General features: G+C 35.4%; 9 protein-coding genes across 15 annotated transcripts; 4 read left to right on the top strand and 5 right to left on the bottom strand.

The window, feature by feature from the left end:
- Positions 1-1,668: 1,668 nt before the first annotated feature.
- On the bottom strand, positions 1,669-2,289 carry LOC125188010 (peroxidase 42-like). Its single transcript, XM_048084727.1, has 2 exons — positions 2,056-2,289; positions 1,669-1,985 (listed from the first exon to the last, which is right to left on the bottom strand). The coding sequence occupies exons 1-2, from the start codon at positions 2,287-2,289 to the stop codon at positions 1,812-1,814; spliced, it is 408 nt and encodes a 135-aa protein (XP_047940684.1). The 3' UTR covers positions 1,669-1,811.
- Positions 2,290-10,826: 8,537 nt separating this feature from the next.
- On the bottom strand, positions 10,827-11,299 carry LOC125187994 (peroxidase 42-like). Its single transcript, XM_048084706.1, has 2 exons — positions 11,075-11,299; positions 10,827-10,979 (listed from the first exon to the last, which is right to left on the bottom strand). Exons 1-2 carry the CDS (start codon positions 11,297-11,299, stop codon positions 10,827-10,829), a joined length of 378 nt encoding a protein of 125 aa, XP_047940663.1.
- Positions 11,300-14,291: 2,992 nt separating this feature from the next.
- LOC125187985 (peroxidase 42-like) lies at positions 14,292-15,839 on the bottom strand. The gene is made up of 3 exons (XM_048084692.1): positions 15,624-15,839; positions 15,346-15,518; positions 14,292-14,984 (listed from the first exon to the last, which is right to left on the bottom strand). The coding sequence occupies exons 1-3, from the start codon at positions 15,837-15,839 to the stop codon at positions 14,498-14,500; spliced, it is 876 nt and encodes a 291-aa protein (XP_047940649.1). The 3' UTR covers positions 14,292-14,497.
- Positions 15,840-25,755: 9,916 nt separating this feature from the next.
- On the bottom strand, positions 25,756-26,232 carry LOC125187968 (peroxidase 42-like). The gene is made up of 2 exons (XM_048084671.1): positions 25,960-26,232; positions 25,756-25,905 (listed from the first exon to the last, which is right to left on the bottom strand). Exons 1-2 carry the CDS (start codon positions 26,230-26,232, stop codon positions 25,756-25,758), a joined length of 423 nt encoding a protein of 140 aa, XP_047940628.1.
- A 1,997-nt stretch (positions 26,233-28,229) lies between these two features.
- LOC125201048 (pentatricopeptide repeat-containing protein At1g11710, mitochondrial) lies at positions 28,230-30,830 on the top strand. 4 transcript variants are annotated; one of them, XM_048098934.1, is made up of 3 exons: positions 28,230-28,346; positions 28,767-29,379; positions 29,551-30,830. In XM_048098934.1, exons 2-3 carry the CDS (start codon positions 28,803-28,805, stop codon positions 30,744-30,746), a joined length of 1,773 nt encoding a protein of 590 aa, XP_047954891.1. In that variant the 5' UTR covers positions 28,230-28,346; positions 28,767-28,802; the 3' UTR covers positions 30,747-30,830. The 4 variants fall into 4 exon arrangements, with proteins under 4 accessions (XP_047954891.1, XP_047954890.1, XP_047954888.1 ...); XM_048098933.1 differs by having other exon boundaries at positions 28,767-29,703; positions 29,785-30,830; XM_048098931.1 differs by having other exon boundaries at positions 28,767-30,830.
- A 206-nt stretch (positions 30,831-31,036) lies between these two features.
- On the top strand, positions 31,037-36,299 carry LOC125201051 (ATP synthase gamma chain, chloroplastic). Its single transcript, XM_048098936.1, has 2 exons — positions 31,037-32,223; positions 36,139-36,299. Exon 1 carries the CDS (start codon positions 31,116-31,118, stop codon positions 32,214-32,216), a length of 1,101 nt encoding a protein of 366 aa, XP_047954893.1. The 5' UTR covers positions 31,037-31,115; the 3' UTR covers positions 32,217-32,223; positions 36,139-36,299.
- Positions 34,943-36,299, top strand: LOC125201050 (ATP synthase gamma chain, chloroplastic). The gene has a single exon (XM_048098935.1). It carries the CDS (start codon positions 35,031-35,033, stop codon positions 36,129-36,131), a length of 1,101 nt encoding a protein of 366 aa, XP_047954892.1. The 5' UTR covers positions 34,943-35,030; the 3' UTR covers positions 36,132-36,299.
- Positions 36,300-37,387: 1,088 nt separating this feature from the next.
- LOC125202317 lies at positions 37,388-38,012 on the bottom strand. Its single transcript, XM_048100695.1, has one exon. The coding sequence runs from the start codon at positions 37,886-37,888 to the stop codon at positions 37,562-37,564; it is 327 nt and encodes a 108-aa protein (XP_047956652.1). The 5' UTR covers positions 37,889-38,012; the 3' UTR covers positions 37,388-37,561.
- Positions 38,013-42,273: 4,261 nt separating this feature from the next.
- LOC125219132 (soluble starch synthase 3, chloroplastic/amyloplastic) lies at positions 42,274-53,567 on the top strand. 4 transcript variants are annotated; one of them, XM_048121025.1, is made up of 17 exons: positions 42,274-42,509; positions 42,946-43,003; positions 43,088-43,512; positions 43,615-44,500; positions 45,487-45,701; positions 45,871-46,141; positions 46,496-46,671; positions 47,323-47,430; positions 47,805-47,914; positions 48,761-48,866; positions 49,411-49,581; positions 49,722-49,850; positions 50,920-51,102; positions 51,355-51,486; positions 51,558-51,669; positions 52,194-52,317; positions 52,827-53,567. In XM_048121025.1, exons 1-17 carry the CDS (start codon positions 42,396-42,398, stop codon positions 52,954-52,956), a joined length of 3,450 nt encoding a protein of 1,149 aa, XP_047976982.1. In that variant the 5' UTR covers positions 42,274-42,395; the 3' UTR covers positions 52,957-53,567. The 4 variants fall into 4 exon arrangements, with proteins under 4 accessions (XP_047976982.1, XP_047976990.1, XP_047976974.1 ...); XM_048121033.1 differs by having other exon boundaries at positions 42,946-43,009; positions 43,088-43,425; XM_048121017.1 differs by having other exon boundaries at positions 42,946-43,009.
- Positions 53,568-57,387: the final 3,820 nt, after the last annotated feature.

Genomic DNA, 57,387 nt, shown 5'->3' with positions numbered 1-57,387 from the left:
AATATTAAACTAGTTAAGTCACACAGCGATCGACTCTGTTTTTTATTGTTCAATTCGTGTCTTGTAAAAAGCACAATTCAATTTTTCAAATTAATACATATTTCTTTTTTTAAATTGGTCACAAATAATTGAGATTGGATTAATTAATGCAATTTGATCCGAAAATCGTAAAAAAATGTAAATTATTACAATAAAAAATTTTGTAATTTAAAAATTATTACTACTATGCTTTAGGTGAATTCTGAACAATTAGGAATGAAAAAGCTTCTCATTAAAGGATACAATGACAAGGAGAAGTGTGAGTCTAAAGAAGAGAGGGCGGAGACACGGTGGTTGCATCGCCGGAGGAAGGAAGAAACCGGCCAAGAAGGGTGAAAAATAAAAATCGAGCGGCGCATTTCTTTTGTTATTTAGTCCATCTATATTTCCATCACTTTAAAAAAATCCTCGAGATTCTACTTAATTATTTTTAAGTATGTCAGTTTCTAGTATAATACAGTTGAGCCCCGAAACACTAGAAAATCTAAGCCAAACCCCTCTAGCTTCTAGGAAAACACAATCCCATACCCTATAGATGAAATCCTTTTAAAGAGCTGCCTAGTTTTGGTAGACTTGCAAAAGGACCAAATATCTTTTGCAAAATCGGGAAGAAATTGAATTCAAACTAAAGTCTCCCTCAATTAGCATGGATAGGTTGGTAAGTGTTGAAAAACTCTTTTTAATTTTTATGGAAGTAGCATGGATGGGTTGCAGGCGCCAAAGTCACCAACCCAACTTTATGAGAAGAGATCAAATTAATATTATGATCATTAGAAATATTGACAAGATCAATATTTGTAGTAGTAATAACATAATCGATATACTTTCTTCAAATATCTCCAATTTTTACTATTTCCATTGTTTTTATTCTTCAACGATCAACAATTCTTCTTAGTGTGACCTGACTTGTGACGATATTGACACCCAAAATTTTTGTATGTGGACGATCTAGACTTGCTAATGCTATTTCCTCTATTGATCTGTTGATTTCTCACTCTCTACTTTGTAACCAAGACCTCGATTTGCGACGATGTGTTATGAGTTTTTCTTTGAATCTCTTCGTTGAGAATTTTATTCTTGGTAACACGCATTATGACACTTAAAAACATCACAACTGATATAATCAGCATTCCATGTTTTATTCGTAAAGTTTTAAATTTCTCTAATCTGACAAGAACATAACAGTGTTATTTTTTTTTTCTAACATATAACTTCTTATATAGTTAACTCATATTACTTCAATTAATCTAATTTATTTACAACTTTTGTATTCGAATTCATAATATATCTAATTTTTTAAAATTCAGGGTGTTTACAAAATATTCAACAAAAAAAAATCCAAAAGGAAGCTTATGATAACGCTCGACTCATCACATTAATTAAATGACTCAAATAATAAAAGATAAATAAGAAATCAAGTGATTAAGATAACTAGCGCTAGTTATCTTAAGTACTTGATATCTTAGTTATCTTAATTACTTGATTTCTTATTAATTTTGTTACCCACTCTTGCCAAAACATGCTAACTTCTTGAAATAGGGTTTGACGATCCTCTTGTTCGACGGTGAAGGGGTTAGGGTTTCGAGAGAATACAAAGGAAGAGAGGATTTGACAAACAATTCATTTTTATTAAAATCTAAAGATGATTACATATTTATTGATTCTAAGGACCCTATGCGGTTCGACTCTCTTTAGTGATCCAGGAAAGAACCGACAAAGAAAACCCGGAACTTATTATATTGCTCGACTCATTACATTAAAATAACCCTAATCTATGCCAGCGTTCCCGGCCTTCTTAGGTCCGGGTCGCCAGGACATTTTTTCTCCAGAGCTTCTCTGAATATGTTCTCGATGTACCTAAACTTCCTCATCTCAGAGTTCATGTCGGCTCCCTTCTCGGACATCACCCTCCTCGTCGATTCAAGCAAGAGAGATGCATCACATGACTGCCACCAACACAGATCATCAAAGATACACAATTGATTGTAGCGTTGAAGGTGTAGAAAGTTACGTTACCTCGACAAAGCAGTCGTGGAAGATGTTTATGAGCCAGGAGAATTGAGTGTTGTTGTGGCGCTTGTGGAGAAGCTGGACTTGCTCTTTCATGATGTCTTCAGCTAGACGGCAAAAGCCTTTGTAGTAATCGAAAGAAAGGGCGGAAGAAGAAGCTTCTTCAGTTTCTGCGAAAGCGGATAGTGAGGAAAAGAAGAGCATTGTGAGGAAGAAGAGGGCTCTGCAAATGGAAGCCATTATTGTGTTAAGGGATTGCCTGCATTATGCTCTCTTCCTTGGTCCTCTTAAATAGAGAAAGAGAGAGACTACCCTAATTATTTGTTTCTTTTATTGTTTTAGAATTTAATTAAGAAATTATGTCAAATTTATTTTTGTAGACTTTAAGTTGCTCCATTTTAATGCAATGAATAAAGGTAAAAAAAAAAAATAATATGGAATTTTCTCCAAATTAACTGTGGTGTGGCAATTGAATTTTAGGTAAAATTTAAATGATGTACGTCATTTATATATTGCAAACTTTTTAAAAATTAAGTTGTAAGTAACAGTTTAGTAAGACGTTTATGAATTATGATTTGAACGAAATATCCAGATAGAGTTTCTTGATAAAATTAATATAGTCTAAATTATTTATAAATATTGTATTAAGAGATAAGGATAACTGGACAGGCTAGAGCCACTTCACAATTTGTTTATTTTTTCATGTATTATATAAAATAATCATTTTATTGTTGAAGACTATCATTTTATTTTATACAAAATCAATGTGAGTTTAGCTAGCTAGTTTTAAATGGCTATCTTAATATCGGAATTTGGAAGGGCAAGAATGAGGTTGCATTTTAATTGCCCCTTGCTAGTCTCAATTATTGAAGAGTATTTATAAAAAATTTAAAATTAGAATAGTTAATTAGTTTTAATTTCATTTGGTTATTTTATTTAATTCTTAATTTAATTTTCCATTCGATTATAACAATGGTAGTAACGCAGAACAGAAACATAACGAGGAATAATTTCTACGAATTAAACCTCCAAACACACAATCGGAAACACACAATCGGAATCCAACAGAAAAGTATGATAAAAATTCCAAGAAAATAAAGTTCAAAATCCGTTAAAAGTGTCTATGTCTGCTGCCTATTTATACTCCTAAGAAAATTAAACCCTAAATGCAAAAAAAATACAAAAAGTAGAAAAGAAAAATTATAAAATAGGAAAATATAAAAATTTGCCAATTGGAGATTGTCTGTCTAATTATGGACTCCTAATTAGACTTTCCTTCCTTGCTGATTAGTCCTTTATCAGATAGTTTGCTAAATCTTAACCCAATTTTTCTAACAAACTCTATATAATGTGAGAAAAAACATAATCCACGGAAGAATCAAAATTCCAATTTTATATAAACGTGTGATTTTATTTATTTTTTCCTAATTACTTGCTCACACGAACAAATTAAATGTCAACTTGAAACTTTATTTTATTAATTTATTTTGTAGAGAAGAAGCCATGTGGTTATGTTTATCTATTTATTTACTTTTTGAAAATATACACATTATATTTTTTATTTCCCTGTTTCCCATGGATCCCGAATATGATTAACTAATAATTAGTTTAAGAATTCAATTGGTTTGCTTTGTTACATTAATATTAAAGAATTTTAGTCACTCGTTCAACAATGGAACAATGGAACAATGCGCTAGATGATGAGCAACTGTGTCATTGTATTATTGTAGGTCGTTACTTGTAAAAAGTACAATTTGAATTTTAAAAATTATACCATTTTTTTGAAATGGTCATGAATAATTGAGATTGGATAAATGCAATGCCATGGAGGAAGAGATATTTTTAAAGTTCAAAATTCCCTTAAGTAGTTGGGAGACAATTTGATCCGAAAATCGTAAAAAAATTGTAAAATGGCCAAAAATATGATATATTTTCTGGAGACGGTAAATATTCAAATTCCAAATTCACTTTTTTTAAATATTTTATTGGAATACCATGTCATATGAGCATATTTTTTGTGCATTTCAAAATTAAGATAATGTGAAAATTGCAAATGAGATTTAGTGGTTATTTTTTGGATATTTTTAATTTAAAATTTGTATGATTTAGTCGAATTTTGTACATCAATAGATCATTGCATTGAATTATGACATATAATTAATTTTTCTTCCGAAATTATTGTCACTTTTATTAGATAAAAGTCGAGAATTCTAAAGTATATATTCACTCCATCACCAAAAAAACAAGAATATGAGTTTTAATGCGAATTTGGTAAAATATAAGATATCGAAAATGAAAAAAAATGTAATTTATTCTTTAAGTATGTGACTGTTTTTTGTGGTCGGAGGTTTATAGTATTTCCAAATTCTTTTTTTTTTTTCAAATAAATACTAGTATTAATTACAATGTAATATTATAATAAAACAATGTTTATTTTTATAATAACCGTATATTACTTATAATTAATTTTGGGGCAAAACATACTCGGTAAAAAAAATTGAGACATTAAATCTAATATCATAATATTGGAGTTAGTAGTTGTAGTTGTGGCTGTGGTTGTAAGAATGAAATGGAAAATTATAAAATTCGATATTTTCCAAATTTGTATATATAAAGCAAACCATGTCAAAGAGAAAGAATACAACATACGAATTTACAAATAATATGTGGTCCTTAGCAACACAATAATAAAGACACCAGAAAATCAATAGAGTTTCAAAGGATAGTAAAACCTCAACACATAGTAACATATAAAAATATTAATAACTGAAAATCTAACTCTCCAAATTTGATCTTTTTTATTTGAACGAAGCTTGACGGGTCTTTTACCTTCAGTTAAAATTTTAGGACGGTCGAATAATATGAGCACCTTCGATCCCGAGACTGGTGTTTTCTAAAAGAACCTTTGTTGTTCTCTTTTCTTCTAATCCCATTTTCTCTCCATTATTCCACATTCATTCTTCATTTCTTTCACAACTTAGCCAAATAGAAGCTACTACATATATAAATTAAAAATGGCCCAGCCAATGTAAACGTGATGTTCTTTATCATATTCTCTAATTTTGATAATTCAAATAAAAAATATTTCTAATTTTAAAAAATTCGAGACATTATAGAAAAATTTGACGAAGAAAACCCTAAAAAAAACTTATGATGATATTTGACTCATTAATTACATTAATTTAATGACATTATCTCTTTGGTATTGCGATATTGTGCCCCGGCACATGATGGATGGTTGTGCCACGGCGGACCCATCGAGAGCCACGGGGTCGAGTCGGTTTCATCGTTGTCCACATCACCCCCTCCTAGAATTTATTTTATAGAATATTGTCAATAGTACTTCTCTTTTTTTTCTAGCTTGATGTAATAGTATCTCACTATGTGTTTAATTAATTAGATATGTTGTTGCTTACTTTGTATTACAGAGTCTACAGTCTTTTATAGGCAAAAAACCAATTTACATATGGTAATACAATCAAGGAGATCCTATTCTATTTACGGAGAATGATCAATTAGAATAAATCACATTAATGCTATGATTTCTTTCCAACACTCCCCCTCAAGTTAAGCGATGGGATTCCCAATACTTAACTTGCCCAATACTTCTCTAAATGATTTGGAGTTCACTGCTTTAGTCAGAATATCCGCCAGCTGATCTTCTGACTTAACAAACGGCAACTCAACAATCTTAGCTTCAATTTTCTCCTTGATGAAATGCCTATCCACCTCCACATGCTTTGTTCTGTCATGCTGGACGGGGTTCTCTGAGATGCTGATAGCAGCCTTATTATCACAAAAAAGCTTGCAAGGCTTGGGTATGTCAAGATCAAGTTCTGTCATGAGTCTCTTTAGCCAAAGTATTTCAGTGAGACCACTCCTGATTCCTCGGAATTCTGCTTCGGCACTTGAGAGGGCAACTACCTTCTGCTTCTTGCTTCTCCAAGTGACAAGGTTGCCTCCAACAAAAGTGAAGTATCCGGCAGTGGATTTTCTGTCATTCGGGTTTCCTACCCAGTCTGCATCAGTAAAGCCATTAATCTCCAAATGCCCATGTTTCTCAAACAATACCCCATGTTTGGCAGTGCCCTTTAAGTATCGAACGATCAGCAGTGCAGCTTCCCAATGATCTTCCTGTGGTGAGTGCATAAACTGACTTACTACTCCCACGGCATATGCTATATCTGGCCTAGTATGGGAGAGATAGATAAGCTTCCCAACTAGTCTCTGGTATCTCCCCCTGTCGGTGAGTCTTGCTCCTTCGAGAATCTGTAATCCATGATTCTGTATCATTGGAGTGTCGGCTGGCTTGCAATCTATCATCCCAACTTCAGCTAGAAGATCAAGAATGTACTTCCTTTGGTTGATGAAGATTCCCCGATCTGATCTTAAAACTTCAATTCCCAAAAAATATTTCAGGAGGCCAAGGTCCTTCATTTCGAACTTCTTGAATAAGTTCTTCCTTAGTTCGCCGATTTCTTCTTCATCATCCCCTGTGATGATCATGTCGTCAACGTAGATGATAAGACATGTGATCTTCCCATTCTTCTTCTTGATGAACAATGTATGGTCTGAGTTGCTCTGTTTGTAGTCATATTTCTTCATCACTTCGGTGAACCTACCAAACCACGCTCTCGGAGACTGCTTCAATCCATACAATGTCTTTTTGAGTTGACATACTTCCCCGGGCTGGAACTCCTCAGTGAATCCCGGGGGGGGGGAACCATGAATACCGGCTTTGGTAACTCACCATGCAGAAACACATTTGTCACATCAAATTGGTGGAGGGGCCAATCCCTGTTCGCCGCAATTGAGAAGAGAACTCTCACTGTATTGATCTTTGCCACTAGCGAAAAAGTCTCTGCATAGTCAACTCCATATGTCTGAGTATACCCTTTTGCCACAAGTCGTGCCTTGTACCTTTCGATCGAGCCATCCGGTCTCCGTTTGATTGTGAACACCCATCTACATCCAACGGCTTTGACTCCTTTTGGTAGCTCTCCCTTTACCCAGGTATTATTCTTCATTAATGCTTTCATTTCAGTGAACATGGCTTCCCTCCATTGCCTATGCTCCATTGCCTCTTCTGCGGTTTGTGGGATTTCCTCTTCCTCATATAGTGCTGCTTCAAAGGCTCGAGCCATCTTGGTCAGATTTCCTTGCACAAAGTTTGCTACTCCATATCGGCTCTTTGCACCAATTTTCTCGGGAGAGTATCTCTTCGGGGGAATGCCTCGAGTGCTTCTATATGGAAGGATGTATCTCCCAGTGTCACTATCCACAGTGTTATCCTCATTCTCTGCACTGTTAGTAACAACTGTAGTAATCTTCTCAGTCTCAGGTTTAAGATTTACCTCGGATATTCTTGGAGAAGGATCGGGAGGCAATGGTTGAGGAGACTCTTGCGGGGAGGCTTGCTCGGCGGTAGTGACAACTGCCTCTGTTTGATTCCCAATCAAAGGACTTGGAGTTAGCACAAACCAACTTAGACAGTCCCCGTGATTAATTTTAGGATTTTGCTCCCCCTGACTGCTAAGGTGGTGTGGGTAAAAGAACTCGGTTTCCAAAAAATTGCAGTTTATGGTGGTGACAATTTTCTTAGTGGATGGATCAAAGCATCGGTACCCTTTCTGGTTTATTCCATACCCAACAAAAACACATTTGGTTGCACAAGGGGAGAATTTGGTTCTCTCGTGTTTAGGAATGTGGACGTAGACTGTACACCCAAAAACTTTTGGTGTCATGCTAAGGGATTCAGGTATTTTGGCTTGTGTGGAGAGAATATCGAGAGGAGTTTTCTTGTTCAGGATTTTTGTGGGCAATCTGTTGATAAGGTAGACCGAGGTTGCTATAGCTTCAGGCCAAAGAAAGGATGGGACTTTGGATTCAATCATAAGGGCACGGGAAACTTCTAAGATGGTTCGGTTTTTCCTCTCAGCCACTCCATTTTGTTTGTGTGTATAAGCACATGAGGTTTGATGAATAAGACCGTTTTCTCTAAAAAATGCAGACATGGTGTTGTTGACAAATTCCCTCCCGTTATCAGACCGAAGGATTTTTATGGTGGTTTGGAACTGGGTTTGAATCATATTGAAGAAAAAGATAAATTTATCGGTCACCTCTGATTTGTGTTTTAAAAAATAAATCCAAGTCATCCTAGTGCAATCATCGATAAAGGTAACAAAATATTTGTAACTATTCCCCCCAATAACAGGTGCAGGACCCCAAACATCAGCATGCACTAGATCAAACATAAATTTCACACGAGTATCTGAAGGTTTAAAAGATTGTCTGTGGCTCTTGGCCAAAACACATGTCTCACAACAAAAATTTTTAGGAAGTGTAAAATCAGGAAACAAAAGCTTAAAATAACCAGGGGAAGGATGTCCTAGTCTTCTGTGCCACAGCCAAGCCTCTTCTTTCGTGGATCCGTGAGCCAGCATCGCACTACCATGTTGAGCTACCCCATCCACGTAGTAGAGTCCTTGGTTCTCAGTGCCACGCCCAACGATCTTCCTCGTCCGAATATCCTGTAAAATACAAAAACTTGGATGCATTAGGAGTGTACAATTCAACTCTCTAGTCACATGACTCACAGACATCAATCTCTGAGATAAACTCGGAACAAATAAGCAATTTGACAATCGAAGATTTGGAGAAATCTCTATAGTTCCAGTCCTGGCCACTGTAATTAGTTCCCCATTCGCAGTCCGAATAAAAGTTTTAGTAATTTCACCAAAGTCAATAAAATCAGCTCTCTCCGGAGTCATAGTATCTGTAGCCCCACAATCAAAGATCCAACCCTTCCTATTTATTCTATCACCATTTTGCACATTAAATGCAGCGGAAAATTTATCAAGGGTGCAAAACGATTTTGGGTAACAATAATCTCATTTTTTGGGGCCAGACTAGAGTTATCAACTTTTGTGGGTGTTTTATCATATTTCAATAAATCTGGGGGCTTAAATCTAACATGGGGTTTCTGATGGAATTTATGCAAACTTGGAGGACTAAATTGCAATTTGAAGGGATTAATAGGGCTTGGTGGGTAGCCAAACCCGTTACCTCCTGAGAAACCGCCGCCTCCCCATTTCTTCGCCTCCTCTGCTCCGGCTCTCTCCACAAAATTTCCGACCCGGATTCCACCGCCTCCGCCGCCGCCGCTGTTACCGCCGCCACCACCGGCGTTAATTTCGGGATGAGTGTTGTTCCCGTCGCCAATTGACCCTTCTCGCTGTGCGATTTGGGCGTTCTGTCGCTGTCCCGTTTCTGCGATGTTGGCGGCGGCGAACTTCGCCTGAGCCCGCGCCCTCTGCCTCTCGTCCCACCATTCCGGGTATCCCACCCGTAGGAAGCAATTCTCCCTTGTGTGTTTGTTCTTCCCACAGTGGGAGCACCATAGTTTACTCTTGTCTGGTTTTGCTCCGGTGTGGTGGCTGGCTCCTCCGGCAGGTGGCGGTCGCTGTCCATTCCGGTTATTGGGTCGATCTCTTTGTGCTCCAAATCCGTAACCTATCTCCCCCGATGATGCATCGGCGCTTCCCGCGCTAGAGGGGTCTCCGGTGAGTGAAGAGGATGTCGGTGGCATGATCTTCCGTCGAGCCGCCTCCCTCTTCACATATCCGTAGGCTTCTTCGACTAAGGGGTATGGTTCTAGTTTGAGTATGTCCCGCCGGATCCCGTCGAATTCCTCATTCAGTCTAGTGAGAAATTTTATCAATCGCTTTTCACTCGAAAATTGCCGGAACTGCCTAACTCCTTTATCACAGCACGTCACCGGCGATTTTTGGGTTCTATCGACACTTACCCACAAACCGTGGATTCGACGGTAATACGTTTCGAGATCCATATCCCCTTGTCTAATTGAGATTACCTTGTCTTCCAGGTCATATATGAGGTACGGATCAGCCTTGCTCTCGAAGGTGATCTGTAAGTTGTCCCACAACGCTTTGGACGTCTGGTGATGGGCAAAATCAGCGAGAATATCGGTTTCGATATTGTCGACGATCCATGAGAATACCACGAGATCGGTCTCCTCCCACTCGCGGTATCCCTTGCTATCTGGTTCGGGTGGTTCGTCGGTGATATGGGAGTATCCCCTTCTACTCCCTATCGCGACCTTCATCAGTCGTGACCACAACGGGTAGTTCTTCCCGTTCAATTTGAACGCCACGGTAACGTTCCTGGTCGTTCTTAGTCTGGATGTTGGTTCGGTTGTTGCCTTCTCCTCCTCTGAGTCTGACATCTTTGAGTATAAGGGTTGGGATTGATACTTTGTTTGGTTTAGTTTGCTGGCCGAGAATTGGGTATGAAAACAGGGGCTATGATGAAAGATTTCTGAGCCAGAATTTCTCCTGCTCTGACGCCATGAAGAATTGAATTTGGGGAATCAATTGTTGTAATATTATTGCTTACTTTGTAATTACAGAGTCTACAGCCTTTTATAGGCAAAAAACCAATTTACATATGGTAATACAATCAAGGAGATCCTATTCTATTTACGGAGAATGATCAATTAGAATAAATCACATTAATGCTATGATTTCTTTCCAACAATATGACTAGCAACAAACAATCATTCATCACACACCATCTCCACCAATTCCGTACATACACAATTGGCAAATAAAACAAACAAATATCCCACATCGGTCGTCTCACAATGAAACCACATGGACTTGTACTACACACATCACACAAAATCAAACATGCCAACATCCTTATTGTACCCATAATTCACTCTTGCCAAACCATCCAAACAAGCTCTCGGTCGTTCCTCACGGGCGTAGCTCGGGACAAGCTCCCCCTAGAGCTTCCCTGATAACGTTCTCAACGTACCTAAAACTCCTCATCTCAGAGCTCCCGTCTGCTTCCTTCTCGGCCATCACCCTCCTCGTTGAGTCCAGCAACAACGATGCATCACATGACGACTAGGATCAAACACAACAATAACAAACAATCCATCATCAAATCAAATCAATAGATATATAATTTCTAGGGTTGAGGATTAATTACATGTATATACCTCAACAAAGCACTCATTGATGATGTGTCTGAGCCAGGAGAAGGAAGTGGTATTGTGTCGCATGTGGAGAAGCTGGAGTTGCTCTCTGATGATGTCTTCAGCGTAAGAGCAAGTGCTTGTTTGGTAGCCGTAAGAAAACTCAGCTGCTTCGCTTTCTGCGAAAGCGAATAGTGAGATAAAGTAGAGCACTGTAAAGAAGAAGAGAGCTCTATTAATGGAAGACATTATTGTGTTTAATTCACCCTACAAACTCAAGGCATTATGCTCTCTGCACTGCTTCTTTAAATACCGAGAGAACCCTAAGTCTAAATCTGTTTTTTTTTAAATAATACTACTAGTATTTATTTCTCCATCTTATAACAATTTTCTATATGTTTCTTATACTTTTTAAGAATTTAATTATCTTTATCTAGTAGTACAATGTAAACCTTTGATTCCTCAATTTTAATGCTATGAACAATGGTAAAAAATATTACCACATATCTAACTATTTTTTTGTACATGAGACATGCATTTTCAAAATGGAGAGTGACAAAAATTGCTATATTAATAAAGCATATAGTATTATTTTACATAAGCAACTCGAAGAGTGAATGCATGATTCTCTAAATATTACTACTACTAATCTATATTTATATGTTTTACATATGTATCAGATCATGTAGAAATATTTTTCCTCAATAGCTGAAAACTAATTTACACCATTGATAATTTTCAATAACGTTTTTTTATGATCATTTTTAAGAACGTTTTGCACATGATCATTTATATATATATAACTACGAAGACTTTCGATTTGTTCGATTTTTATTGAAATTGGAAGTTTCTCCAAATTAACTGTGATATGGCAATCAAATTTTAAGATGAAATTCAAATGATTTAGTATGTCATTTTGGTAAAGTAAAAAAATTAATAAAATTAAAATATTTTAGAAGGACGTTTATGATTTGAACGGACCGGAAGATCAAGGTATAGTTTTCTTAATAAATTATACTCTACATTATTCATAAAATATCGTATTAATTTAGATGAGGATAACTGGATCACAGGCTAGCGCCACTTCACGTACAATTTGTTTTTTCTTTCAGGTATTTTATAGAATAATCATTTTATTTATGAAGGCGCTATCATTTTAGTATTTTATACACAACCAATGTGAGAATGGCTCTTATTGATGAAGATTATCATTTTATTTTATTTTAGTTTTAGCTAGCTAGTTTTAAATGGCTATCGGGAAGTGATAGATTGAGGTTGCATTTTTTTTTTTGGTTTGATCATAAGGGTTTTGAATCCGTATTTGGTGGAATCCAATTAATCTTATTTGATCGGATTTGTGTGGATTAAAGCCGATCCAGCAGATTTGGATTTTGAATTTTGGAAGTTTCTGGATTTAGACTTTGCACTTTTGAGATTGCTTTACACTTTTTCTGATCAAATTGCCCCTAGCTAATAAACTTTTAAATTAGAATAGTTGTAATTTAATTTAGTTGTTTTATGTAGTAGTTCTTGATTTAATTTTACATTCGATTACATGAGAGTTTGCTATCTCTTAACCAAAAGTTTCTAACAAACTCTATATATAATCCACGGAAGAATCAAAATTCCAATTTTATATATAAACTTGTGATTTTAAAAAAAAATTCCTAATTACTTGCTCACACGAAACAATAAATGTCAACTTGAAACTTTATTCTATTAATTTATTTTGTTGAGAAGAAGCCATGTGATTATGTTTATCTATTTATTTACTTTTTGAAAATATAGACATTATACTTTTCATTTTCCTGTTTTCCATGGATCCCGAAAATGATTAACTAATAATTAGTTTAAGAATTCAATTGGTTTGCTTTGTTGTATTAATATTAAACAATTCTAGTCACACATTCAACAATGGAACAATGCGCTAGATGATGAGCGACTGTGTCATTTTATTATTGTAAAGCACAATTCGAATTTTAAAAAATAGTATACAATTTTTTGAAATGGTCATGAAGAATTGAGATGGGATTAAATGCAATGCCAGGGATCGGAGGAAAAGATATTTTTAAAGTTCAAAATTTTCCCCAAGTAGTTGCGAGACAATTCGATTCGAAAATCGTTAAAAAAAATGTAAAGTTACCTAATATATGATATACAGTATTTTCTAGAGACTGTAAATATTTAAATTCCAAAGTCCATGTGCCATTAATGTAATTCACTTTTAAATTTTATTGGCATACCGTGTAATATGAGCATATTTTTTGTGCATTTCAAAATCAAGATAATGTGAAAATTGCAAATTAGATTTAGTGGTTCATTTTTTGGATTTTTTTAATTTAAAATTAGTACTCCATGATGAGTTGATACTCCATGATTTAGTGGCGGAAATACGATTTAGTGGAATTTTGTACAATCAATAAAACATTGCACGAATTATGACATACTGTATAATTGTTCATCCGAAATTATATATTGTCACATTTATTAGATAAAAGTTGATGAATTCTAAAGTGGAGTAATATATATTCACTCCATCCACCAAACAAACATTAATGGATAATATGAATTTTAATGTAAAATTAATAAAGAAAACGAAAAAATTGCAATCCTTTGTTTAATGAGACCTATATACTCAGAAGTGTTTTGTTAAGCAGTATTAGTAGTATTAACTTTCTATTTTTTGTGTATGGAAGTTTATAGTATTTTCAAATTCTTATTTTTTCAAATAAATGGAGTAATACTTTTTTTTTTTATAATATACGTAGTATATTACATGAATTAAAATAACTAATTTTGAGGCAAAACATACACGGTAAAAAAAATGAGACATCAAATCTCATATCATAATATTGGAGGTGGTTGTGGTTGTAACTTGTAAGAATGAAATGGAAAATTATAAAATTGGATATTTTTTAAATTCGTATAAAGCAAAAACAGACTAGATATATAGGAATATAAGAGATAAGGAAGCGACTTATAATAACTGCAGACTCATCACATACATTAGATGTCTCATTAATGAAAGAAATAAATAAGAAATAATTAAATAATCTCACTAAATTTTTATTCGACTCTGATTAAACTTTCAAAGGTCTGGACAGATTGCCACATGTATAAGTCAATTAGAGTTTCAAAATTAGAGAAGAAAAAGGAACAGAAATTATTTTTATGCAATTATATATGATCAGCTTTAATATGTTCGAACCACTGAAGTTTTATTAGACTCGAAACTCTTACATACACATGTAACAAATGAAACAAACAAATACCAACACCTCCTTTTCCTTACATACACAGGTAGCAAATGAAACAAACAAATGTTCCATATCGATGTATAGAGAGAACGTCATTTAAAAAAACACACCCACACAAAATCAAACATAATTACATTGCCACCATCCTTATTTTCCAAAAACATCCCAAACAAGAAGAGGTGATCATCACTCAACGAAGATCGCACCACTCTTGGATCTCGTGTTGGATGCCGGTGAGAGGGTTGTTCTCGGCGAGAAGGGCGATGGCTCGAGCAAATTCCATGAAAAAGTAGTCTTGGCTCATCGCCATCTTCTCGACATAGGGCTTGGTCCTCTCGTCGGTCGCGAGGAGGCGGTCGACGATGATCAAGCCCTTGTTGTCGAGAATGTTCCTGTAGTAGTTGTTGTCAAGCTTCATGGGCGCGCCGCGGTCGTTCCTCACGTATTGTACGGCTTCGGGGATCCGGTGGGGGCACCTTTGCTCCACCCGGTCCGGGTAGAGGCGGTGCGCTAGCTTCATGCAGTAGGTGCGCCCCGCGCTGTGGGAGGCGAGTAGGGCGACGCCACCGGCCGTGTTGATCCCGATGCTGGCCAAGCGGTCAAGGACGACTTTCAGGCTCTCGTTCTGTGGTAGGAAAGATAAAAAACAAAACATGATACAGATACACATTTTAGATCTGTTTGTCATATAATTCCAAGACAAATTAGTACTACTATATAAAGTAAGATTGATTCATTTTCCTATGATCAGATACTCAAAAAGACAATTTTTCTACTTATATATGAAATGGCAAAAATTGCCCGATATAAGTCATAAAGTTAAATCAATCTCGTAATTTTTTAAAATGGTCAATTATATTAAAACTTCAACATTTTACTCAATTATCCCATACGTTCAAAATTGGGAAAATTATGTATGAAATGCCTAACGATGAATACTATATATATAGACAGAACGTTCGACTATTTAAGCGATACTTAGTCAGTCATGTCTTTTAATTTATACACATGTACGCTTCACGAAATCAATTCAGACACATAGGATTTTTTGCATGAGACAAATAAGAAATCCTTACAGCGACGATGGCAGAAAGCATGAGAATATCAGAGCAGGAGACGACACCGGGACAATCTCTCTCTTGAACGTTTTTGATGTTCTCGAACATCACCCTCCTCGGTGAGTCAAGCAAACGCGATGATGCATCACGTGACTGGGATCAACACAAAAGGAGAGATCGGTCATCAAATTAAATCTCTATGCAATTGAAATCGAATATAGAGTTGAAGATTTAGAAAGTTGTTTAATTTGTGAGTACCTCGACAAAGCAATCATCGAAGAGCCACGAGAAAGCAGTGCTTTTGTGGCGATTGCAGAGAAGCTGGACTTGCTCTTTGATCATGTCTTCAGCTTGAGGAGGGCAAAAGTTTTTGTACATCTTCATGAAAAGACCTTCATTTTCTGCGAAAGCAGAGACTGAGGAGAAGTAGAGCAATGAGAGGATGAAGAGAGCTCTGCAAATGGAACTCGACATTATTATTGTGATTTGTGAGGATGAAGAAAACCCTAAACTTTCGCCTTTATTTTATAGAGCCAATTTTTACTCCTTACAATTTTCTATCTATTTACATAACCGAAGTAATAATTATGTCAAATTTATGATTTTCTCTTTGTCTACGATGTCAACTTTTAATTGCTCATTTTAAATGCAATGAATAAAGGTAAAAAAATATGATAAGAATTTAACTTCGTCTTTTTTTAACATGGGGCATATACAAAATGGAGGAAGTATCCATTACTCTCTCCCCGTTCGCGAATAGGAGTTGCATTTTCCATTTTAGTCCTTTTGCAAATAGGAGGCTTGTCCATTTTTACTATATATAAATGGTAATAGAGTATCACATTCCACTAACTAACTCTCATATTTCATTTAAAACTAATACTATTACATACAAGTGAGATCTATGTGTCACTAACTTTTTCTACTCATGTTTCTTAACATTTCTTAAAACACGTGTCGTCAAGAAATGGGACTCCTAATGACGGATGAAAGGAGTATTATTTTACATAAGCAAGTCAGAAGAGTGATTCTATGATTCTATCTACATTTATGTGTATGCATAAGATCATGTAGAATTATCATGAATTAGGTAGTCCATTCGATAGAGAGAGGTGGTTAGTCATAATAAGCTCTACCATTACTATTTATTTTAATAGCAGTTTATTTGCACTCGGTACTCACATGTATTAATATTATTAATTTCTAGTATTAAAATACACACATGATCACGCACGCATAATCGTATTAATTAGTTCAAATTCTACGATTTCTACACTTCCAATTTTTTTATTAAAAAAAAAATCATAATTTCTTGGTAAATAATATTCTAACATCACTAAATAGTTTTATAAATATATTTTCAGTGATAAAAAGTTTAGATATTACATAATTTTCTAAAATAAACTCAGGAAAAGAATAGAGAATGAGGTATTTGTTTATTTATCCCTAATGGCAGAATCAGAATCCCAATTTGGGTATAAACTAGTAAGATATTAAATTTTCACGTATAATTTAATTTAATTTAATTTTTTCCTAACTACTTGCTCGCACGTAACAATCAACTTGAAATTTTATATTTGTATTAATTTATTTTGTTGAGTAGAAGCCATGTTATCTTAATGTTTTTCTGTTTGTGTATTTTTCCAAATATAGACAATACTACTTACGGCAAAAAGATGCATGATAGTAGTTCCTTTTAATATCCCTGATTACCATGGATCCGACTTTGCCCTAATTAATTAATTAATTCATGCTTCGCGGTATTAATTAAACAAGTTTAGTCACACACTCAACAAAGGAACAGTGCCAGGTGATAAGAGACTGTGTTCTTTTACTTCTATTATATTAATCCATTTCTTGTAAAAAGCACATTTCAAATTTTAAAAGAATTTTTGAATAAAATACACAAACTTTCAGTATTTTCTGATTTTTTCTAAATTTTAATTTTTGAATCTAAAAACATGAATTTGAAGTTTTAAGATTTTCTTCATAGAATAATTTTCTCTAAATTGAAGTTGATATGTTCGTAGAAGTGTGAGCGTGGTGAAAGGCGGCGAGTATGAAAACGACGTCATTTAACTAGAAGAAAATAATTTGTCTATAAATACACGAACTTCCAAGGTTTTTAAGATTTTTCCTCAAAGTTTGAGAACTTCTATAATATCCCCCAAACTTTTATGATTTTCTTATTTTTGCCCTAATGATAGGTGTTTTACTAAAATCATTCTATGTCCAATAGTTTTTTTAAAATTTATGCATGAATATTAATTTATATATATTGATGCTTAAAGAGAGTGAGATATTTAGAAAGTACAATTTCATCAAATTTTTTAAAATCACATACATTATATAATTAAAATAAAATTTATCTCCATATTATTGCATAATCATGTTAAAATCATAAAATTTAAGCTTTAATAATTGATATATAAAAATAAAAATAATCATCATCCCAACTAAATGCAATTTGAAAGATAAAATTACAAATATCTCAATTTACAATCTCTTAAAATTTGTTAATAGATCAAGACATTTGACATAGTCAAGTTTAATTCAAGAAAGAGATTTAACGTCTAAAAAATAAAAATAAAAATACAATTTAAAAAAAGCGTTAAATTAGATTATTCACAAAATATTTCAATTTTAATGAAATTGATTTATGGAAAAAATATTAGAAAATCTTAGATTTCATGTGATTGAATTTTTTTTAAAAAAGTTAAAGAGGAAAATTCAGAAAATGCCCAAAGTTCGAGTATTTGTAGGCTGATAATATGTCAAGTTGATATACCACATTTCACCATGTAGATGCTAATATGTCAATTTTGAGAAAAAAAAAACCAAAAAAATAGTATTGAAAGTCGTGTATTTATGTGCAAATAAGCTTTTTAAAACTATCATTTTTTGTATGGGTAACTAAGAATTGAGATTGGTATCTGGTCATTCATTTATTTTAACAAATGGTTTATAATCTTATAATTTAGTACAGTATATACAGAAGTACATAATTTATCTTATTTTTTTTCTAATTTAAAGAAAATCAACTAATTTATCTTACTTTTTTTTCGACCAGAACATTTCGCCCTAATTTTTGTAGGTTTTTGGACCTCCTTTGTGATCTGTTGTTGGATCTGTTGTTTGAGAAGCCGTTTGTTCATCCTCTTTACCTTGAATCGTCGATAGCAATCCATTTTCGCTCCATACATGTAAAATAATTAGTGAAATAATTAAAAAGTTGATAAATATTGACGATTTGTTATAGTTTTTCAAATTTATGAACTCTGTTTCGATTTTACCTAAAATTTGTGAAACGCTTCCGTTGTCGCTGGAGTGTGTAAGTTTTGTGCTCTAGCCCTGATTTGCGATGGCAGAACCGATTAGAAGATAACGCGTCGCCGATTTTGGTGGGTGTGGTCGTAGACGCAGTCTATGGCGACTTTTTCTCCGATTTGGTGGGTGCAGATCTAGGGTTTCGTCGCCGTGTGAAAATGCAGAAGAAAGTATATACTACATATTTTCTTAAAATATGTTATTTGATCATAAAGTTGTTTAATTAATGAGATCATTTGTAATTAGTTAATGTTAAGTGCAATATTTTGGATTAAATCGGTTGGTTTTGTAATATGTTTGATGTTGGGCTTTTCAAATGTGAGGGCGATTTTGATTGGGCCATTTCAAAGAATTTTAGATATTTCATGTTATTTTTTTTGTTGTTATCTTTTAGTAATTTAATGTGGGATATTGTGGAACAAATATTGGATCAGCATTGTATGTAAATTTGGGATAATATTTTTGAACTCAATATCGCTCTATTTTTAAGAATTGTTAACTATATTGAGATAATTGTAAACTATATCGGGATCCTCCTGTTTTAGGGATCTATTTTTAAGAATTATTGGGCCATGTATGTTAACTATATTGGGCTTTTTTTTTTTGTCATGTTATTTTTTATAGTTATATTAAAGTATGTTTGTTCCTCTTTTTATCTTTAAAACAATTATAATTTTTAATTTTTTTAAAATTTATGATTTACTGGATTGTTTGTTTTTGTAAGTTTTTTTTTTCAGTTATGAATAACTGTGTTTTGTTAATCAAGTGAAATCATGAACTCTTTTATGTTCAAATTATCTGATTTTATTTCATCTTTTGGTTTCTGCTTTATATTTTTCTTTATTTGTATATATTATTATATTCCATCCACTCATCTCCTATTTTGTTATTTCTTTTATTTAATATTGCTATACTCATACTATTTATTCAAATTGTATAAAATTATATGCCGAATATGAGATGGTTCATTTACAGTATCTTGAGGGAAGTACATTTTTTTTTGTTCTTAATAATGATATGAATATTTTTTATATACATGGATATTCTCATCCGTAAAAATATTTATGTATTATTTTCTCTATATTCTTTATTTTAATATATGTAGTTATTAATATATCGTCAGTTTTTGAAAATCTTTTGTCCAGTGCATAGCACGGGTGGTAACAGTACCAGTTAGAAGGAGTGCGTTTTCCTTTTTTTTATTCTTTGTAATATTATTAATTGTTATAATGTTATTTATACATATTAAATTATCACATTTTTTTTCATAAACGTCAATGTTATTCTGTTCTTTTAATTTATTCCTTCTTATTTAAGATCATTATTCGTAAATCGTTTGGCCCGTGCTTAACACTAGTGGTTTATAATTTATAACTTATAATTTAGCACAGTATATATAGAACTACATAATTTATCTTACTTTTTTTTTCTAATTTAAAGAAAATCAACTAACTAAAATTACTTTAGTTTTTCTAAACTTAATTGTACAAAGAAATTTCTAACCTCGTTATTCAAATTCAAAATATTTCTATTTTTTTAATAAGTTTGGGGTGTTAAATGATTCCATTAAAAAAAAATTCAAAAAATTCAAAAGAAAGCTTTTGATGATGGGGTTGACTTTGATTTTTCGATAGGAAATATTTAATTAATCACTACTTGTGTTGATGCCAGTACGAGGATGAGATCCCAAATTTTAGGATCTTCATTAATTGAACAAAAAAACAATGTCTCAACTCTCACACCATCATCTCCTATTCCTTACGTACACTGTTGGCAAATGCAACAAACAAATATCTCAGATCGATACAATAGACTGTTGGAATAAATAATTAAATTTAATTTTGTAGTAGAATTATCTAGATATTAGTATGTATTAAAATATCTAGATATTTTATGAGAATTCTCTAGATTATAGATATTTTTTAGAATTCTCTAGAATTATGATGTATTAAAATATTTAGATATTTTAGTAGAATTTCCTAGAATGTTAGGAAAATATCTAGACTTTTATGTAGAAAAAATCGGGATATAAAATATTATAGATTCTAGTATAGAATTCTAGAATATGAAGTGAAGCCCTATAAATAGGGGAGAGTTGTAACATTTTGAACAAGTTGAAGAAGTTGAGAAGTTGAGTGAGTTGAGAAAGTTTGAGAAATTGAGTGTTCATTTCTTCCCCACATCAAAACATCTCCTAAATCATTTCTCACATATTCCACTCATTCTCCTCTCAAATATTTCCTCCAAACTAAATTACTCCTCCAACATATATCCTATATTTTTCCAACAAAGTGGTACCAGAGCCATAAGTTCCTACCTATAGTATGGCTAACTTGCCGTCGTTCCAAGTCCCCATGCTCAACAAGAGCAGTTTCGATAATTGGAGTATCAAGATGAAAGCGTTATTAGGAGCCCACGACGTTTGGGAGATCGTGGAGAATGGCTACGAGGAGCAGCAAGATGAGACCAATCTATCCCAACAACAAAGGGATAGATTGCGAGATGCGAGAAAGAGAGACAAGAAGGCTCTCTATCTCATCTACCAAGCTCTAGGGGACGACGATTTCGAGAAGATCTCGAGTGCAAGCACCGCCAAAGAAGCGTGGAAGAAGCTCCAAATCTCATGTGTGGTGCGGAGCGAGTAAAGAAGGTACGCCTCCAAACTTTAAGAGGGGAATTTAAATCTTTACAATATGAAAGAGTCCGAATCAATTTCGGATTATTTTTCAAGAGTCTTGGCGGTGTCAAATCAAATGAAAAGAAATGGTGAAAAATTGGAGGATGTTAGAATCATGGAGAAAATATTGCACTCTCTAACCCCTAATTTTGAGCACATAGTAGTTACAATAGAAGAAACAAAAGATTTGGAGGAAATGACCATCGATCACTTATTGGGTTCGCTACAAGCATATGAGGAGAAACAAAAGAAGAAACAAGAAATTGTGGAGCAACTTCTGAAGTTGTAAGTAAGCCCAAAGGAGAAAGAAGAAAGCTCGAGCAATGGTGGTGGCCCACAAGGAAGAGGTCGCGGACAAAGACAAGATCGTGGTCGTGGTCGTGGTCGAGGATATGCTCATGGATGTGGACGTGGACGAGGATATTTTTCCAACAATGAAGAAAGAAAGGAGTTCCCAAATATAGGACGAGGAATGAGCAATCCACAATCGAGGTACGATAAATCTTCAATAGAGTGTTATAATTGTCATAGATATGGGCATTATGCTTCCGAGTGTAGAGAGAAAAAATCAAAAGTTGAAGAGAAGGCCAATTACGTGAAGAATACGAATGAAGAAAATGGATGAGTTCTTCTAGCTTATAAAGGAGAAGCTGGAAGAAAAGATGATATGTGGTACCTCGACACGGGAACGAGCAATCATATGTGCGGGAATAGGAGCATGTTCGTGGAGCTTGATGAATCAGTAAGTGGTAACGTCTCCTTTGGTGATGAATCTAAAATTCCAGTTAAAGGAAAAGGCAAGATTCTAATTCGTTTGAAGAATGGAGCTCATGATTTTATTTCTAACGTATATTACGTGCCCAACATGAGAAACAATATATTAAGTCTTGGACAACTCTTAGAGAAAGGTTATAACATTCACATGAAAGATTATAGCCTTTCAATAAGAGATGGCAAAAATGAATTAATTGCCAAAGTGCCTATGTCCAAGAATAGGATGTTTTTATTAAATGTTCAAAATGATGTGGTGAAGTGCCTTCAAGCATGTTATAAAGATAAGTCTTGGCTATGGCATCTTCGATTTGGGCACCTGAATTTTGGTAGCTTGAAATTGCTATCAAATAAAGAAATGGTACGAGGATTACCACCCATCGAGCACCCCGATCAACTCTGTGAAGGATGCTTAATTGGGAAGCACTTCAGAAAGCCGTTCCCAAAGGAGTCAAGTTCGAGAGCTCAGAAGCCATTGGAGTTAATCCATGCAGACGTGTGTGGACCAATCAAGCCAAGTTCCCTCGGTAAAAATAATTATTTCCTACTTTTCATTGATGATTTTTCAAGAAAAACGTGGGTATACTTCTTGAAGCAGAAATCAGAAGCATTTGACGCATTCAAGAAGTTCAAGGCTGCCGTCGAGAAAGAAAGCGGTCTACAAATCAAAGCAATGAGGACCGACCGAGGTGGAGAATTCACATCTAGGGAGTTTCAAGAGTTTTGCAAAGAAAACGGAATTCGGCGGCTATTGACGGTCCCAAGATCCCCCCAGCAGAATGGAGTTGCCGAACGAAAGAACAGGACTATCGTCGAGATGACTCGAAGTATGCTAAAGACGAAGAATTTGCCCAAAGAGCTATGGGCAGAAGCAGTGGCGTGCGCCGTATACCTGTCTAACAGGTCTCCAACAAAAAGTGTCTGGGGAATGACTCCTCAAGAAGCTTGGAGCGGAAGAAAACCAGGGATCGCCCACTTGAGAGTGTTCGGGAGCAAAGCCTATGCACATGTACCAGATCAGACGAGGAGCAAACTCGATGACAAAAGCAAGCCATTCATCTTCATCGGGTACGACTCTAACACTAAAGGCTATAAGTTATATGATCCAACTTCGCAGAAAACCATGATTAGCCGAGATGTGGAGTTCGATGAAGAAGGAGTATGGGATTTCGGCTCAGACAATGACTTCACCTTCATACCTCCATTTGGAGAGCAAAGAGCAGGTGAGCAGACCGGAGAGGAGCACCAAGAACAAACAACTCCACCTACATCTCCCACATCAGCTGTCAGAGACTCGCCACCATCTTTCTTGAATGAAAGAGCCACAGAACGCACACGAAGTTTGGATGGAGTGTATGACGACACAGAAAGGTTAGAAGATCTCACCTTACTTTGCCTTTTTGCTGATTGTGAACCAGTTAGCTTTGAAGAAGCTACAACAAGTGAAAATTGGCGAGTCGCAATGGAGGAAGAGATCAAAGCCATCGAGAAGAATGACACGTGGGAGCTGGTGTCACTACCAAAGGGACACAAGGCCATTGGAGTCAAGTGGGTGTATAAAATCAAGAAGAATTCCAATGGTGAAGTTGAAAGATATAAAGCGAGACTCGTCGCAAAAGGATATAGCCAAAGAGCTGGAATCGACTATGACGAGGTATTTGCTCCTGTCGCTCGCTTAGAAACTATTAGACTAATACTATCTCTTGCAGCCCAGAATAGATGGAAGATTTATCAAATGGATGTAAAGTCGGCTTTCTTGAATGGATTTCTTGATAAAGAAGTCTACATCAAGCAACCTGATGGTTATGTGGTGAAAGGCCAAGAAGACAAAGTGTTGAGGTTGAAGAAAGCCTTGTACGGGCTAAAGCAAGCACCGAGAGCGTGGAATACCAGGATCGACAAATATCTTGAAGATAACGGCTTCACCAAATGCCCACATGAGCACGCGCTCTATGTGAAAAGTAAAGGAAATGATATCTTAATAGTGTGCTTGTATGTGGATGATCTCATTTTTACAGGAAACAATCCAAAAATGTTCGAGGAATTCAAGAAGGCCATGACTAAAGAATTTGAGATGACAGACATCGGGCTGATGGCATACTACCTCGGAGTGGAGGTAAAGCAACGAGAAGATGGAATATTCATCACACAAGAACACTACGCAAAGGAGATCCTGAAGAAGTTCAAAATGGAGGATTGCAAACCAATCAATACACCGGTGGAATGCGGGATCAAGCTATCAAAGAACGATAAAGAAGAAAAGGTGGATCCGACGCTATACAAGAGCTTGGTTGGAAGCCTACGGTACTTAACTTGCACAAGGCCAGATATATTGTACGCTACAGGACTCGTAAGTCGCTACATGGAGAATCCAACCACTACCCACTTCAAGGCAGCAAAGAGAATACTCCGATATCTCAAAGGTACGATCGACTATGGCCTATTATATTCAGCTGCTAATGATTATAGACTTGTTGGCTACAGTGATAGTGATTGGGCTGGAGACAATGATGACCGAAAGAGTACAAGTGGATATGTGTTTTACATGGGAGACACTGCCTTCACTTGGATGTCTAAGAAGCAGCCCATTGTCACATTATCAACATGCGAAGCCGAATATGTGGCAGCCACCTTCAGTGTTTGTCATGCAGTATGGCTCAGAAGTTTATTATCGGAGCTCGGGTGGCCACAAAAGGAGCCAACAACTATTTGTGTGGATAACAAGTCGGCGATTGCGCTATCCAAAAATCCAGTGTTCCACAACCGAAGCAAGCACATCGACACCCGCTACCACTACATCAGAGACTGTGTTGCAAATCAGGAGATCCAAGTCGAGTATGTGAAATCGCAAGATCAAGTTGCTGATATTTTCACAAAGCCCCTCAAGTACGAAGACTTTATCAAGATCAGGATGTTGCTCGGAATGACAAATCAAGTTTAAGGGGGGGTGTTGGAATAAATAATTAAACTTGATTTTGTAGTAGAATTATCTAGATATTAGTATGTATTAAAATATCTAGATATTTTAAGAGAATTCTCTAGATTATAGATATTTTGTAGAATTCTCTAGAATTATGATGTATTAAAATATTTAGATATTTTAGTAGAATTTCCTAGAATGTTAGGAAAATATCTAGATTTTTATGTAGAAAAAATCTAGATATAAAATATTATAGATTCTAGTAGAGAATTCTAGAATATGAAGTGAAGCCCTATAAATAGGGGAGAGTTGTAACATTTTGAACAAGTTGAAGAAGTTGAGAAGTTGAGTGAGTTGAGAAAGTTTGAGAAATTGAGTGTTCCTTTCTTCCCCACATCAAAACATCTCCTAAATCATTTCTCACATATTCCACCCATTCTCCTCTCAAATATTTCCTCCAAACTAAATTACTCCTCCTACATATATCCTATATTTTTCCAACATAGACAACAATATCGTCTCCTGATGAAACCCTAGAGATTTCTATCATATACGACACAAAAAAATCAAACATGCCAACATCCTTGTTCTTATCTTACCAAAACATCCAAACAAAAGAGGTGACATATCACACACTGACATGGATATTTTTAGTCGATAAATTAGCTCGTTTGCAAGATTACACTGGCCGTTCCTCACAGACCATCGGGACAATCCCTCTCTATGGCTTCCCGGATAATGTTCTCGACATACCTAAAACTCCTCATCTCATAGCTCCCGTCTGCCTCCTCCTTCTCGGACATCTCCCTCCTCGTTGACTCAAGCAACATTAATGCATCACATGACTATATATGAAAAAACACACACAACAAAAAATTAAAGATCATCAAAAAATATACAATTGAAGATGTAGAAAGATGTCTCTTTGTGCATTCCTCGAAAACGCAATGATGGAAGACGTTTCTGAGCCAGGAGAAAGCAGTGTGCGCGTGGTGGCGATTGTAGAGAAGCTGGACTTGCTCTCTGATGATGTTTTCCGCGTGAGGGCAAAAGCCTTTGTAGTATTCGAAAGAAAGCTCGGAAACATAAGTTGCTTCGTCTACTGCGAAAGCGGAGAGTGAGGAGAAGTAGAGCACTGTGAGGATGAAGAGAGCTTTGCAAATGGAACACATTGTTGTGTCACATTCAAGGGGTTGTTTGCATTATTCTTTAAATGGAGAAAGCCCTAAATCTAAATTTTGGCCTTTTTTAACAATATTTACTTCTCCATCTCATAACAATTTTCTATATATTGCTTAGACTTTATCAACTTAAAACTAATTGGTAGTACCATGAATAAATGATCTCCATATGGAATCATGTTTCTTAATTAATTGAGCTTCTTTAAAGTTACCATATGAACAAACACATGCAGATAGAGCTATGTTTTCTAGAATAGTGTTTTTGTATATTCTAGTTTTGCACATGATCATTTTTTCAATCTATAAGTACAAAAACTTTTGATTTGTTTGAATTTTATAAAAGTTAGATTTTTCTCCAAATCAATTGTGATGTGGCAATCAAATTTAAGGTGAAATTAAAATGATGTCATTTTGATGATGTAAAAATTTTTAAATGAAATTAAAACGGTTTAGAATGCCTCTTTATGATTGAAACGGTCTCTTTCTTAATAAAATATAGTAGTACTATAAAGAATTTTCAATCAAGGTGGTAAATTTCCAGTTTATTAGTTTTTTCAGGTATTTTATGCAAATAAAATAATCATGTAATTTATTGATAAACATAAAGATCATATGGCCTGTATTATTAATAATTTCATAATTCTTGTTATATTTTAACATTAGTAAATGCCTATGATTTTATTTTATTTTTTCCCACTTACTTGCTCACACGTAACAAATCAAATGTCAACTTGGAACTTTATTTTATTAATTAATTTTGTTTAGAAGAAGCCATGTGATCCTTCATCCTTATGTTTATCTGTTTATTTACTTTTAAAAATATAGTCATTATATTTTTTATTCTCCTGTTTCGCATGGATTCCGAACAGGAATAACTAATTTTTTTACTTCAATTGGTTAGCGTTGCTGTATTAATACTATTAAACAATTTACAAGTTTAGTCACACATTCACCTGGTCAAGGCCCGGTTAAGGCTCAGCCCGGCCCATGCCTATGTTAAAAGGCGATTGGCGTTAAATTACAATATAGAAAGAAGATGATATTCAGCTTAGAATCTTACTTTTAGGAGTCGGAAATGAGTCAAAGTAAATTTCGTTTTAGACTTTTAGCTATGAGTCGTTTTTCACTTCTAGAATGGGTGCAAAATGTTGGCAGATTTGTTTTTTTTAATGGTGTTGTTGAACTCTTGCTCACCATCTTTTAGTTTGAGCCTATTTTTATCAAAAAATAAAATAATAATATATTGATTTTAGTATGAGAAAATATATACTCTATGATATGGTACCATTTCCGTCCAACGGCAAGTGATTGATAGCATTTTTATTTTTGTTGTTCCAGTATAGATTACTCCTATTAGTTTTTACGTTTAACAAAAAATAATATATTTATTCTTTCGTACTTTATTCTCTTATACTTTTCTCTATATTCCTTCTTCATTTTTTTCTCTCTCCACTTAATACAATAAATATCATTTTCTTAAATCTTGTATTTGAGTGAAATTTATCAATTGTAGTGGGACGAAGAGAGTAATGAGCTACTCCCTTCGTACGCGAATAGGAGTCTCGTTTCATTCCAGCATAGATTTTAAGAAATGTTAAGAAAAGTGGGTGGTAAAAAATTAGTGGAATATAAGTCTCACGTGTATATATTAGTTTTAAATGATATGTGAGTAGAGTGATTTGGTGGAATGCGAGACCTTTTTACCATTTATAGTAATAATCAACCGGGACACATATTCACGGACAGACCAAAATGAAAAAATAAAATTCTTATTCGCAAATAGAGGGAGTATTTTTTTTTAAGTTATGCGACCATAATTTGAACAAAAAAAAAATCATTTGCCCATTTATTATGTATAAATAAATCATTATGTAGAAAATTTTAAAAAGAAGTTTTGGGCCACCTCTGTTAATCATGATTGGGCCTTGATGAAATTATAATCATAAGAAATGAGAGAAAATAGAAAAGCCCATGTAGAAAATTTTAAACAAATCCCTTCACATCAATATTTTCTCAATTACTCGCGCCACACTCATCGGTTTCCTTCTCCCTCACCGTGAAACCAAGCTCTCCGGCTCTCCAGCGCCGTTCACGCCTCAAAATTGGTAATAATTTTGATATTACATCTTACTCTCTTGTATTGTAGGATTGATTAGAAAGATTGAAGTAGGAGAAAGTTATTCATGAATTGAGCTTGCGAGGGGGGCCGAGAATTTATGGCTTGAATTGGGGGTATTTCGAAGTAATTGGCTTTACGTGATGCTCAAACTTATCTGGTAGATTATTTTCTTGAATTCGTGTAGTAATTTGGGACTTCTCCAAATATTATGAGTTCAAACTGAATTTTCAATTTTTCTAAGTTTTTCCGAACCCCCTATTTCTCACTACTGGGCTGGATAATTTGTGAATCTCCTAATCTTCCAATTTTTAATATCATTTGGTTCATTTTGTGTTCTTCATTTATTTTTATGTTCCAAGCAATTTTGTATTGCCTGATTTTGATGAGGTTTTCTTTTTTGGAATAGGATAGGTCATGCTATGATCTGCAGCTCACTCTTTCTATGTTATTTACCCTATTCAAATCAAAAGGGAGAAGTGTTCTAGTCAGGGGCCTGCATTTTTGTAAGAAATTCACACCACCTGGTGCTGAAGATATTATTTTCAAGGCTATTTGTGTGAACATAAGCCAGAAGAAATGGAAATTCTTGGACCAAGTTTCTTCAAGTCTCACAACTACTTTACTCACGCGCATTTTTCAAGAGCTCCGCAGCTCTCCGTGTCTACTTTTAGAGTTCTACCAGCAAGTGGGGGGAGTAGACACTGTTTCGTGCTCACTAGAATCGTGTTGTATTCTGATTCATGTGATGGTAGAACGTAAGAACTTTGATGATGCGTTGTGCTTGATGAAAGAATTGATGATATCCAAAGGCTATTCACCTTTGGAGGTTTTAGAAGCATTGATTCATAGCTCTGCTGGAGTATCTCCGAGTAGGGCTGTTTCTGATGCATTGGTTAGGGCTTGCACACAGATTGGGGCAACTCAGGATGCGTACGAGGTTATCAAGAAATCGAGGATAGGAGGCATTCGTGTGTCGATTCATGCTTGGAACAATTTTTTGGGCCACCTATTGAAGATAGGTGATGTTGCTGGCTTTTGGGAAATGTACAGAAAAATGGTTTCTTATGAGTATTATGAGAGTGTGAATACTTATAATCTGCTAATTTATGCGCTTTGTAAAGAAGGCCACCTATCGGAGGCTTTGTCAGTTTTTTATAGGATGATAAAGGCTGGAGTTTTGCCTAATGTAGTGGGATTCAATATGCTTATTGATGGAGCTTCTAGGGCTGATGACCTTGACGTAGCGCAGAAGGTTATTGAGAATATTGGAAAAATGTCAAGGGGGTGCGTCTCTGCTAATGTTGTTACATACAACTCTCTCGTCAATGGTTATTGCAAGCAAGGTAATCCTGAAATGGCTGAAGATATTTTAGATAAAATGATCGAGAAGGGTGTGAAGCCTGATGTACGAACTTATGCCACAGTGATTGATGGGTATTCGAGAAAGGGGTGCTTGGAGGAGGGATACAGGCTGTGTGATAGAATGGTTGAAAATAGTATGATTCCGGATGCTGTCGTTTATACTTCATTAATCCACTGGCTATGGATGGAAGGAGATATCAGTGGAGTTTCACTGTTACTATCAAACATGATGGAGAATCGCGTAGACCCTGATGAAGTCACGCATTCTATGATGATAAATGGATTATGCAGGAATGGTCATGTCAATGAAGCTCTAAAAGTTCAGAACTGGATAATAGATATGAACCTTGTTGAAGATGCTTTCTCTCACAGTATTCTCATGAACTATCTTTGCAGAAGCAATGATATATCTGGAGCAGAGCAACTCCTCTGCAGAATGTTTGTTCGAGGCTTCCTACCAGACACGGTCACATATAGTGCTATGATTGATGGATACTGCAAAGCAAGCAAAATGGAAAGCGCCATTGAGGCATACACAGACATGGTTAAGGTGTACAAGCCGAATTTGGTAATCCTCAATTCCATTTTGAATGGTTTTTGCAATGAAGAATCTATGGACATCTCCATGTCTTTGCTAGATGAGATGAAGGCGCTGAATATGTTTGATACCATAAGCTTCAACACGTTGTTGAGTTCCCACTGTCGTACAGGGAGACTCAAGGAAGCGTTTGATTTGTTCACGAGTATGAGAAGAATGGGCTTCTTGGTGAACACGGTCACATATAATATCATGATTAACTGCCTATGCAGATTCGGATTGTTTGATCATGCCGGCCAGATTTTGAGTCTCATGCTCCATCAGGGCTTAACCCCTGATTCTATTACCTATACCACTCTGCTCACAAACCTCAGCAATAAAAGCAGTTTTGATGAAGTTGTCAAGATGCACGACTATTTGTTACTCCATGGGGTGCACACGGATAAGGCGACGTATGAAGCCATTGTCCGTCATGATAGCTCGTGAGATATTTCGATGTAAAGCATACATTAGTATCAGTATTATTTTTATCCACCTTTCATATATGGAAATGATTCCTGCTTTGTATTCTGTTGTCTGGTTTATTTACTTTCGACCATATTTCATTTCTAAAAAGCAACTAAGCAATTGGTTTTTTATTTAGATATGAAAACTATTGTGAAAATTATGGCATTTGCTGGTGCCCACATATCATGTATATTTCGTAAAATCCTTATCTTGAAATGAGTCTCTCTCAGCCTCTCATTTCAATGGACAACTCTCAACTGAAAAAATCCACCCACACAGAGAGAGATAAGGCAGCAACAAGAATCTCTCACTCACTTCCCTCCATAGCCGCAGAGCTTCAGCATAAGCATGTCTTCCTCCAATCTGACTATGCCATCTCTGTCGAAGCTCTCCTCTCGCTCCTTCATCGCCCCGTTCCAGCTCCCGAGCTCCAACTCCTCCACACCTCCATGCAGATCATCCACCACCCAAATCCAGTGCAGCCTCCGCGATCTCCGCGACCGCATTGATTCTGTCAAGAACACGCAGAAGATCACCGAGGCCATGAAGCTCGTCGCGGCCGCCAAGGTCCGGAGAGCTCAAGAGGCCGTGGTGAATGCCCGCCCCTTCTCCGAGACCCTCGTTGAAGTCTTGTACAACATCAACGAGCAGCTCCTCACGGACGACATCGACATCCCCCTCACCAAGGTCCGGCCTGTCAAGAAGGTCGCCCTCGTGGTGGTCACGGGCGATCGCGGTCTCTGTGGTGGGTTCAACAATGCCATCATCAAGAAGGCTGACTTGCGGATCAAGGAGCTTAAGGCGCTCGGCCTTGACTACACCGTGATCAGCGTTGGGAAGAAAGGGAACTCCTACTTCCTCCGCAGGCCTTACATCCCAGTCGATAAGTTCCTGGAAGGCAGCAATCTCCCGACGGCCAAGGAGGCGCAGGCGATCGCGGATGATGTGTTCTCGCTGTTCGTGAGTGAGGAGGTGGACAAGGTCGAGCTTCTCTACACCAAGTTTGTCTCCTTGGTGAAGTCGGATCCTGTGATTCACACGTTGCTCCCGCTCTCGCCCAAGGGAGAGATCTGCGATATCAATGGAGTCTGCGTTGATGCTGCGGAGGATGAGTTCTTCAGGCTCACAACCAAGGAAGGGAAGCTGACAGTGGAGAGAGATATTGTGAGGACTAAAACCACTGATTTCTCCCCAATTCTGCAATTCGAGCAGGATCCTGTGCAGATTCTGGATGCGTTGCTGCCACTCTACTTGAACAGTCAGATCTTGAGATCGTTGCAGGAGTCGCTAGCGAGTGAGCTTGCTGCCAGGATGAGTGCCATGAGCAGTGCCTCTGATAATGCATCCGAGTTGAAGAAGAATCTGTCAAGAGTTTACAACAGGAGGCGTCAGGCCAAGATCACCGGAGAGATTTTGGAGATTGTTGCCGGAGCCAACGCCTTATCCTGAGCTCCACATCTTTCTTGTATCTCGGATTTCGATTGTGTTGTAATACTAATATTTTTCAGCAATATACTCAAGCAGGAGAAACACCATTCTATTTTGTAACCATAAGCCATGTTACTCACATTTCATGTACAATGCCATTTTTTCACTTCTCCCCTGTTTTATGATTGTATGCTTTTCAAACACATAACTCAAATCTAAAGCATTATAGGAGCATTTCATTCAACTCTCATATCCAAATTATGGGAATAACTAACAAGGTATATACAAATATCTAAATTTAAGTATTGGCTCTTCATGTCCTAAACTAGATTGTACATATTCCCATGTACCCTTCATTAGATCTTATATTGTAAGAACTAGTTCCACCATTGAAGGGATAGTAAACTACTCTTATCAAACCAACAAGAATTGAATTGCAAATACTAAACCAGCAAGAATTGAATTGCAAATGCAAGTTCAGTAAAGTTGTATTGACTGAACAATAAAAAAAGTGTCAAAATTCCAGTGGTAGATTAGGAAGTTCCTAATCTGTAAATTCATTCAAGGAGCAATTAAGAAACAAAGTGTTTAATGCGTGTATGCTATATACTAGAAACTACCCTATCAAACCAGTGATAAGTGAATTGTAAACGTATGTTTAGTAAAGTTAAATTGATTGAACCATCAAAGAAAAGTGTCAAAAATCCAGCCGTAGATTTGGAACTCTAAATAAATTCATGGAGCAAAAAAAGAAACAGACCGTTTAATGCATATATCACAGCCATGGTGGAGTAATTGCAACTGAATACGGGCTGCATCATAATATTAAGTAATTGATTGCAAAACAAGAACCAAATCCAACAAACAGAAATAAATTTATATTAACTATATCGATTGCAAAACAAGAATCAAATCCACAAAGTAGCAGATTAATACCGATTCTAACTGATTAATTCATAACAAATTAATTAATCACCAGCAACTAGCAGATCTACCTTTGATTCCAGAGAGTTTTATCAATACTGGACTAATATTTCGATTAATTTCCAAAACCGGAGCAATAATTTCGCATGTGAGAGCAAAATAAAAAATTTGTATATCGTTTTATTCATCTGATATTCGTCTACACTTGTGTGTGGTCAATTACAAATAGAATATGAAAAACACCTAATACCAAGACAGCCCTAACAAAACAGCATTGTATATGCAGTAGAAAAATAAATTACAGCAGGGAAAGACGGTTTACGGCTAGGTCTCAGTAAAAACCGGCGCCACAGCCAGAAGCTTTTTGCGCATAAAGCACCTCGGGAAACCCTTGGTCCTCAAATTGAAACACGGAACTGCTTCCATGGCCAAACCAGTTGACCGCGGCTGCGGAAGCGACGAATCGGAATCAGATCCGAGTCGGTACAGCGCGAGCAGAGCCTGAGCGCTGATTTGTTTGGATCTGGCGTTGATCTTCGAGTATCTGAGTTGAACAAGCTCTCCCGGCTTGAGATACTTGTAATACGCCGGCGCCGCCGATGATGAGCCAACTCTGGATTTCATGGTGATGTAAATCTGGAAACCCTAGAGTGAGATTGTAGATTGAGAGAAATTGATGGGAATTGGGAAATGAATTGTGGGAGGAAGAGAGGGTTTTATAGTAGTGAAGCGAGAAGCGGGAAAATAGTGGCGGTCAGTGAAGTGGCGCAGCGAATTTTTCAAGTTTTAATTTTGGGGTGCGCCTCATGGACTCTTCTGTCCCTCAAAAGTTATCATATGTCATCCTCTGAGATTTATTTTTTATTAAAATTATTTTTTTTATTTCATAATTCATCAATTATTCCCCATTATAGGATTAATAGCAATTTTGATGAAGTCGTTTAAATGCACGACTATTTGTTACTCCATGGAGTGCAAGCGGATAGGGCAATGTATGATGCCATTGTTCGTCAATTGATTATGATAGTTCTCCACTATTTGAGCGGGTGAAATGATAGTCCATGAGGTATTACGCTGTAAAGCATAAAATAACATGAAATATTCTTTTCATCCAAGTATGTGTAGTGTTTCCTTTTTTAATTTTGACCATAGTTGATTCCTAAAAAGTATTATGAACCACTCGTTGTGATCCTCATTAATTATTTCATAAGAGTAGTTAATTGGTACAGGTTTTAAGAAATTTGGTATCTTTGTTGATAAAAATGAATCATAAAAGTGAATAGGGCAATTACTGAGAACCAAACCAAAATAGCATATTAGGATAATTAATTATTTCTGGCCCATTTTGATTAGTGGGCAACTTGAGATTGTGCTTTGGTATATTCTTGGGCTAGCAATCGGTAGTGCTCCCTCCGTCCCAGATTAAGAGTCATTTTTTGCCATAAAAGTTCGTAAAATTTTAAGAGTTACTTTTAGAATTTTCCATATTTGGTCATACAATTTTACCCCATTCTTCATTAAAATTACATAAAAATGTCATTATCTACATTAAAATAAATCAAAACAAAAATCAAAATTAAAAGGGACTCACATTCAACCAACTCCATCATCTCACTTTATTTATTACACACTTCAACTCTTTCTTAAAATCCGAACCATAACAATAAGTGACTCCAAATATGGGACGGAGGGAGTATTTATTTAGATATGAAAGGTATTAAGAAAATATGAGATTTTGTTGGTGCCCACATATCATTATTTTGTAAAATCCCTTATCTTCAAATAGGTATCCCTCAGCCTCTCATTTCAATGGACAACTCTCAACTGAAAAAATCAACCCTCACAGAGATAAGGCTACAACCAGAATCTCTCACTCACTTCCCTCCATAGCCGCAGAGCTTCAACATAAGCATGTCTTCCTCCAACCTTACAATGCCTTCTCTGTCGAAGCTCTCCTCTCGCTCCTTCATCGCCCCGTTCCAGCTCCCGAGCTCCAACTCCTCCACACCTCCATGCAGATCCTCCACCACCCAAATCCAGTGCAGCCTCCGCGATCTCCGCGACCGCATTGATTCCGTCAAGAACACGCAGAAGATCACCGAGGCAATGAAGCTCGTTGCGGCCGCCAAGGTCCGGAGAGCTCAAGAGGCCGTGGTGAATGCCCGCCCCTTCTCCGAGACCCTCGTTGAAGTCTTGTACAACATCAACGAGCAGCTCCTCACGGACGACATCGACATCCCCCTCACCAAGGTCCGGCCTGTCAAGAAGGTCGCCCTCGTGGTGGTCACGGGCGATCGCGGTCTCTGTGGTGGGTTCAACAATGCCATCATCAAGAAGGCTGACTTGCGGATCAAGGAGCTTAAGGCGCTCGGCCTTGACTACACCGTGATCAGCGTTGGGAAGAAAGGGAACTCCTACTTCCTCCGCAGGCCTTACATCCCAGTCGATAAGTTCCTGGAAGGCAGCAATCTCCCGACGGCCAAGGAGGCGCAGGCGATCGCGGATGATGTGTTCTCGCTGTTCGTGAGTGAGGAGGTGGACAAGGTCGAGCTTCTCTACACCAAGTTTGTCTCCTTGGTGAAGTCGGATCCTGTGATTCACACGTTGCTCCCGCTCTCGCCCAAGGGAGAGATCTGCGATATCAATGGAGTCTGCGTTGATGCTGCGGAGGATGAGTTCTTCAGGCTCACAACCAAGGAAGGGAAGCTGACAGTGGAGAGAGATATTGTGAGGACTAAAACCACTGATTTCTCCCCAATTCTGCAATTCGAGCAGGATCCTGTGCAGATTCTGGATGCGTTGCTGCCACTCTACTTGAACAGTCAGATCTTGAGATCGTTGCAGGAGTCGCTAGCGAGTGAGCTTGCTGCCAGGATGAGTGCCATGAGCAGTGCCTCTGATAATGCATCCGAGTTGAAGAAGAATCTGTCAAGAGTTTACAACAGGAGGCGTCAGGCCAAGATCACCGGAGAGATTTTGGAGATTGTTGCCGGAGCCAACGCCTTATCCTGAGCTCCACGTCTTTCTCCAATCTCCATTTTCGATTGCGCTATAATACTATTATTCAGCAATACAAACTCCCTGTAATTCTCCGCCGCCTTCTTAAACAAGAGAAACACCATTCTGTGTTGTAACCATAAGCCATCTTACTCACATTTCATGTACAATGTCATTTTTTCACTTCTTCTTCCCTCTGTTTGATTGTATGCTTTCCTGTGCAACCTGATCATGTGTCTATTTCTGAACAATCCGAATTCAAATGCAATAACAGAAATTTACAAACAGGTGGATTGTGGAGATTTGAAGCATTTCATTCAACACTTATGTCCTAAACTAGATTGTACATATTCCCATGTATCCTATATAATTAGATCTTACTACTCCATATAGTAAGAATTGGATCCACCATTGAAGGAATAGCAAAACTACTCACATCAAACCAACAAGAATTGAATTGCAAGTATATGTACTGGATTGTACATATACTCATGTATGCTCTATACTAAATCTTTATATTGTAAGAACTAAAACAAACCATATCATACCAGCAAGAATTGAATTGCAAACGTACATCAAAGGAAATTGTCAAATAATCTAAAGGTATACTACATCAAAGGAAACAGGCTGTTTAATGTATATCACTTCATGTATGCTATATACTAGATCTCTATATTGTAAGAACTAGAAACTACCTATATTAAACCAGTGAGATTGAATTGCAAATGAATGTTCAGTAAAGCTGCATTGATTGAACCATCAAAGAAAAGTGTCAAAAATCCAATTGTAGATTTGGAACTGTAAATAAATTCAAGAAGCAATAAAAGAAACAAACTGTTTAATGCACACTATATCACTTCATGTATGCTATATAATAGATCTCTATAGTGCAAGATTTAGAAACTACCCATATCAACCAGCAATAATTGAATTGCAAACGTATGTTCAGTCATACTGTATTCATTGAATCATCAAAGAACAGTGTCAAAAATCCAATGGTAGATTTGGAAGATCTGGAAACTACACACATCATAAATCTCACGACGATGGTGGTGTAATTGCAGGTGGGAAATGGTAATAAATTGCAAAACAAGAATCAAATCCAACAGAGTAAGAAATTTATATAGATTTAAGCTAATTAATTCATAGAAATTAATTAATTACCAGCAAGTAACTCATCCACCTTAGATTCCATAGGGTTTTGTCAAACTGGATCATTATCCTATCTAATTTCCAAAACAAGAGCAATGATTTTGCATAAGCATCACAAGTGATCAAAACAAAAATTTTATCGTTTTATTCATCGCATATTCTTCTACACTTCTGTGTGGTCAATTACAAATAGAAAATGAAAAACATCTAAACAGCCCTAGCAAAAACAGAATTTTAGGCTTATTGTATATGCAATAAACAATAAAATTACAGCAGGGAGAGACGATTTACGGCTAGGTCTCGGTAAAAACCGGCGCCACAGCCAAAAGCTTTTTGCGCATCAGGCACCTTGGGAAACCCTTGGCCCTCAAATTGAAACACGGAACTGCTTCCATTGCCACACCAGTAGAATTCGGCTGCGGAAGCGACGAATCGGAATCAGATCCGAGTTGGTACAGAGCGAGGAGAGCCTGAGCGCTGATTTGTTTGGATCTAGCGTTGATCTTCGAGTATCGGAGCTGAGCAAGCTCTCCAGGCTTGAGATACTTGTAATACGCCGGCGCCACCGATGGTGATGAGGATGGTGATCCGAGAGCGCTGCTACCAACTCTGGATTTCATGGTGATGGAGAGGAAATCTGGAAACCCTAGAGTGAGATTTTAGATGGAGAGAAATTGATGGGAGATGCAATGGAAGGGATGGAGGGTTTTATAGTAGTGAAGCTAGAAGCGGGAAACTGGTGGCGGTCAGTGAAGTGGCGCACAGAATTTTTCAAGTTTTAATTTTGGGGTGCCGCCTCATCATTCACACCCTTTTGGACCATGGTATTTTTGTAATTTTGCATCTATTTTTGTTTATTTTACTGTTTTGACCTTCAAAATTTGTCACAAATAATGATGCTCGATAATTTTAGCCAATATTAGTAGTACTACTATATATGTTGAGTGTATAAGAAGAGATACTTGAATGAATTAATGATGATTTACTTTAAATAAAATTAGAAAGTGTATATGTATAAGAAAGGTGTGATTGAATGTATTAATGAGGATTTATTCTCTATAGGAATAGAAAGTTGACTTTTTTTTATGACCTATCTAAAAGAAAAGTAATGCAAAATCGCAATTATAAATTACACTAGTTCACTAATATACAATATTGTTTTGCGAGTTAATGAAAATGACATAATAAAGTAAGAGAAAAGAAAAAAAAATAGAGATAATGTTGTTTTTATTTTAAAAACATTTCATTTTTAATGGAACATTTCAAAGAAAAATATTTTATTTTTTTAAAGGATAAAGAGAGTATAATACTCCCATTATTAATCATATGTCATGTTCTAAATTTTTAGTTGTTGCAAAATAGTTTTCAACTTCAAGTTTTTATCATTTTTCATAACACCATTTACTAAATTGGTGACCAACAAATTGATTTGTCTAATTGTGTAGCCTTCAGTATAAAAAAATTTCACCAACTATATAAAATAACAATGTTACGGTGAATATTGCTCCCAGATTAAAAAGTTAATAGACTATGTTTGGTTGTCATGATTATATCTGAGAAAGTAATTTGATTTTTTAAATTTTAAATTCTTATGTTTATTTTGATTTTTAATCAAACTGGGAAAGTAATCAAAATTCGAAAACAAAGAAAGTTAATACAACTTTCCAGAATTTTAAATCCTAACTATTCTTAGGTATTATTATTTCCAGTTTTAGGATTCTTACATATTTAATGTAATATAGTATAGTTCTATTATTATTATTATTATTATTATTATTATTATTATTATTATTATTATTATTATTATTATTAATTATAGTATTTTTAAAATAATTTAAAAGTATAAATTATTGTACTTAATTTCAGTATAATAAATAACTACGATGAAAATTATCGTAATTATAGCTATATTTTATAATATTTCATAATAGTAATTCATAATTTATTAAATAATTAAAATATAATTATATAATATAAATCGTATAATAAATAATTATTAGTATATTTTATAAATTAATAATTAATCAATAAAGTCGTATTGAAATTTTGAATTATAAAATTTATTCAATTATAATATACATAAATATAATAATAATAATAATAATAATAATAATAATAATAACAATCATATTTATTATTATAGTAAATGAGTATAATACTCTATGTAACTATATTTACAATTATATCATTATATATTATGGTGGACAATCCATATTTAAACTATATAATAAATATAATAATATAATTATTATTATTTATAATTAACAATTTATTAAAAAAATTATATTATTATTATTATTTTTTATAAATAAAAAAGTAATAAGTATATTTTTAGTTTAGTGTTTAAATTAACATATAAATTTAAAATCTTGATATTTTCCAAACACAGGAAAGTAAAGTTACTAGGAATCATATTCTCGGGATTCATTTTCTCATGAATCATTTTCCTTGCCAACTTTACTTTCCTGTCAACCAAACATGGTAATAGTGTTTTATTGCCCAAAATTTAAACTTATTCCGATAACTATCTGTAAATTATATGTAACGTTTTAGGGTAAAACTAGGGAGCGATGTCAGTGCAAATGTACATACATAGAGCAGAAGGGGACATGAATGAACTGAAACACACTTGAATGAGAGGGATTCTAGGGATATGTTGGTATGAGACTGCATATCCGAAAGGAGTTTATTAGATTTGATAGATGTTACATATACCAACAAATGCATCTTCTTTCTTGGCATCCATTTCATGAGAGCTCCAAGCATAAGTCTGGTAGCCGAACCTTTACGTACTCACATTATATTCTATTGATTTTAGAAAAACTAATCTGCTTATGCTTTTAGCGTATTCCAAATAGTGTTATGGCCTTCATAAAAAAATTGGACACCATTAGAACGTGATCACTTTGCTCTATTTCTTATCAATAGATTTGGGTTTGCTAGATATGGGGGCATTGTTGCTCGCACAAATGAATGTAGATAGCAAATCTTACCAATTTGAAAAAAAAATGAATATGCTATATTTCATATGAACAGTGCGGGCTAGCCATTATTTATTGAGTTCACCAAACACCAAGAATTTTCAGAAATAGACCCAAATATGATCAATTCTTCAAGGGTGAACACGCCCCTCAGTAGACATTCTTAGATAACAAGCTTGACTGTGGAAATTAGCTAGAAGACCAGATGTAAAATACGAATGAATTGTCATGGAGAGAAGGTTAAAGTAATCTTCGTCAAAGGTATCATACAAATTAAAAATGGATCATTCTTATAGTATTGTAAAGTGATCGGTAGACTCATAATTCAAAAAATATTCAAATTGCGGATCCAAAATCCGAAAATAAAGAGGCATAATTTTAATAGTATTTAATAGCGTTAAATATAATTTAATTTAATTTAATTTGTAATAATGAAATAAATAGTCCTTTTATTCCTTAAAAGCTGAGTTAATCACTTGTACATGTTTTACCAGAATATTAAAAATATTGTGTAAAAAAAATAGCATTATACTCTATTTTTAATTTCATCGCAAAATAAAATATACCCAATAAAATAAGAATATGCTTAATTGTCAATAAGATGCATTAGCTTGTACATACATATTAATATTCACCCAAAATTTATACATATTATTTAATTGATTTTCCTGTTATAATTAGTTGAGTTAAAAAATTGCTACACTCTCAACTATCAGTCCTCATTACAATATCAATAAAACTGATTTTAATTAAAATACAAATGTAATATACTAAAGTAGTAGTATTTGAGTTTATATTGATAATAAGAAAGAAATATGAATTGTTAAAATAAAGAATGCACAAAGAAAAGAAAAAATATGTTCTTATTGATGGTTGAACCATAAACCTTTAGTTGAAAGACTAAAAGTTAAACCATTGGGCTACAAAATTTTATTCTATGATATACATTGAAAGCAAATATAGTTTTACACACGAAGGAGGCAGATATGTTTTTTTCCGGCTAGACTCCATGGGATTTTTAGCCTCTCCGACGGTCGGAGAGAGCGGCCAACCCCTCCCGCCCCCCGGAATCTGCCACTGGGCTGGTTCCATGTAGAGAAAAGTCAATAGTACTAGCAACTTAGATGGATGTGGATAATCTATCTTGAACGATTGCAATGCCTATTTTGTAGTCGCTCACTGTATTGTATGATTGATGACACGAGGTGTAGTGTAACACTAGATTGTATCACAACGAGACTAATATTTCTATACTGATAAAACCAAGTACTATAATATATTGGTGATTACTTACTAAAATCTATACAAGTAATAATGAGATTATAGAACTGACTATAGATTGCTTTAACTTATTAGAAGGTATTGGTTTTCGTATTATTAGAAGGTATTGGTTTAACTTATAAGTTACTAACACTAATCTTGTGCGCGGCTAAAAGCCCTATTTGTGGGTCTTCCACTTTTTATATCCAAAGTTCAGCTGAAAAGGATGAATCTCTTCCCTTTTCATTCATGAGACTAAGAAAACAAAGGAGATTGCTACTGCATATAAAGGTTTATTTCATCACATGATCGATGGTAGGATATATTGAAAAAAAAAATGTATAGTCAATATGATAAATTATGATTCGATTTTTGCCTGCTAACCTATTTTTTTGGTTCGCTTTAAACTGAAAATATGACATAGCTTCATTTTTTTTATTGTTGTGGGAATGGGCGTGTTAGTATTTGTACATTCATTTGATTTTTTACAAAATAAACAAATATAATTAAATGTTGTGATAAACAAATTTATAGTATATCGCTTAATGTACATCAGAACTCGACTTATGTGACAAAATTCACAATACTATTAATCGTCTTACTAGAATAATAGGCTAACATAAAAATATTCACAGCCACACCTCTCTTAATATTTGTCCAATTTTTTAATTCCACGTGGCAAAATGTGACACCGCGAGCCAATTTCCTGCCAAAAATCACACACATGTTATCACTAAACACTGCCCTCCAAAATCTTCATTTTTTAATTACTCACACAGAAACCTAAAACGAAGCAGAAGGAGAGAGATCCAAGGCCAATGGTGTGTATATGTTGAATCACTAAGCTCGACTACTGAGTAGCAGAGCACATTTATTCACTTCGAAGATGGAGGTGCCATTGCCTCTGCAGAGGTCTCTCAGCTGCGGAATTGCGTCGTCGCAGAGTACACACATCAGGATCAAGCCCTTCCTCGGAATTTCGCCTAATGGAACGGCACAAGTAATTGTTTCCTTGCTATTGCGATCAACTTAATTCCTCACTGACCGTATGCTTGTTACCGATTGCAACGCTCGATTAATCAATTCTCCAGGAACCTGCGCGAGTGCTGTTTGTAAATTCGTCACTGTTGATTTTTCTCTGTGTATATATGCATTTTACTTTTTCTGTGCTGTTTTCTGTTTTTAAAAAAAAAAAATATATGTTGTGTTTTTGTTTCTAGTAGTGGTGATATGCATTACATTTGTCACCTTATCCTCTGGCATGGACATGCTCCAAAGCATCTCGTGATTTGGTTCGAATGCGGTGTTTTGACCATTTTTATATTATATGTATATGAATTACTATATGTTGGATACTTGGATGTAATTGTAATTTGTAAGTAACGTTGCTTGGATATGAAAGTTTTACTTATATGTTAAAGCTTTTGATTACACAGTCTTTTGGGCGGAGAGCTGGTCATATGGCAGCCAAGGTCACATATCAGATTAATGCGAGTGCGGGTTGGTTGTTTAAATAATATGCAACACATTATATTTCTATGTAATGTAACCAGATTTACAATATCTGTACTCATGCAGACTTTTCAAGAAGGCGGCCAAGGAAAAGTTCCACGCCAAGCTCTAAGGATTCTACACCAAGGGGTTTTGGGCCCAGAACACAGGTCCCTACGAGTACACAGAAAAAGGATCGAAAGAACAGTGAAGCAAAGGAAGGTCCGGGTACTTCTTCACAAAAGGAGATTGGGAGCTTGAGTGCTGACACTCCAGATGTGAAGATTAGGTCTGTTGAGGAAGAGACAACCAACATTAGTCTAGTTCCAGAAGTAGATGAGGACGGTGATGGTGAAAGTAATGGTGAACATGATGTTGTTGGTCTAGAGGTTCCATCAGCGCGTGAAGCATTTTCTGTCAGCAAAGTAAGTCAATTCGAAGAGAGTGTCCAAATTCCTGATATTAATAAGCATGTTATTGAATCCAAAGATGAAGGAATATCCAACAGTGAGGTCAGTAGCATTGCAGGTAGATTACAGAATGTTAGTATGCTGCTAGGTATTAAGGATAAAGAACCTTGATTGACTAACAACATCAAGATTAATGATTTACAGGAAAAATTGGCAGCAACTGGAGGTGTTGATGACAGTTATACTTCTATCAGTGAGCTTAAGAGAAAGGAAGATGAATTTCTAAAGCTAAAGTTGGAAAGTGAAGAGAGTCTTCGTAAAGAGACAATAAACAAGCTTGCTGATGCTAATTTCAGAAAAGGAAACAAATTGTTTTATTACCCAGAACTGGTAAAACCTGATCAACATATAGAGATATTTTTCAATAGGAGTTTCTCCACTTTGAAAAATGAACCAGATGTTATGATCATGGGAGCCTTCAATGACTGGAAATGGAAATCATTTGGGATGAATTTGAGCAAAAGCCATCTCAAAGGTGATTGGTGGTCTTGCCAGTTGTATGTTCCCAAGGAAGCATACAAAATTGATTTTGTGTTCTATAATGGGCAAGATGTCTACGAAAACAATGACGAACAAGATTTCTGCATAGTTGTGGAGGGTGGAATGGATGTATTTGACTTCGAAAATTTTTTGCTAGAAGAAAAAATGCGCGAACAGGAGGATTTATTGAGACAAAAAGCTGAAAGGGAAAGACAAGAAGAAGAACAAAGATATATAGAAGCAGAAAACGCGGCAATTCAAGCTGATCGAGCACAAGCCAAAGAGGAAGCTGCAAAGACAAGAGGGATGATGCAAGTGTTGATGAAGAAGGCTCCCATATCAGTTGATGATGTCTGGTACATAGAGCCTAAGCCTTGGGATGTGGAAGGCAGTGGTATGGTCAGGTTATATTACAACAGGAGCTCAGGTCCACTTTCTCATGCTAAAGAGCTATGGATTCATGGAGGGTATAATAATTGGAAAGATGGGCTGTCCATTGTTTCAAAGCTCATCAAATCCGGGAAAGATGGGGACTGGTGGTTTGCTGATGGTATGCAGTTAATTACCTCTAAATATTTGTCTTGTAATGAGCTTGGATTGTATATATAGTGAATCAGAATAATATGTTGTGATCTCAAAAGTTCTTTTGCATAGGATCAAGATTTAAAAACATGTTCATTATTATCCATGGCTGGGGGTTGGTTGAATTAGGGGATGATGTCCTGGTTATAGTGACTACCCTACTTAGATTTTGGCATTTCAGTTCACTTTGGTTCCTGGTATTATCAAAATGGAACCCTTGTTTTCAAGTAAATATGGTTATTGGCTCGGTTTGGCAAGTCCCATTGCAATGAATTGACATTGACATTAAGATGTTAGATGAAGGCTATCTATGTGGACAGCCTGGGATGAAATTCAAATAACATTCTAATGTACAACATCTAGGTTCTTGTCCTGAAAAACTGATATAAATTGCATTTCTATTATATTTCTGTGCATTATCTTTTAGTTTTTTCCATCTGCGAGATACCATGATCTTCTGTTTGGATAAACACTATGACTTGTCAATGAAGAGGTATTGGGAGGAGTTCTCACGACCGTTCTGGGGGTGTGCTTGCATTATCCTTAGATATACTTCCTATTGATGTGGTGAAACTGCATCTTCAAAAATAAACCCAGCCAATTTCTTATCACTTTCTGGTTTGTTTACATTGTGTAGCTAGATAATATAAGTTCTGGGAACAAGGAGATCATTCATGTCATCTGGCATTAGTATTTTCTCTTCTCCTGTTGGAAAACTATTATGCAATTTCTGGTAACTTTACATTCTTATTTAAACATCAAAGTTAGTAGGAAGAAGACTCATGGTAGGCATTTGTGTCAAAGTATCTATACATTTCAGCAGGATTATTTCAATTTACTATAAATTTATAGACGTTTGCTTCAACACCTTTAAAAAGTGTTGTACTTCACAGTCTGCACTTTCTCTTTAAGTTTGCCTATAAACTTTTCCCATCCACCATATGGTGTCTGCAGTTGTTGTACCTGATAGAGCCCTTGTCTTGGATTGGGTTCTTGCTGATGGTCCACCTCATCAAGCAGTTGTTTACGACAACAATAACATGCAAGATTTTCATGCTATTGTCCCTAAATCCATTGCCGAGGAACTATATTGGGCTGAGGAAGAGCAGATACTTTTCCGAAGACTTCAGACTGAAAGGCGATCCAGAGAAGAAGCAATACGAGCTAAGGTTGTTTTGGGAAGCATTATAAGGAATCACCATTGTATTATCTTGTAATGCTTTGTGTTTTCTAGTTTCCTCTTGTACAAAATTGCTCTTTTCTTCTCCAAAGTATAGTAACTTCCTGCTTCTCACTGTTCTCCAATAATTTTTTCCTTATGTTTTCTTCCATGTACAGGCTGAAAAAACTGCACGCCTGAAAGCAGAAACAAAGGAAAAAACTCTGAGAACATATTTGTTGTCTCAGAAGCATATAGTCTACACCGACCCCCTTGATGTCCGGGCTGGAAGCACGGTGAATTTGTTTTATAATCCCGCCAACACAGTTCTGAATGGAAAATCTGAAGTCTGGCTCAGATGTTCATTCAATCGCTGGACGCATCGCATGGGCCCGTTGCCACCTCAAAAAATGATTCCTGCTGAAAATAGTTCACATCTTAAAGCATCTGGTGAGATTGAGCATTATAGCGGGGTTTTCAATTATTTGCATCTGTGTTTACCTGATGACATTGATCTTTCATTAGCACTGTTCAGTTTTGGAATGTTGAATTCAAAAAAAATACTAACCTAACACTTGTCGTAAGTGTATTGGGTCTATGTAGGAACTCATAGCCTCACTGGCACATGCATCATAAAATTAAAATTCTAGTCCTACTTTGAACTTTGAAGGGCATTGTATGGCATTATGTTCAGGGTCACAACAGTAAATCCAGGGAAAAAAGAATGCTGTGTTGGAAGTCCTATGCCAGTTATGTTTGAAGATATCTCATTTTCTCCCTACCCTCTCTTTTCATCTTTGACAGTCAAGGTTCCGTTGGATGCATATATGATAGACTTTGTTTTCTCCGAAAGAGAAGATGGTGGGATTTTTGACAACAAGAATGGTATGGACTATCACATACCTGTACTTGGAGGAGTTGTGAAAGAGCCCCCAATGCACATTGTACATATATCTGTTGAAATGGCACCGATTGCAAAGGTAATTAGTTTTAACAGATCAACCTCCTGTCATTGGCATTGAAAGCGTGCTCTTGAACTATGAAATGATTTTATACTTTGTTTGTTTGTTACATTTTCTTCTTTGCCATCTGTTGTTTACAATGACATATTTATCTTGTGGAACTTGTACCTGTTGATTTCGATCATATTGGACTAGAAGTCCATTAAATTGTCATTCTTAATAACTAAGAAGCTTCAGAACTCTTTGGAATAAAAGAATTATTGAATAAGTGCTTTTACTATGTACTTGATTTGCAAGAAGATATTTTCTCAAACTCAATTTTAGTGCTATCAAGTTGCAGATTTGATGATTTAATGTCAGAAGATATATTTTTCTTACTTAGTATGATTTAACAATATTAGTGGTTATCCTTGTTACTGAAAACTTTGGACCATGAATGTTTGTTTGGTAATGCTATTATTTACAAGATAAGTCAATCCTGTTTAGAGAGAATAGCGAACTGAGGCCTGATACAGGATCTACCTGTTACCACCAACTGCTTTTTTGATTTGCGATTGCCATTTTACTGGACGTGAGATTTCCTTTTCCCATTGAACAAAGGCTATTAATTTTGTCATTGTATGCTATGGTCTTTGAGTTTTCTCGTGTTTGCTTATTCAACTCATACAGGTAGGGGGTCTTGGTGACGTTGTAACAAGTCTTTCACGAGCGGTCCAGGATATGAACCACAATGTGGAAATCATTCTCCCAAAGTATGACTGTCTGAATCTCAGCCATGTAAGTTTCAATACGTTTCTTTTTCTTGCATTTATGTTGTACTATTTTGGACAAAATCTCTTGGCATTTCTCATAATGTATTTGAAGTATAGTTTGAGCTGCTTCACTTGAATTTGCTTTGACGTAATTTCTATGGAACTGAGTATTCTTATAAATTATGTATGCTCGGACGATTGTTAGAATTATTCCCTCGTTGCATATTCCAAACTTATTTACGTTAATGAGAATTGTGATAATCAGACAGCACAGAATCGAAGCTCTGAAAGTTAGGTACCTATGAGCTTCATAGGGTTCTGTGGTTCTGCAGAATTGGTTTTACTTCGGTTAAATAAATTTGAATTTTGTATTGATGAAACCTACATGTAATTCAATAGGTGAAGGATTTGCAGTTCCATAAAAGCTATTATTGGGGTGGCACTGAAATTAAAGTTTGGTTCGGGAAGGTAGAAGGCATTTCTGTTTACTTTTTGGAACCTCAGAATGGGTAATTTCTAGTGCTCCTTTCTACATTGTGGCATAGAACCACCAGTGGATGTTTTCGACTTGCTGAAAACTTTTATTTGGCTGTGAATACTATAGATGTCTTTTTAATTTTTTGACCTTTCATCTAACTGAGATAAAGATTTTGACTAGTGAAGGTTAATACTATTGCAGTTCTCTTTCATTATACTGTATATACTCTCATATTGAGTTCTTTTTAACAGATAGGTTACTTATAACATATCAACTAATTCCTTATGTTAACGGTCTTAAGTCTCTGTCTGAATTACTTGCTATTACTTATACGAACAATTATTATCCTCATCCCCAGGTTTTCAGGTGATAGTGCATATCTATTTGTTTCATAAGTAATGTGCATCTCTTTATAATTTATGTGCCCTAACAGATATTTTCTATTTCTTGCAACTCAAAGTAGATGCTTCAGAAAACTTGAGAGTCTATACTTGAATCTTCTCTGGTGCTTCTGGAATCTAAATTAATTTGAGGTTTTTGTTTTTTATTGATCTTATCTGCCTTCATATAGGTGCCTCAAAGGAAGAATAACATAATAGATTTAAGTATTATGTGATGTATAATGCTCGAATTTAGATTTCAATTTGGTAGAAACAAGAGCACCTCCTAACCTGTATTACTTATATATGCAGTTTACATGTATCCATTTAGGAGCCTATGTCTAATTATATTTCAGTTTCTAGTGTGCCTTAAAGGACTTGGTTTAATTCTGTAACTTTATTTTGCAATATGATTGTCAATTTCTTGATGCACCTTCTCCCCAGAAATCATTGTCTACAATTCTGACAAATTAATCTAATGTGTGCTACAACTCCAGATTATTTTGGGTTGGCTGCATCTATGGACGTGGTAATGATGGGGATAGATTTGGATTCTTTTGCAATGCAGCTCTAGAGTTTCTTCTGCAAAGTGGATCCCATCCAGTAAGCTTACTGCTCAAACTATCAATTTCAGCAGTCTAATTTATCTAATACTGTCACTTTAGGAACCAAGAATCTGATCTTGATGACTATGATGAGACATACTGCAACCTATACTAATAAGAGCTTATGGATTATTTTATTGATGAGAACTTCTTTTCTGAGGCCTTGATTCTCCCTTGATGCTTTTCTTATATTATCTGCAATTTTTAATCTAGCCATATGCATCTAGAACCTCTTACAGTTAGCTAGCTGCTTAATATATGCAATGGATGTGCAAATCGTGGCACAATTTTGTCTTGATATTTTTCATCTCTGACTCTTTGTTTTATGCCATATGTTTCTTGAACTCTATATTCAAACTCTTCTCCTCAATTTTTGTTTAATTCATTGCACCAGCCCTTTTCTCTCTTGTTGAAAAGAACTAATGAAGTTAAATGACAATGCAGAAATTATTTTGTCAAACTTTGATTTCTGTATCTATTGTGGTTGCAGTTGATATTGTTTCTCTTGCAAACTGATAAAAAGGTTTTACCGTTGATACCAGGATATAATTCATTGTCACGATTGGTCTAGTGCCCCAGTTGCATGGTTGTTCAAAGAACAGTACATGCATTATGGCCTCAGTAAAGCTCGCATTGTTTTTACCATACACAACCTTGAATTTGGAGCTGAATTGATTGGGAAAGCCATGGCTTTCGCAGACAAGGCTACAACTGTAAGTTTCTGCGAGTCCTTCAGTGAAGAAACACTTCCACACGAGTCTTAATTAGTTTTTTTTAAGGACTATTACTTAGCAAGTAAAGCAGATTGTTGGGCTTTTTTAATCTTGTATGTGCCTTTTGCATTTTCCTGCAGGTATCACCAACTTATTCCCGGGAAGTTTCTGGGAATCCTGTAATTGCTCCTTATCTCTACAAGTTTCATGGTATCCTAAATGGAATTGACCCAGACATATGGGATCCATATAATGATAAGTTCCTTCCTGTAAGTAAATTACTTCCATCTATACTTAACTGTATAAGGAATAAAGTTGCTTGTTTACCTCTTTGCAAGTTGGGTATGTTTGGATGCATGAATTACATAGCTGCCTTGCTTCAACTGTTGTCATTTTTTCAAGATTAATATGAAAAATGGACTGACTGTTAACATGGAATTTTCTATTGAGAAGCAAAAGCCTGGACTACTGATAAGGGAATTGGGTTGTAGGGGGGGGGGGGATGGAGTTTCATGTAGGCGGTTTGATAAGGTCTTCTGGTTTATGACACCTGTTTTATTCTCTATAAAAATCCTCTAGTTCCAGTTGCAGATGCTGCAGTGTTTAAGGCACAATCACCTTATGGAATACAACAGAAGTCCAATACATATGTACTATATCATGGATACAGTGGGAAAAAGATATAAAGTGCTATCATGTAGATGTATAAGCACTAAAAACCTTTTTTTTATGCTTCCTTTTGTGTGTTTTATAAAGTTTATGTATATAAAGTGCTATCCTGTTGATCCTTTCTGCAAAGCTATTTATCTACTTTGTCTGTTCCATAAACCATACAAATGAGAGCAAAGACTGCCTTGGGGGGGGGGGGATGTTTGATATGCTGCTTCATATGCCTTGAGCACGCCATCACCATTGTGGGATAAGAGGTGCACGCCATAGCGTAAATATAGAGATTTCGGTAGAATGTCTTTGCATTGTATATCTTCGTAGAAAGTATGTCGTCTAAATGGAAGTTGAATTTGAGACCTAAAATCTGGTTGATGATGTGTTTAGATAGAATTATTATTTTTAGATGGTATGCCTTAATAGGAATGTAACTGAGTTAGGTGAGTAAATATGTTAACAATCAGGAAGTATAAATTTATAAACTACTTACACTATTAGTTCTATGATGACCCTTGTTGTGCAAGTGGAGTGCCTGAAGGACACATGTTTTTGCTAATGTCTGTTGGTATACAGATTGGCGTCACTAATGAAGTATAGAAGTCTACATCTAAGTGCAGTTTCATATTAAGCAGATGCTTTCTTTTTCTGATGCAAATGCCATGCATGCCTTAGGTATCTTATACTTCAGAAAATGTTGTCGAAGGCAAACAAGCTGCCAAAGAAGCTTTGCAGGAAAGACTTGGGCTGAAAAAGGCTGATCTGCCCATGGTAGGAATCATTACTCGACTGACTCACCAGAAAGGGATCCACCTCATCAAACATGCAATCTGGCGGACCCTGGAACGCAATGGACAAGTTTGTCTTACCTCTCTCAGTCTCTCTATATTTAATCCTGCAACTGTTACTTAGAATAACTAATATACTTTCCATGTTTCCTAACGCTTTAACATTAGTTTGATGAGGGACATGATAGTCTTTATCGACCAACTGCTATTTAAGTGTGCACCTGCATCTGTGAATGAATGGTTCATTTGAAGAATTATGAATCAACTATCAAGACAATCTTTGTTTGACAATTTTCTATTCCCTGATGAGCATTTTTTATAGGTGGTCCTGCTGGGTTCAGCTCCTGATCCTAGGATTCAGAATGATTTTGTTAATTTGGCAAATCAACTGCATTCTTCACATACGGATCGTGCACGTCTATGTCTGACATATGATGAGCCTCTCTCACACTTGGTACTTTCTCATGGAATTTAGCTGTTTCACCTATGTTCCACCTTAACTTTTGATTCTTACTTATTTTGCAGATATATGCTGGTTCTGATTTTATTCTTGTCCCTTCTATTTTTGAACCTTGTGGACTAACTCAACTCACAGCCATGAGATACGGCTCAGTCCCTGTTGTGCGCAAAACTGGAGGTGATAAAGTGGAATCTGATTGTCCTTTCTTGTACCATAACCATATGAAGTGGAATTTCACTTTCAATGTTTTGCTGATATACTTTTTGTATAGTGTTTCTTTTCGTGATGTGTTAGACCCCCACATGCTGAAGTCAAATATCGAACTCCTCTCGCCTATGTTCATCCCAAGAAACAAAATAAGTTATTAAGAGTAATTTAGGGGTTATTTGGCAATTTTAATCTGTATTTCAGTTAAATGTCTTCCTCAGCCAAAAATTCTCAATAGCCTGTTTTCACTGCCAAGACAAGCAGTTTAACAAGTTCATCGCCTACCTACTTAGTATACTATCCAATTAAAAGCTTAAAGATAGAAATATCTCATAATTAATAAGTCCATAACTTCCATTCTTTCGTGGAAAATAGGGCCGTGTACATTCTTGCAGCAGATTGAAAATATGTTCAACATATTCACGACTAGTTTAGCCTTAACTGAGTTTTTTCATCTGTTTGAGAGCCTCAAATTCTGACTTTTATCTCTGCAGGACTCTATGATACTGTTTATGATGTTGACCATGATGAAGATAGGGCACAAGAACAAGGCCTTCAACCAAATGGATTTAATTTTGATGGAGCAGATGCAGGAGGTGTTGATTATGCTCTGAATAGGTATAATAGCTATAAACTTCGGAGATTTTGCTTTTGTCTTGCCTTCTATGTCCATTTGAATATCTTTCCACACCTCAAACTTTGTCCAAATCTCTCTGCTTAGCAGTTCAGATAGGATTCTATAGCCTATCACCTGCACATTCTTAGCCCATTCATTTTTCTGTTAGAGCATCTCCAACCATTTACACTAAATTCAAACTCGTTTTAGTGGAAATGTCACATCAATAGTGATTTTACTCCAACCATTTACACCAAATTTAACTTAAAAAAGAATATTCTATATCCACTTACTTTTTATAGTCACAAAATCTTATAAAGTTATTTGGTTTTGTTTTGGTGTAAACCCTAAAATTGGTATATCTTGTTCAAAAAACCAAAATGGGATAGGTTTTGCAATACCATTGGAGCTATTTTCCTACTCTATTTTGGGTTTGGGTTTGGGTTTGGGTTTTAGAGTACCATTTGAGATGGTCTTAGTGAGAACGCTCACATAATATTTAATGTTGCAGAGCAATATCTGCGTGGTACGACAAGAGGGAGTGGTTCTATGCATTGTGCAAGTGTGTTATGGAGCAAGATTGGTCCTGGAACCGGCCTGCTCTTGATTACTTGGAGCTCTACAATGCTGCACGCAAGTGAGAAAAGATCAAGACAACGGTCTGTACAGGTTCAGTCGCTAGTTCCATATATGTTTATTATTCTGGAGCAAAATATGACGCAATCGTAAAAACAATACCGTTTCCAATAATTTCACACCTTGTATCCATCATGTTGACAATAATGAAATCCCCTGAAGTTTTCCAAGTGACAATATGGTTCCTCCTATTGGTACAGACTCCAGTTTTTCAGCAATACTGGTAAAGCCCACTTGCCAACCCCACTTGTCTTGCAATTTGTGAGAAATGCAACTATTCTTGAGGTTGGCTTAGCAGCATTAGTCAATGGGGGCCTAAACACCACATAAATTGCTTTGGTATAGGAAGTTATCCAACCTGGAAACAAACTTTGGAGTTGAAAATGATAGTTTAGTGACTAAAAAAGCATATTTAGTGGAACCAAATACCCAGTGTCTATTCCTCACCAAATTTATCTATCTCGTTTTGGTCGATTTGGGGTGATCTGATTGCATGACTTGGACACCACTTTGTATAATATGCTCATCTATGTACCAATCACTGCCAGATTATTGAGGTACTTAAAATCTTTTCACATTTTAGCTGACATTATGGAAGTTGGACGTATATTGTTTAGCTGCATTTGAATTTGTTCATTTTCATTGTTGGACATCTCAATTGAATTTACTAAAGAAGGGATTGAAGTTAAATATTACTATCTCTGAATTAAACTTATAGTTGTAGGAGGTGAGGGTGGACTGATCACCTAAAATGTCATGTCGTAGGTTTGCGTGGTCCAAAATATTTGCAGTTGGGACGAATCTACACTTCCTAGATTAGATTCCACCATTTTTTGGTTTAAACCAAATCAGTCCACTGGAAAATACAATGATGCAATACACCCTCTGACAAAGTAAACTCGTAGCTGCCTGCCTCCACAGCTTGCTCTGATGCTACAAACATTTTATAAAGATTGTTACTCTTTAACGTTGGTATTCTTATTGTGTTTTTTTATTAGCATGACTCATTATCATATATCCGTTTAGGTTTAGCTATAAGATTATTTTAGTTGGAGGGGAGTGACTACATTCACATGAACCAAACATAACATAAATCCAATCATGAGATATAATATTTCAAATTGAACATGTCACCTACTAACATAGGTTTTATCATACACCGCTTCAAATTATATCAAATTAAATTATGTCAAATACACAATCAATCGTGAGACATGCTTAGATGTTAACTTTTGAACAATGACATGTCAGCCACCAAATTAATACTACTATATATTTAAGTAAGCTCTTCCTCAGCCCCAATCTCACATAGAATTAAAATAAAATGTTTAATCTCTAAAGTTACGTGCACAAAAATGAATTGGATGTCTATTGTATTCTACATGGCAAAATAATTGTTGTAGAAAGCAATGTTTGAAAAGCAAACACCACATATTAGACTCCAACACCAATATATCTTCAACATTAAATCATCACCACTATGCTCTCTCTCTCTCTAGTCTGTACATATTCCTTGAGTCCTGACATATATTCAATCAGAAACACATGAATTACCCCACCTATGCCTTCTTTTCTGGCTGAGGAATTATCCCTAATTCCAAAAGATAAGGACTAGCAAGTGCTTGTGAATTTTACTGTTTTTCAGTAGGATGTGGATTGCACTGTCAAATCTCAGCAATAAATCCCAAAACACAGGAACAGTGTTTAGCATTCAATAATTAATTAATTTTAGAGTGAACTACACTAATAGTTCCTGGTCTTGTCTAAAAATATACCAATGGTCCTTAAATATTTTTTACTCCCCCCATCCCATAAAAGTTGAGATAAAATTTTTGGGCACAGAGATTAAGAATTTATATTAAATAAATAGGAGAGATGAAAAAAGTAGAAAGATAAGAGAGAGTAAAGTAAATAATGGAATAAAGTAAGAGTGATTAAATGTTTTGTCTTTTGTTAGAAAAGGAAATGACTCAACTTTGTTGGGACGGACTAAAAAGGAATACGACTCAACTTTTATGGGACGGAGGGAGTATCATTTTTGGTACGATCAGACAAAACTAACCCTAGGTATCATTAGTGTGAATATTTAAAGTTCTGGGGCATTTTGGACCTTTCAATCCTTTTATTTTTTTTCATTTTTTCTTCCATCACTATTTTCTTTTATAAACTCAATTATACTTTCATTTAAATACTATTTGATGCTTTATGATTTCAAAATTTTAAATAAGAAACCATATGTTTTAATTATGCTTTATTTATTTTTAAAATTAAATATTATTTTATATACAAATTAATCTATATATTTGCGAAGAAAATATTATATTTAACAGTAATATTTTTTAAATATAAATATTAAAGTGAATTATAGGAAATTCTTCGCGGAATTTATTTATACTTAAAAATTTTACTAAAATTTTTAAAATTTGAGAAGAAAAAATATTATAGTGAATTATAGTACATTTTTATTTAAAAAATATTACTTAAATATTTAAATGTTACTATACTTAAGTGAAAAATAAATATTTTAATTACGTTACTTTAAAAATACAGTATAGTGAAGAATATTTGTTAAATGTAATAATTGAAATTTACTAAAAAAATATAATAAAATGAACTATATAATAAATATTTTAATTACGTTAGTTAAAATATAGTATAGCGAACTCTTGCAAGTAACATTTTTTTACTAAAAATATAGTAATTTTTTCATTATAAAGCTTAATCTATACATTATTCAAGTAATTATTTAAAAAATATCAGTGAATTAATTTAAAAGAAAGTATTTTTGTTGTAAAAGGTGCTTTTATGTATGTCTAAAATAATTACATGATTGAAAAGGTACCAAAATTGTAATTTCTAGGTACCGAAAATGTCCTCCATGGCATTTAGGAGATTTTTCAAATGCAGAGGGGTATAATAGACCGACAAGTACCAAAAATGTAAGTTTTAGGAACCAAAAATGCTATAAAATTTTTGCAGAGACCATTGGTGTATTTTATGACAAGATCAGGAATTAATTGTGTAGTTCACTCTTAATTTTAAACTATATTACATTAGTATGAGTAGCATAAGTGATGTTGGTTTGATGTTTTAATCCATTAGACACAAGTTCTATGAATGTTGTTAGACTTGCTAAATAACACTCACATAGGATTAGTTTATACTTATCTCTTAGTCTTCTCCTTAACAAATAGTCCCTCCGTCTGATGAATTTTTTAGGATACGAGATTAAAATAATGATATTTAATAAGTTGAAAAATAAGGTAAAAGAGATAAACTGAGAATAAAGTACTCTCGCTATTAGGAGTCTCAGTTTACTTTTCCAATCAATGGTAAGAGCATTCACAATAGAGGGCCGATGGGAGGGCCTTCCCCATCGGTCTCCATAGCCCCACCATTGCGGCGGAAGGGCCTTCCGCTCCCCCCTCTCTCTCCAAATGGGCCGATGTATCGGCCTTGGCCGTCGATGAGGGCTCGTCGATCGGCCCTCCATTGTGGAGCAAGGGCCTATCGACAACCCTCCCAATTTTTTTTTGTTTTTTTTAATATTTTTTTTTATTTCATTTTTTTCTACTATAAATACCATATCCCATTATTTATATTTCTCACACCAATATCTTATCTTCTCTCATTTTATCTCAATACACTTTCTCTCTAGTACATTATTAAATGTCTTCCGGTAGGGATTCCGACGACGAAGTCATAAACCAAGTGGTGCAGCGCGTGCTTGCCGGGACGACACGATGTAGTGAAGAAGCGAACCAATGAAGATTTGCGTATTAACATTTTTGGTTCTAATAAAAAATTAAAATAAAATAGTGATGATATGGAAATGAAATGGAATGGGAGGACTCTATGGGATGGCCCTTCCATTGCAGGGAGATAGGCCCTTTGGCCAAATGTTGATGTGGAATGAGAGGGCCTATGAGAGGGTCCTTCCATTGTGAATGCTCTAAGTAACACTTCATTTTCCTCTAACATTTTCCACTCACGTTATATTATAAAACTAACATATAAAGTGAGTCTCACATTCTATTGCTTTTCTCACTTACTTTCTTTTAAAGTATTTTTTAAAATTCTTGTTGAACTCAAATGAAAATTCTAATAAATAGAGAAGTAATAGAAAAGAAAATGCTCATGTAACTGAAGAAAACAAATGTTATTTTTTGCTAAAACTAAATATTAATTACTTATAATGGGATAATACTCTCGTACTAGTTACTATTATTATGGAAAGTAGTTACAATTTCAAATTAACTAATAATCTCTAAATAATTTAATTTTAAACGCACAAGTCTCGTCACGTAACCTCAAATTTAAATGTGATAATTGTACAAGCACCTATTTCTAGGCAAGTTATGATAAAGCTCTGTTTTACAATCTGGATTTGTCTGCTGCACATTAACATGTGTGGTAATGCAAATCTTGATTCATTA

This window comes from Salvia hispanica, chromosome 1, assembly GCF_023119035.1.
Source record: "Salvia hispanica cultivar TCC Black 2014 chromosome 1, UniMelb_Shisp_WGS_1.0, whole genome shotgun sequence".
NCBI lineage: Eukaryota > Viridiplantae > Streptophyta > Magnoliopsida > Lamiales > Lamiaceae > Salvia > Salvia hispanica.
The sequence above is the reverse complement of the archived record's forward strand: the minus strand, read 5'-3'. Positions and strand labels throughout refer to the sequence as shown.

Bases quoted from the DNA above. Each gene is read 5' to 3' on its own strand.
- LOC125188010 (XM_048084727.1), bottom strand. From the start codon at position 2,289: ATGGCTTCCATTTGCAGAGCCCTCTTCTTCCTCACAATGCTCTTCTTT. The intron at 1,986-2,055 runs GTAACGTAACTT...TGTTGGTGGCAG, and splicing joins TCCACGACTGCTTTGTCGAG to TCATGTGATGCATCTCTCTT.
- LOC125187994 (XM_048084706.1), bottom strand. From the start codon at position 11,299: ATGTCTTCCATTAATAGAGCTCTCTTCTTCTTTACAGTGCTCTACTTT. The intron at 10,980-11,074 runs GTATATACATGT...GTTTGATCCTAG, and splicing joins TCAATGAGTGCTTTGTTGAG to TCGTCATGTGATGCATCGTT.
- LOC125187985 (XM_048084692.1), bottom strand. From the start codon at position 15,839: ATGTCGAGTTCCATTTGCAGAGCTCTCTTCATCCTCTCATTGCTCTAC. The intron at 15,519-15,623 runs GTACTCACAAAT...TGTTGATCCCAG, and splicing joins TCGATGATTGCTTTGTCGAG to TCACGTGATGCATCATCGCG. The intron at 14,985-15,345 runs GTGTCTGAATTG...TATGACAAACAG, and splicing joins TCTCATGCAAAAAATCCTAT to ATCTAAAATGTGTATCTGTA.
- LOC125187968 (XM_048084671.1), bottom strand. From the start codon at position 26,232: ATGTGTTCCATTTGCAAAGCTCTCTTCATCCTCACAGTGCTCTACTTC. The intron at 25,906-25,959 runs GTATATTTTTTG...TTTCATATATAG, and splicing joins ATCTTTCTACATCTTCAATT to TCATGTGATGCATTAATGTT.
- LOC125201048 (XM_048098931.1), top strand. From the start codon at position 28,803: ATGTTATTTACCCTATTCAAATCAAAAGGGAGAAGTGTTCTAGTCAGG.
- LOC125201051 (XM_048098936.1), top strand. From the start codon at position 31,116: ATGTCTTCCTCCAATCTGACTATGCCATCTCTGTCGAAGCTCTCCTCT.
- LOC125201050 (XM_048098935.1), top strand. From the start codon at position 35,031: ATGTCTTCCTCCAACCTTACAATGCCTTCTCTGTCGAAGCTCTCCTCT.
- LOC125202317 (XM_048100695.1), bottom strand. From the start codon at position 37,888: ATGAAATCCAGAGTTGGTAGCAGCGCTCTCGGATCACCATCCTCATCA.
- LOC125219132 (XM_048121017.1), top strand. From the start codon at position 42,396: ATGGAGGTGCCATTGCCTCTGCAGAGGTCTCTCAGCTGCGGAATTGCG. The intron at 51,103-51,354 runs GTTTGTCTTACC...CATTTTTTATAG, and splicing joins CCCTGGAACGCAATGGACAA to GTGGTCCTGCTGGGTTCAGC. The intron at 51,670-52,193 runs GTGATAAAGTGG...TTATCTCTGCAG, and splicing joins TGTTGTGCGCAAAACTGGAG to GACTCTATGATACTGTTTAT.